At 47.1% G+C, this 72,089-nt stretch overlaps 1 long non-coding RNA gene across 2 annotated transcripts; it reads right to left on the reverse strand.

The window, feature by feature from the left end:
• Window positions 1-2,437: 2,437 nt before the first annotated feature.
• Window positions 2,438-51,217, reverse strand: LOC135187527 (uncharacterized). Of its 2 annotated transcripts, XR_010307360.1 has the most exons (4): window positions 51,130-51,217; window positions 7,413-7,554; window positions 3,057-3,181; window positions 2,438-2,908 (listed from the first exon to the last, which is right to left on the reverse strand). It is a non-coding gene; the product is annotated as an uncharacterized LOC135187527 (long non-coding RNA). The 2 variants fall into 2 exon arrangements; XR_010307359.1 differs by lacking the exon at window positions 7,413-7,554.
• Between the last annotated feature and the right edge of the window lie 20,872 nt (window positions 51,218-72,089).

Consider the following 72,089-nt stretch of genomic DNA (forward strand, 5'->3'; position numbering starts at 1 on the left):
CCACCTGGATGTGTTCCTGTGTGCTCTGCTCTGGCAGGGGGGTTGCAGTGGCTGAGCTTTGGAGGTCCCTTCCACCCTCTGACATTGTGATTGCATGCTTACTGTACAGCTCTCTACAGCTATCTCACAGGAGGCTGGAGCAAGGTGGATATTGGTCCCTTCCACACAGTGTGAAGTGCTAGGATGAATCAATGGCCTGAAACTGTGCTAGGAGAGATTTAAGTTGGCTGCTAGGAACTATTTACGGCAAGAGAGGTCAGGCTGCCCAGGGAGGTGGTGGAGTCACCATCCCTGGAGGTGTTCAAGCAATCTGGGGACATGGCACATTGGGACATGGTTAAAGGGCCATGGTGTTGTTAGGATGATGGCTGGACTGGATGATATCAGAGGGCTTTTCCAAGCAAACCACTGCTATGATTCCACATGGTCAATGGCTCTGAAGTCTGTTATAAACATTTGTTAGGTGAGACTCATCCTTTTGCCCCTGAAAATGTGTTTCAGAGCAGGAAAGCAACCTAGCAGCAACCAGGCCAGGAAGTCTGTCTTCTTTTCTAACACATCCCCACACTTCTGGTCCTCCAAATAATGAAGTGAGTGCACAACTCCTAATAATTCTTCAGCTGAGAAGGGTCTGTTGAAGGCATTGTTAGGCAAAGAAGAATGAGTGACAATATTTATGTGAGACTCTTCTCAAGGCTTAAAAAGAGTAGAAGAGAAGCACCAAAACGTTGCTTTACTGGGGGTGGAAGAGGCAGCCTTAACATCATCACTGCCTTCATTAACATCACTTTGGTGCCTCATCTGTCACAGGATGCAGTCCCAGGTCCTACCACCTTTCAGATCAAAGTATGGCTTATGGCACCTGTCAGAAATTGTCATACACATGGAGCAGAAGCTGGCTTAAAAACTGAGAGCAAGACTATCACTAAGGACATGTTACTACTGTTTTCAGCCCAGGAAGCCAGGTCATTCTGAGTTCCCATAAATAGAAAGCAGCAAGCCAGTAAAACAAGACTCAGATTCTTGTTGCACAATTTTTCTCCTCTGGTTCTTGATTTCATGTCCATGTAACCAAAACACTGACCTAGAAGCTCAGATTTCCTTCCTGTTTCTTGCCTTCAAGCTGGTCACTTCGCTATCTGCAAACCCTGATACAGTTCTCAAACAGAGTGCTGAATGAATCAGCAGTTCAAGTATGAGCTCACCCCATCCCAACACCACCAAAGGTTACATCAACAGAGTGATGGCTTTTTAGCATGATTTCCTAAGAAAACGAGGCCTATGTAAACACATCAGCTACCAGCCTGCCTGTGACCCTGCTTTCCCTCTCCACCAAGAGGTTCTGAGCCAGTTTTCAACCAAAAGGCAGAGCTCAATGCCATAAAGAGGGTTTGGAAGGGGTAACAGAGAGATACCTAAACAGAGTGCCCCTGCTGTGAGCATCACACCCAAATCTGGGGTGCTAAGATTCATAAACCTCATCTGTAATTGGGGCAGAGAAACTCATAAGTTTGACCTTATCCTGAGAAGCACCAAAAGCACTGGGCCAGTTGTTCAGTGTCATGGTGGAGCCCTGGCAATGATGAGAGGCCACAAAGGTTAAATACTTCAGTCTCAGGACTAAAACCTGTGCTGATTTCCTTTGCTTTCTCAAGGAACAAATAAGAGTCACATCCAAGCCTTCAGCTCTGGAGAGTTTCATGTAGCCAGACACCTCAGCCTCCTCCAACTCCACAGTGTCTTGCACCAGAGCAGTTGCCACTAGTAAGACACCAACTGTCAAGAGCACGACGTGATGTGTTCGTGCAGACATCCCCAAGTACCCACATGAAGATTCTTAGGCAGGTTTGAGTTCCTGGACAAAACCCAAGGCAAACAGCCAGCTGTATGGCTACAAACAAATCCTACAGAACCACAGCAAGTCAGGGGCTGGAAGGGACCTCCAAAGCTCAGCCAGTCCAACTCCCCTGCCAGAGCAACATCACCTACAGCAGATCACACAGAAACACATCCAGGCAGGTCTTGAATATCTCTGGAGAGGGAGACTCCACAGGCCCCCTGGGCAGCCTGTTGCAGGTTTCTGTCACCTTCACAGGGAAAAAAAAAATCTTCCTTGTATTTAAAGGAAACTTCCTATGCCTCAGCTTCCACCCAGAGAGCACTCAGGAGAGCTGGCTCTGCCCTGACAAGGGCCACAAAACCTTTTTCTCCTTCAGCTCTGGACCACACAGGAGTCCCTCAGCATCTTTTCTAGTCGATCTGATCTCTCACCCTCCCCTGCAATCACACCCAGCTCACTGACAGCAGCAGAGCCCAGCTTGGCTGCTTCCCAGTGTGACAAAAGCACTGCTTTTTGACTTCTCCCTGCAGAGTGGCAGCATATCATATTATTAACTGCCTATGGCAAGCCCTTGCTGCATATTAATAAGCCAGCCAATGAACAAGATGTACTTTATTATTCAGATTACAGCTTGTTGTGCTGGCTGAGGTGACAGACAAGGACTGGGAGAGGAAAAAAAACACCACCCCCCCACCACAGAACCCAAGCTAAAAGATATGTGAAGTGTACATATGCTCCAAGTTGCTGCAAAACGTGTGAGAGTCAGGGAGATATTTTTAGGCTCCCCTAAATCGACAGGTGCCTACATTATGCTCCAAGTCTTTAATCCATAAAACTGGCTTCACAGGCAGTGCTGCAAGAAGAATGAATGCACCTTCCAGTCACAAAGGTGCATTCAACAGGCAGGGAGTGGTCAGGCTCACTTAAAGCAGCGTACAAGTGCTCTTTTAACGGCCACAGAGTAGAAGAGGCAGTTGTTCTGATTGGTTTATTATTGGTTTGGGTGAGCTTTCACTTCAAGCTGTAACTGGTAGGTTTTTTTTTTTCCTTCCCCTTTGGAATGCTGCCCTGCAACCAACAGATTTCAGCAGCAAACAGTTTATTGTGAACTGAGCAGAATCTTAGCAGCTAATGAATCAAGCAGGGGTTAGAGAAAGACACTGCCAGTGGCATCCCTCACCACTATGTCTGGTTTGGACTGTAAAAACAAACTCACCAGCTGTACAGAAAGGAGTTTTCCTCCAGTCTCCAAACAGAGCAGATGATTTCAACACAAATGCTGTTCAGGCCTCTGTCTGAAGAGCAGAATTCCATTGCTGGTCAGCTCTCTTCACTACTGACCTGTTAACAGAAAGTATTTGAAAGATTTGACTTCTCAAAAGTGACTGCTACTTACAGATAGAGCTGCTGGAGTGTGCTCAGAGAAGGACAACAACCCTGGCAAGGGGCCTGAAGAAGAGTTCTGATGAGGAGCAGCTGAGAGAGTTGTTTGCTCTGGAGGAAAGGAGGCTGAGGGGAGAACTCATTGCTCTCTACAACTCCCTCAGGGGAGGTTGGAGCCAGGTGGGAGTTGGTCTCTTCTCCCCAGTATCAGCTGATAGCAAATGGCCTGAAATTGTGCCAGAGCTTGGACATGAGAAACAATTTCTTTGCTGCAAGAGTGGTCAGGCATTGGCACAGGCTGCCCAGGGAGGTGGTTGAGTCACAATGCCTGCAGGTGTGCAAGAAACCTGTGGCCACAGCACTTGGGGACATGGTTTCATTGCCATGCTGGTATTGGGTTGATGGTTGGGCTGGATGATCTTGGAAGTCTTCTCCAATCAAAACAATTTCAAGACCTTGAAGATGGAGTCAATCATTCTCCATCTCTACCACGTCTGATGCAAATCCATATCCCTCAGCACCACATCTAGCACTGAAACAGCTTGGCCAGAAAAATTCAGCCCAGACACCAACCACTAGATAAGCTTCTCCTCCACCTGCTTCTCTAGGAAGTTTCTCTTCACTGTTATTGACTGTTACTAATTTCTCCATGTCTGTGCCACACCAATGTCACTGGTCAATCACAAACTCTGTCATTAACACTCCAGATGTGTCTCCTGTCTGACCTTATTATCCCTGAACTAGGACAGTAGGATTCAGCAATAGATGAATAAATAAATAGAATTATACTTTGAAGTTACTCAGGCAAATGCATTAATCCTTTCTGCCCTTTTAGGAGCTGGTAGCTTATGTTCCCTCTGCAATAAATATTAATTGTGCAATTGCAAGCCATGGAAAGAAAATGTTACTTTGGTTTTAGTAAGATAAAGGAGTTACCATAAAAGCAAATCATGAAGACAGATAAGTTCCTTCTCCCACAGACGCAGAATGAAAGCAATGCATCCTGCACCAGACTCCTCAGAGCACTAAAAAGGGCAAAGTAAGTAGAGAAGGGGGGGGAAAAAAGCCAACACACAGAGGCAAGCAGCTCACAAATCTAGGCTGATGCCCATCCCTGTGATCTGCTCTGCTGAGCACACACCAGTAGTGCTGGGGCCAGCTCTGGAGCGTTCAGCACAGCACAGGCAGGGACCTGTTGGAGCAGGGCCAGAGGAGGCCACAGCAATGCTTGCAGGGCCGGAAGGCCAGGCTGAGTTGGGCTTGTTCAGCCTGGGGAAGAGAAGGCTCCAGGAAAACCTCCTGGTGGCTTTACAGTGCTTGAAGAGACTGATCAGAGAGCTGGGGGCAGACTTCTGAGCAGGTCCTGTTAGGACAAGGAGGAATGGTTTGAACTGAAAGAGAGAGATCTGGACTAGAAGAGCAGGAAGAAATGCTTGACACTGAGAATGAAGAGACATTGGCCCAGGTTGCCTGGAAGGGTGGTTCAAGGCCCATTCCTGGAACCAGTGCAGGTCAGGTTGTTGAGGGCTCTGAGCAACCTGCCCTTATAGAAGATGTCCCTATTGACTTGGAGAGATTTAGGCTACGTGGCCCTTAAAAGTCCCCTCCAAGACAAACCGTTCTGAGATTCTGTGAGGAGATCTCTGGGGCAGCAACAGAAGTTCCAGGCACAGCAGAACCTGCAGGTGAGAATCAGAGTACAGATGCCATGTCCAGCACAAAGAAAGTGCTTTTCTTCACACTTGAAAGGACAACAAATGAGGCATCTCTGAAATCCAAGTACTGAGACACAAGACTGCCTTGTTAAAAGCTAGAAGCAGCACTCAATCTGGTGTCAGAGGTCAGCCTGAGGAGGAGGTATTCACTGCAGACAGTGGTGATGTCAGCTCCAAACATGAGATGGAAAGGATCCAGCAGAGTCGTTAGCTCTGCAACCATGCAGGAACAAATATTTAACTCCAGAATCATCAAGGAGATCAACTTGGAGCTGGGAAAGGATCTCTGTAGAGAAGCAAAGCAGGAATTATGGAAGAAATGCAGGTCAGCCTGCAAGGAAAAGGTCCTGTTCTGCTTGTTCCTCCAGCTGTTCCACCCAGACCAAAGCACTTCCATCAGGCAGGCATCTGGGCTTTGCATCAGATTTACCAGCACCAAAAGCTTTCACACTGCCTTCACGTGATGCCTGGGATGCCTTGCAAAGGGACAACTCCTGCCTGATGGAGCAAAACACAGCTTCAACAGGATTGCTGTTCCCTGGGAGGAAAACGTTACCCTGTCCTGGACCTGCCGTGTCTGACACCTGCCTTGCACCACTGTGAGGCTGAAAGAGCTGGTTTTAATACAGCCACTCATCTCCACTCTCTGTTCTTGGACCTTCTTATGCCCCCAGAAGCAAGGTTTAAAAGGCCTCCTGTGAGCAGATGACAGCTGATACAGAAGTTCCTAAACCCACAGCTTCAGCTCCTTCAAACAATCAGTACCTGAGCCTCATTTCCGTCAGGGGCTGGCAGGGACCCCCAGAGCTCAGCCAGTCCTACAACATCAGGGGCTGGCAGGGACCCCCAGAGCTCAGCCAGTCCCACAACATCAGGGGCTGGCGGGACCCCCAGAGCTCAGCCAGTCCCACAACATCAGGGGCTGGCAGGGACCCTCAAAGCTCAGCCAGTCCAGCCTCCCTAGCAGAGCAGGATCACCTCTAACAGATCACACAGGAACACATCCAGGTGGGCTTTGAATATCTCTCGAGAAGGAGACTCCACAACCCCTCTGGGCAGCTTCTTTCAGTGCTCTGTCACCTTCACAGAGAAAAAATTCTTCCTCAGGTTCACACAGAACCTCCTATGGCCCGACTTCACCCACTGTCCCTTGCCCTGTCATTGGGCATCACCCAGCAGAGCCTGGCTCCAGCCTCCTGCCACTCACTCCTCACATATTTATGAACACGAATGAGGTCACCCCTTAGTCATCTCCTCTCTCAGCTCCCTCCGTCCCTTGGTGTTGTTTCAGATACCTGGGTACCTATTAAATCTTTCTCCCTTTCCTGCAGTCTAAAGCAGCAGCAAAAGCAATTCCAGGCTCTGCCCACATGCAGGTTTTGGCATTTGAAAGCTATGTGGGCATGTCTGGCCCAAGACGCAGAGCAAGAACTATCACAGGTGGCTCAAAAAGAAGAGGCTGATAAAAAACCAGCATAATACCAAGGATGGAGAGAAAGGAGAAGCTGAAGAGCTGGAAAACAGACCAGGAAGGAGCTACGCTGCTGTGGGAAGCTTCAATACACACTTGGGGAAGGGCACAACTGCTGCAGCCAGAAAACCTGGAAATCACAACATGCCATCGAGCTCTCTGGCTCTGCCTGCAGATGCTCTCCTCTGGAATCTGCTGCCATGTACTTCCTCTTCCCTCTTCTTCACTCAGCACGTTTGTGTTTCTTCTCCTGCCAATTGCTTTCATGTTTGTTTTTTGTTTCTGAAGTGGCTTACTTCTTGATGCCTGTGGAGCCACAAGACTTATGGTATCCCAGATGCTACTGCCAGATAACTCCCCAGTTTCCAATAGCATTCCCCATGCTGGGTTCCACTCCCAAATGCATTCTGCAAATGCCTGCATCAGATGTGGTCCATCCAGACATGTGCAAGCACATGGGTGCCTCTGCACATACATTTGGGTGCATAAACCATAGATAAAGAGCTGGAGCCACGTCCTATTTACAGGAGGGAAGGGCAAAGCAAATACCTAAGGAGACATAAGGAAATCCTCTGTTTTAAGAGAGACAAAGCAGCATTCTTCCTTGTCCCTCAGAAGTAGATCAGGCTGGGTGCTAACACAAGCTTTCTGTGTTAAGTAACAACATCTATATTTTTAGATGACTAGCCTTCAATAGGTCCTTATCTCCCAGGAGAAAAAAAACCTTTTCAGGGACCTAAAAAAGCATATTCATGCAGGACTGGCCCCAGATTCACTCAAGAGCAAAACACCAACCTCAAATCTGAGGAGATAAAGAGGACCTGATAACAAGTTCTATAATGCTGAAGAAAAAACTGAATATAAAAACTCATGCCTTAGCAATCTGAAGTGAAAGTGTTGCCCTTCTGCAGGGCTGAAAGCTTCACACTGTGCTGAGAATAAACTTGCAGACAGCAATGACAGCTGTGGGAATGATGCCACAGATTAAAACGTTGAAACTTACCTCACAGATGACAACAGGAGTAGTCACCCAACAGAGCATCACCCAGCTCAGGTACAGGGCAGCTGAGACCAGGAGCAACACCCTGGGGAAGGCTGCCACTTGCCAAGAAAAATAAGGCCAGGAGTAGTTTTTAAACATAAGCCTAAGGGGGGGGGGGGGGGGGGGGGGGGGGGGGGGAGGGGAAGGAATGTTTGAAAATATACATCAAACCCAGGAAATTATTCAATCCTACACCAAGCTAACTCATGCACTCCATAAAGCAGACAGATCTTGCCACAGCACAACCAAAAGAAATGGAAAGATTCAAGAAGAGGATGGTCAGGACAGACCTCATTGCTGTCTACAGCTACCTGAAGGGAGGCTGTAGCCAGCTGGGGTTGGGCTCTTCTGCCAAGCAAGCAGCAACAGAAGAAGGGGACACAGCCTCAAGTTGTGGCAGGGGAGGTCTAGGCTGGATGTTAGGAGGAAGTTGTTGGCAGAGAAAGTGATTGGCATTGGAATGGGCTGCCCAGGGAGGTGGTGGAGTCACCGTCCCTGGAGATGTTGAAGCCAAGCCTGGCTGAGGCACCTAGTGCCATGCTCTGGTTGACTGGATAGGGCTGGGGAATAGGTTGGACTGGAAGAGCTTGGTTGATTCTATGTTCTATCAAACTGGTCTGCACAAGTGATGAAAATCATGCAGCAGCAGGGAAATCAATCTATGTTGGGCATCCTCTGCTCCCATCAACAACAAAAAGGCAAATATCTACACTGAGTCATGTCTAACAGCACTAAAAAGTGTTCTTCATTAACTCACTTGAAGTCATGGGAAAGGCACTTAATTATGACAGCCACCAGGACGCCTCCTTACCATCAAATCTGGAAGTTGAAAGGGTTTGATGCAATTAGAGACAGACAAAGGGAAGAAGTCAGAGTTTTGAGTTCCTGGTTTGTGCATTGCTACTTGTACCTATGTATCAGCAGTCTGAGTTAGGCACAAATACCACGAGACCATCAGAAAGCAGCTGCATTAGGTGGTTAGCTGTTCAAATCTGGGGTTGCAGAATCACCAGGAAGAGCATGGCAAGGCAAAGACACAACCATTACAGGAGCAGCAGGCACCTTGGCTGTAACATGAAGCTTTCAGCAGCCATTTTCACTATTAAGCTTCCTGCAGCCATTAAGCCAAAGGCAGCATCAGGTTAAAGGATTGGAGGAAAGGGATCCGAGAATCACAGCAACAGCCACGTTGGAAAAGACCCTCAGGATCACCCAAGTCCAACCCACCAATGTACTCTACAGGATTCACCTTTAACTGTTAACAAGAGCTTGAGGAAGGAAGATTGAGAGTGGAAATGAGGAAGAAATTGCTTCCAGTGAGATGGGGAGACACTGGCACAGGTTGCCCAGTGAGGCTGGGGAAGCACCCTCCCTGGAGATGTTCAGGGCCAGGTTGGATGAGGTCTTGAGCAACCTAGGCTAGTGGAAAGTGTCCCTGCCCCTGGCAGGGAGATTGCAACTGGATGATCTTTAAGGTCCTTTCCAACCCAAAACATTTTTGACTCTCTATGACCTGGCAATGCCATCACTACTCCCCAAGCTCTATGACCCCACCTGAAGGACTGCTGCAGGGCCCCACTTTTCCCCCATGCAAAGCCACTTATGGACACAAGATGCTGCCTTAACCCAGGCTGTATTTTCTCCCACTCTGCCTGCATTACCTTAGCAATTCCTGCAGCCTGGGATGGAACCAGCATCAGCAGCCTTTCTGGACCAAAAGGCTGCTCCAGAGGCTGATTTCCAAAGCGAGGGCAAACATCCCCATCTCTGCAGAGCACCACAAAGTGTGTGTTTGACAGGGCTGGGTGCATATGTTTACTCTCTGCTGGAAAAGCTGCCGTGAGGTAAGCTTCTCTGGCACTTTCCCTTCCTGTGCCTCCCCTTAATTCCGGGCAGGAGAATGGTGGGTGAAGGAATGGCTGGAATGTGTTTGTTGTAGCACAGTTAGCTGCTCTGCAATCACTTGCTGCTTCCTGTCAGACTGCAGGGAAGGGGAATAAAACAAAACAGCCAAACAAGCTTTTAATATCCCCTGCTCACAATGGACCTAATGCTCCAGTTTCTTGGGATAAAAAGAAAGTTTTATTAATGGAAATTATGCAGATTCAGATATTCTTAATTCCCTTTTTCCCCCCTCCATTCATTTGCTCCTTTTTCTACCAGGACTCGAGCCTGTAGGTCTCCTTGTCTTATCCATTATCTATACTGATATACATACTTTGCAGAACAAAGGCATGGAAATGGTGGATCCAGTTCCTCAATCCAGGCACCTCATCCTGTCACAGCCACATGAACAAGCACTGGAGCCAGCAGAACAAGATTCACAAGGAATAACCTCGGGATCAGGGAGTTTCCCAGCTGTCACAGAGCCAATGGAGTAACTCTGTAGAGTTTTTTAGCCCTGGTAACAAGGGCTGAAGAGCCAAATGCTCAGAAGATACTTCAGCTGCAAAAATAAACCCTCATGGCCAACAGAGCTCCGGCTATCATGAGATCCAAACACCTATTTGCCTCTTCAGCCTTCACTGAAGGGGTTACAATGAGAACAAATCCAGCTTGGGATCATAGAATCAAGCAGACTGGAAGAGACCTCCAAGTTCAGCCAGTCCAACCTAACACACAGCCCTAGACAATGGCACTAAGTGCCCCATCTAGGTTTGGCTTCAACATCTCCAGGGATGGTGACTCCACCACCTTCCTGGGCAGCCCATTCCAATGCCAATCACTCTCTCTGCCAACAACTTCCTCCTAACATCCAGCCTAGACCTCCCCTGCCCCAACTTGAGACTCTGTCCCCTTGTTCTATTGCTGCTTGCCTGGCAGAAGAGCCCAACCCCACCTGGCTACAGCCTCCCTTCAGGTAGTTGTAGACAGCAATGAGGTAATAGAATAAACCAGGCTGGCAGATACTTCTAAGACCATCCAGTCCAATCTATCACCCAGCACTATCCAATCCCCTGAGCCTCCTCTTTTCCAGGCTAAGCAACCCCATCCTTTAGGTACCATCCAAATCCTCATGGGGAAAAAATAGGTTTTAATTTGAGATGGTTGTTCCTCAATAGTGAGGAAAGTACATTTAATACAACAATCAAAATGGAACCACCTCACCTGCTACAACTCCACTGTCTCAAGGGGGCCTGCTAAAAAGCTAGGGAGGGACTTTTTAGGCCATCAGGTAGTGACAGGACCAGGGGGAATGGAGCTATGCTGGGGAGATTCAGGCTGGCTATGAGAAGGAAGTTCTTCACCATGACAGTGGTGAGACATGGACACAGGTTGCCCAGGGAAGTTGTGGATGACAGAATCACAGAATGTGATCTTTGATCACAACTTAGATCACATTCTGTGATCCTGTCATCCACAACCTCCCTGGAGATGTTCAAGGCCAGGCTGGATGGGGCTCTACACAGCCTGATCCAGTATGAGATATCCCTGCCCATGGCAGGGGGGTTGGAGCTAGATGATTCCTGTGGTCCCTTCCAATTCTGTGTTTCTAATTACCAGAGGAGTTTCCATAGCAGTAGCAACTAAACCTTTCCATCTAGAGTAAGATCAGAGCAGCTGCCTTCAGATGTTCAGCTCTCAAAACCTAGTTTCTTATTGCAGTTGCTCCACATTCAGCCTTTTCATCTGCTGGATAACATCTGAAAGCTTTTCCTGGTTTGCAAGACTCCAGGAAGCATTTTTAGACATATTCCTTAAATGGCATTTTCCAGAGGTTAGTGCCTTTGAATATCTAAAGGCAACTGCAGCTGTATCTACCTAAAAAAAGCAAACCAGCTCCATTTATGTTGCATTCACCATGCTAGAACCAAAAGCATCTATGGATTCCAAATTATTGAAGTAGGGGAGCTATTTTTGCACCCACTAGAATTGTGAGGAAAATAACCACCCAAAAAACCAAATAAAATAGTAACATATTTCATAACAGGCAGCACACAGCTTTGAAACCCTCCCCCCCCCCATATCCTGCTTTGGTTTTTTTGTATCTGAGTTTTTCAAAGCATCAAGAGATGAATCCAGAGGTTTTCACTCTGGTTTGCTTATACTATAAATTAGAAGTCACCAGGCTTGGTAAGTGATGCTCTCAAATACTCATCTGCCAGACTGCTCTTTGCTGGTGTGTACTCAAAAGGGAACAGAGCTCAAGTTCAGCACAGGGCTCTGCTCCTCATGGAAACTTCTCCTTGGGGTCTTTTCAACAGATCACAAGGGAAAAAGAGGTAGATATAAAATGGTTTAAGTTGGAAGGGACCTCAAATGTCATCCAGATCCAACCCCACCACCACAGGCAGGGACACATCCCACTAGAATAGGCTGCTCAATGCCTGTTAGCCCTCATCCTGTCACTGAGTGCCACTGAAAAGCCTAGTCCCATCCTCCTGCAACCCACCCTCTAAGTGCAGATCAACATTGATAAGATCCCACTCAGGCTGCTCTTTTCCCGTCTGGAAACCTCAGTTCTCTCCCTGGCACAGGTTGCCCAAGGAGGTTGTGGATGCTCCCTCCCTGGAGATGTTCAATGCCAAGGTTCAAGAGGCCACGAGTGACCTGTTCTAGTGGGAGATGTCCCTGCCTATGGTGGAGGTTTGGAACTGGATGATCCTTGAGATCTCTTCCCATCTAAACCATTCTATGATTCTCAGCCTTCCCTCCTAAGAGATGTTCCAGTTCCTTCACCATCTTTATAGCCATTTGCTGTACCCTCTCCATCAAGTCCCTGTCCTTCCTGGATCAGGAAGCCCAGGACTGGACACAGTATTCCAGACATAGCCTCACCAGGGTCAAGTAGAGGGTGTGGAGAACATCCTTCAGCCTACTGGCCACACAATTTTTGATGCCACCAAGGATGTTGTTGGCTTTCTGGGCCACAAAAGCACACTGCTGGCTCGTGGTCATCCTGTTGCCCATCATGACTCTCGGGTTCTTTTTCCCAGTGAGTTTAACACAACTAAACTGTGTCCAGCACTCCCACACTGCCATCCCTGTTTTACCTGTGCTCCCTGTGCAGCTCTATGCCATTACTCCAAGCCAAGACCTTTTCTGCTGTTTAGAGCCCTAAAATACTTGCAAGGAGGAGGCAAAGCCACACAAATCTGTAAGAGAGACAAATCAGCCCCAGAGAAGTGTTAAATAACAGCACTTTGAAGCTGCAACAGCAAAACAAGACACTTTCACAAGTACATTTCTGAAAGCAATACTAGAGTGTGAGTTAAACAAAGATGTTGGCACCAAAGGGACCCCAAAATGATGCAAAAGGAGTGCTTGTAAAGGCTAATGTATGGAGTGCACTCTGTAGTAGGTTTGGGGTCATGCAGAAGTTCAGGCTCTGTGCAGTCTCTAAGTTAATAAACAGCAGAACTCGTGTTGGTAGTGGAGTACCAGAGCCAAATGTTTAACCAAAGGCATGCCCTGAACTTCCACTGACTCCAGAGCCTTCCACATGGCATCAGGCCTGGAACAGCTGGCATGAAGCAGTTATGATGAAACTGGAGCTGGAGAGGGACTTCTCCTGAAGACATGTGGTGACAGGACAAGGGGTAATGGCTTCAGACTGGTAGAAGATGGATTTAGGTAAGACATCAGGAAGAAATTCTTCCTCAGAAGCGTGGTGAGGCACTGGAATGGGCTGTCCAGAGAAACTGTGGGGGTTACAAGCCTAGCAGTATCCAAAACTGGGTTGAAAGGGGCCTTGAGAAATCTTATCTAGTCAAAGGTGTCCTTGCCCATGGCAGGGGGACTGAAATTGGATATCTTTAGAGGCCCTTCCCACCCAAACCATGCTATGATCATCACAGCAACCACAGTAACACTGCACCTGTATGATTTCAGACTCTTGTCTGAAAGAAAACAGCTGAGTTTTAAACATTTGTTTGGCAGCATAAATCAGCTTTTCCCAGTGAAACCTCTCCTAATGGCTCATCTTGCATCTCTGAAAGCTTCTCAAAGCACACTTAGTGGCTCCCTCTACAAAACACAACTCCCCTTTTCCTGCCAAGGTTTTCCACCTTCCTACCTTATCTCAGAGGCACATAACATCATGCAGCATGAAGCTAAGCACCACACACTGCTGGTCCTGACACCAGACTTGTATTTGCAGCGTTGCTAAGCAGAGCACACCATATTTATTTGCAGAAGACTTCTCAATAGCAGCCAGGTTCACACTGCCAGGAAGAGTGTTCCATAGAATGACAGAATCATAGAAGCAACCAGATTGGAAGAGACCTCCAAGCTCAGCCAGTCCAACCTAGCACCCAGCCCTGGCCAATCCACCAGACCATGGCACTAAGTGCCCCAGCCAGGCTTTGCTTCAACCCCTCAAGGAACAGCAACTCCACCACCTCCCTGGGCAGCCCATTCCAATGGCAAATCTCTCCGTAAAGAAGTTCACTTTAGCTCTTGGGATGTACAAGTGCCACAGGTGACCAGCTAGCTTTGAGGCAACACCATTCAACACTCCAGCCATGGTAACTGAGCCTTCTCCCCTGCCACACAAGCAGCATCTCAGCAACCAGCAACTGGCTGTGTTCTCTCTGGATAATTGACTTCTGGAGTTAAAAAGCATAGGAGGCAGCCACTTGTGCAAGTGCTGGAGGGCAACAAAAGCACACCAAGTATTAAAGATGTGACAAGAGCAACAATAGACTTTTATAGCTCCCCCATACAGGTAAGATTAGAATAAATTACATGAACAAAAGGAAGAGGTTTTAGTGAAGTGGAATGGATGTGGTGTGGAGCAGCCCTGCAAGGCAAGGGTTTGCAGGAGAGGACATGTGGGATAGTAGAAGTAATATTTCCTGCTCCTCTCACAACATGCTTAAAAGCCTGGAATTGGCAGCAGGTCTTGACTGTAAGACCTTCAGTGAGAAAATTATTTTCATGTAGGTTAACACAGATGATGTTATGGAGATAACAAGGGAAAGAGACATTCAGCACTTTGTCTCCATATCTCCAATTTAAGGGTAGCTGAGACCTTCCCCCCCCCAAAAAAAAAACAAGAAGGACTTGAAGGTTAGTGATGGATATTGTCCCCTGACATGGTTTTTCCAATATCAAAGGATGGTGGAGAATGAATTAAAAGGGGATTAAATTGCAGACAGTATGTGAGCCACTAACAGCACAGGAAAAATGCACAGCACAGGCTAGGGAAGGATTCCTTGAAATGTCCTAACAAAAAATTTCCTGTAGCATCAATTGGGTCCTAAGAGACCTTCAGGATCATGATGTCAAAGCATCCTACAACTCTACCAAGTACACTAAGCCATGGTGCTCAGCACCACACCTCTGATTGTTTTAAACACTTCTAGGGGTAATAACTCAATCACCTACCTGGGGAGCCTGTTCCAGTCTTTGACAACCCTTTCAGTGAAGAAGCTTCTTCTCATCATAAAATCAGTCAGGGTTGGAAGGGACCACAAGCATCAGCTAGTTACAATCCCCCTGGCATAAACAGGGACACCTCACATTGGATCAGGCTGTCCACAGCCTCATCCAGCCTGGCCTTAAACACTTCCAGGGATGAGGCTTCCACAACCTCCCTGGGAAACCTCTTCCAGGCTCTTACCACTCACATGCTGAAGAACTTCTTCCCAACATCCAGTCTGAATCTACCTCTTTCTAGCTTGGTTCCATTCCCCCCACTCCTATCACTCCCTAACAGCCTAAAGAGTCCCTCCCCAGCTTTCTTGTAGCTCCCTTAAGATACTGAAAGGCCACAATAAGGTCACCTGGGAGCCTTCTCCTCTCCAGACTGAACAGCCCCAACTCCCTCAGGCTCTCCTCATAGCAGAGCAGCTCCAGTCCTCTGCTCATCCTCATGGCCTTTCTCTGGACACTTTCAGTGTCCAACCTAAACCTCCCCTGGTGCAGCTGGAGGGGATTTCCTCTCATCCTATCACTTGTTTCTAGGAAGAAAAGACCAATCCAATTTGGCTCAAATCTCATTTCAAGTTGTTGTAGTACACCAAAAGATCTCCCTCAGCCCCTCCTGTTCTCCAGACCCTTCCTTCCATGATATTTCAGTAATGTGGTTCCATGAAAGCCTTGGGAGAAATTCTTTGTAGCCTGGCATTAATGCAGGAAAACACTGAGGAGTTTTTTCAATTAATCTATAGTTTCTTATATTAAATACGATCAGTATCTACTTCCCTTCACTCAAACATCTCTGTTCTAACAACAAGAAAAATACCATGTCAAATGATAACAAGGATATCATAGAATCAAGCAGGTTGGAAGAGACCTCCAAGCTCACCCAGACCAATCTAGTACCCAGCCCTAGCCAATCAACCAGGCCATGGCACTAAGTGCCCCATCCAGTCTTCCCTTGAACACCTTCAGGGACAGCAACTCCACCACCTCCCTGGGCAGCACATTGACAAGTACTTCCCTTATGTTCCCTTGGAACCTCATCTGCTCCAGCTTGCACCCATTGCCACTTACCCTGTCATTGGCCATCCCAGAGCAGAGCCTGGCTCCACCTCTCCTGACACTGCCCTGCACATCTTTATCAACATGAATGAGGTCACAGCCCTCAGGCTCCTGTGCTCCCAGCTGAAGAGCCCCAGCTCCCTCAGTCTGTCTTCAGCAGGAAGATGTTCCACTCCTTCCAAAGTTTGTGGACTCCCTCAGTCCAACTCCCACTGCCAGAGCAGGATCACCTGGAGCAGATCACATAGGAACACATCCAAATGGGTGTTGAACATGAAGGAGGCTCCACAATGTCTCTGGACAGCCTGCTCCAGGGCTACAGCATCCTCACAGTGACAAGTATTTCCCTTATGTTCCCTTGGAACCTCATCAGCTCCAGCTTGCACCCATTGCCACTTGTCCTGTCATGGGCTACCCTGGAGCAGAGCCTGGCTCCATCCCTCCTGACGCTGCCCTGCACATCTTTATCAACATGAATAAGGTCACAGCCCTCAGGCTCCTCTTGTCCAAGCTGAAGAGCTCCAGCTCCCTCTGAGCTCTCCCTCATCTGCATGCTCAACACTTGCAAAAACAAAACAAGAAGGTTTAGGTGTTGAGGAGAAGTTCCTGGGAAAAGATTAAAGCATCAGGATTTTAAACGGGTGTTATGGATGGTTAACCAAAAAACTTCAAGGCTCTTTAAGCCTCCAGCAAAAAACAATACAGTGAGAAAAGGCACCTGAATATTCACAGCTCTGCTCTGATGAGGGTAAGGTTTTCAGCAGGTTTGTGACAGTTTTGGTCTCCCAACCCACTAATGTAGATCCTGCAGGTGGACTAATTTTCCTTGCCATGGGATGTGGCTCTGATGAGAGGTTGTAGAACACATTCCTGTTATACAACACTGAGGGCATCTGAGGGTTCCACTGACCACTCATTAGCTAGTAAGTGAAGAGCAAGTTCCCCAATTGCAGGCTTATTCTGAGCTGAGAAAGAGGGTACAGGACAGGCCCATGCTCCTGGTAGATGTTCCTGCAAGCAGGGATGGAAATGAAGGAAAGAAGCAATAGGAGAACAAGCCATCTACAGCCTGCCTAACATTCCTAATACCTTGTGTTCAAAAGCAGAGACAGCTTTAAACTGCTCTATCAACTGATCCACAATACTCCTGCTACTACCTTCTTCGGAGGCTGTCCTTATGGTGGCAGTTCCTGCTCCACCTACTCTAGAGGCAACCTCACTGCTTCTGCAAAACTCCAGGGGAGAAACAGAACACACATACCCGAGAACATTGTCCTGTCCTTCATGGCATTAAAATAGAGGAGAGTACAACTACACAGGAGCTCTTGGCAGCTCCTCATAGGACCCACTCTCCATGCTAGCGCCACAGGACAATCCAAGCCACAACCTTTAGAAGTTCTCCAGTCCAAGACGCCTGCAGTCAGCAGGGACACCCCCAACTACATCAGGTTAAAGTCACATCAATCCTGACTTCAAATGTCAGCAGGGATGAGGCTTCCACTATCTCCCTCCACAACACATTCAAGTGAACAGAACAAGGGGAAAGTGCAGTGTAGCAGACCACCCTGTGGGTCAGGCTGAGCTGCTGCTGGCCTGGGTTTGTCCAGGGAAGGGCAACAAAGCTGGGGAGGGACCTGGAGCACAGCCCTGTGAGGAGAGGCTGAGGGAGCTGGGGGGGTGCAGCCTGCAGAAGAGGAGGCTCAGGGCAGAGCTCATTGCTGTCTACAACCACCTGAAGGGAGGCTGTAGCCAGGTGGGGTTGGGCTCTTCTGCCAGGCAAGCAGCAAGAGAAGAAGAGGACACAGTCTCAAGTTGTGCCAGGGGAGGTCTAGGCTGGATGTTAGGAGAAAGTTGTTGGCAGAGAGAGTGATTGGCATTGGAATGGGCTGTCCAGGGAGGTGGTGGAGTCACCATCCCTGGAGGTGTTGAAGCAAAGCCTGGCTGAGGCACTTAGTGCCATGGTCTGGTTGATTGGCTAGGGCTGGGTGCTACGTTGGACTGGCTGAGCTTGGAGGTCTCTTACAACCTGATTGATTTTATGATTCCATCAAGTGTTCTACCACCCTCATAGCAAATAACTTCTTCCTAATATCCCATCTGAATCTACCCTCTCGGGTTTAAAGCCACTGGCTGCTGTTTCAGTGACACAGGCTTCTGTAAATAGCCCCTTAGTCAACTTTTTTGTAGGTCCCCTTCAGAAGATCTCCAATTCACCCTTCACCTCCAGGCAAGGCCAGCTAAGAGCTCACACCAACTTACTCAAGGTTTTAACAACCTTCAAAGCACTCACTGCACACTTCTGGGCAACTCAAGTCCCCAGCTTGACTACCTACTAAGAAAAGATGATTTTAGCTATCTGTTACACCATCACCTGGCTTTGGCCTGGCTTCTGTAAACAAACAGAAGCAGCAACTCATGTGCTGTGAAGTGAGTGAATAGGCAGACCCTGACTGCACGGATGAGCACCACCCACGGATGTACACTGCACGCAGAGCTTGCTGTGGAGAGAAGATGCACTCACCAACCTCCACAACAACAGCCTAGAGAGCAGCTAGGAATGCTTCCATTTTTGTAACGTGTTTGGGTTTGTGCTTTCTGTAATTCAGGAGGTGGTAGAACCAAAACAAGCATCAGGGGAAGCCCATGAAGCCGCAATGGGACTAAACTTTGCCTACAACACGATGCAGACTTCCTACATTTGCATTGTTCCACAGCCTGCCCAGGTTCCTGCACACATCTCCTGTCATCCACAGCCCCAGACTTGCTACTGTGTGCCTTACTGCTCTCAAACCCAACTGACAAGCATTCTCTTGTCCAGTCTGTACAAAACCCAGCTGGCCACAAACACCTTCTAATTGAATTATAGCATTACAGAATCACTCAGGGTTGGAAGGGACCACAAGGATCACCTAGTTCCAACCCCCTTGCCATGGACAGCCTAGATCAGGGACCTTAGATCAGTCTGGCCACAGCCTCGTCCTGGCCTTAAACACCTCAAGGGATGGGGGCTCAACCACCTCCCTGGGCAACCCATTCCAGGATCTCACCACTCTCATGGTAAAGAACTTCCTTCTCATGTCCAGCCTGAACCCATCTCCAACTTCGCTCCATTCCCCCCACTCCTGTCACTCCCTGAGTCCATGATGGTAAGTCCATGTACAAATACATACACTAATGTTTTCTACCAAGATAGCAACCCTGGAATCTTCTGTGAAAAGCAAGACACAAATGCCTGCATTTGACTCTTAAAGAATATATTAATGATGTTTATAAGCGACCAACATCTGTAAGCCAGATAAATACACAGCAACTTGCAACTTCAACTCCTATCCCAAACAGGTAGCAGCTTTTGCACCCTGCAGCTGATGAGCTCTTATTCACAGCTAAGTGCACATGTAAGCAGTTACTCAAAGGTTCAGCTCTGTGTGTGATTCTCTTCACACCATCCTTTAGGACAGCTCAGATGCTTCATGTACCTTGCATACACTCCCTCAAACCTCAGATGAAAACACAGGGTAAACAAAATAGTCTCTCATACAGTTTTTAGAGCAAGTCTCCTACTCTGTTGAATACATCAGTTGATCAACACAAAAGAAATTGGTTTATAATTATTTTGCTGCATTTGTATTGAGTAAACAAGGAGAGAAAGAAGCAAAGCAAGTATTTAGTGGGACTGTTACTGACCATGCTGTACATGGTGAGCATGTGCCTCTCACAGCACCCTTACGCCAACCTGGCACGAAAGCACCCAAGGATATTTTCTTCCATCAATCCAATTAGTATTAATTGGAACTGCAGCCACATTTAGAAGGAGAAACACAGACTAAGACATGACTTATCATAGCAGGATTACTCACCTAGCCTAGCTATCAAAACATAAGGCTGATGACAAATACAAGCCACCCTGTTCCATGCTGAGACCATTGCTTAGGCAAAGCCACTGCAGAACCTCCTGTCCACCCAACAGCACCTTGACAAGAGCCACTAGAAGCTGCTCTTGCCCTTGAAATCAAAACCTTTTATCAATCAGGGTTTTTTTATTATTTCTCTCATCAGCACATGCTGCTGGGAGAGTTATCTGGGGGAAAATCCAGCCACATGCACACACTGAAATACACCTGCTTGCCAGAGAGAGATATATTTAACGCTTCCAAGTGAACGATACAGCAATGCCTGAGAATCTCTTCATGTGTTTCATATCCTGCTTGCTAATAAATCTCTTACTCAGACTTCATTCATAAAAAAGCAGAAGGGGAAAGAAAAATTAATCTGCTTTGTTTGAGGAAATGTAAAGAAAGGAATGTAGCAATGGCTCCCTGTCAGCTCAAGGAGGATATATTCCAGTCTTGGATGGAAAATACACTGACATAGCTTGAAACTGCTTTGTCAGTCTCTGCTGTGGAATAACACTCACTTGTTATTTAATTAAGCTGATAGGTATTAGAGAGCTATTCATATAGCAAGCAAATATTGGACCTAGCTACTAGAACATTGCCTGCTTCTAATCACTTGCACAACACAGAACCTACCCCTATCCTACAAGCATGGGCTGAGAGAGCTGGAGTTGCTCACCAGGGGAAGAGAAAGCTCCAGGGAGATCTAACAGCAGCCTTCCAGTACCCTAAGAGGGTCTACAAGAAAAATGGAGAGAGATAGTTTACAAAGGCCTGGAGCAGTGGTTTCAGATTAGAGTAGATTTACATTGGATGTAAGGAAAAAGTTCTGCACCATGAGAGTAGTGGAATACTGGAACAGGGTACCCAGGGACATGATTGGGGATATTCAAGGTGAGGCTCAAAAGAGCTTGGGAGAACCTGATCTGGTTGAGGATGCCCCTACTCACTGCAGGAGAGTTTGGATTAGAAAACCCTTAGAGGCCCTTTCCAACCCAAACCATCCTAAGGCCTCATATAGTTGAACAATAAAACCATTCTATGGCTTCATTTAGTTAAACAATAAAACCACATCATCAACCCATGCTGGTATTTCTTCTTATAACTGAAGTTCAGAAACCAGCCCTCAGCCCCCAAGCCACATTAAAATGGAAAGGAAGGTCACAGCTGAGAGTGGATCACATCAGTCAATAGAGGTTAGCTTACAGTGTTGCATGCACAGGGGTCACAATGAACTAAGGCCATGATGGCATCACTGAAAATTAACCCTGAAATGTCTTCACCTTCCCTGTGTGCATGTACTTGTGTGTGTGCTGGGGACTGGGGCACCTCTGTGACTAGGAAAGGCTGAGAGCTCTGGAGCTGCTGAGCCTGAAAAAGGATCTTCTCAAAGCTGATTGATAGTTGAAGGGTCAGAGGCAAGAGGATGAGGCCAGACTCTTGTCAACAGTGCCCAGCAGAAAGACAAAGGATAAGGGGCACAAACTAGAACCCAGGAGGTTCCATTGGATCAAGAGGAGAAAATTCTTTGGTGTGAGGGTGCTGGACCCCTGGGGCAGGCTTCCCAGAGAGGTTGGGGAGTCTCCTTCTCTGGAATCTTTCAAGGCCTGAGCTCTGGCAGGGGTTGGACTCCATGTCTTTGGGTCCCTTTCAACCCTGTGATCCTGTGAAGATGTAGAGCACATATCAAACCCACAGTAGACTTTATAACATAGTTCAGTTACAAATTCTTGATGTTTTATAGCAGAAATGGTGACAGACTCCAAAACTTAACAACATTAGTGAGTGCCCTTGTAATAAAGTGGCATTTCAGATGGCTTATTTCCACTGGATGATGATTTTTGCAAAGGTCACTTTTGACTGGAGTCCTTTATTAGTAAACATCCTTAGAGAGTATTATCTTGACCAAGAAGAGATAATTTTCTTACCTAACTTGCAAATTATTGCCGGTATGAAATCTTCTCATGTGTCATTATTGACAGGGGCCCTCTCCAAGGCAAAAGGAGAAGGAATGCCTTGACTCTGAAGTTGAATTCCCTGCTGACAGAGCACTAGGGCTATGACACAGCAGAGAGGGAAACACTCTTGGCTCTCTCCCAAGCTTCTTTTCTCTTTGATTATAACCCCATGGGGTGCTTAGGAAGCTTAAACACTACACACGATTTTAAAGCAGAAGGGAGTGCAAGAGGTTCAAGAGCAAAAAACAATTAGCTTTGCAGCAATCCAAATCCAGACTTCAAATCAAACCTAGCTCTGGCTAGTCCAAGTAAATCTAGGATAGGCTTTAGGCTAGACCTAAGGTAAGAATTAGATGTAGCAAAACTGCTGTCACACTCTTAGTTATTATTAGCTTAAATAAAGAATAAGCAGAATGTGGTAAATGCAGAAGCTTTCCCCGGTGAGAACCTCATCCAAAGCCTAAGAAATTCATGGAATAGTTTGGGTTGGAAGAGATCTCATTTAGTTCCAACCCACTTGCCAGGGACAGGGCATCTCCTACTAGCCAGGCTGCTCCCCATCCAACCTGGAATTCTTACTACAGATTGCAGCATTTGTTAATATAGAGCATGATAGGGAAGTTAGTTTCAATCAGAAAAACAAGCCCCAGTGCTGCTGACAACCCAACTCCATTAACATTCTCACTTGGAACATTCAGCAAGGTCTTAAAACTACACACAGGCATTGAGACTCCAAATTCCATCTCCTAGGAGGGTTTCAATACTCAGATGTTGTCCCCTATCACCACACTTACACTTCTTTTGTGGTTCAGCTATTTTAGGAAGGGATGAACACCACAGTTTTGCAGTCCTCAGCTGCCTCACCATCTAAAGGAGAGAAGCATCAAGGATGGGCTGCTCGTGCTGAGCAGGGAGACTCCTGGGCGTCCCCTTCAAAGGAGTCTGCAGAACAAACCCAACAAACTAACCACTAGCTCACCCACAAAATCTAACTAAAACTATCTCACAAACTGCTCCCTTCTTGCAAGTGTTCAAGGTTAGGTTAGCTGAGGCCTTGAGCAACCTGTTCTAGTGGGAGGTGTCCCTGCCTATGGCAAGAGGCTGGGAGTGGATGAGCTTTGAGGTCCCTTCCAACCTAAACCATTCCATGACATTCTAGTTGGACTCTTGGGTTTCTTCTTGTAAGGAATTTCATTCTTAACAGCAATTCAGTCAAAACTTAGCACTGGCAAAGTACTGCTGCTGAACTACAAAACATTTCATCTTTTGGTAACCAATAGTGGACAGTATTTTAAACTCTCATCTTCTCCCCATGGAAGATGGCCTGAGATACACCTGTAGTCAGCTCAGGTGAGATGCCCTGGTTGACTGCAGACTGCTCACAGCCTACAGCCCATGGGTTTGTCCCAGCAAAGCATCTTTCCCACTGGGCACTGGAGACTGTCCAATCAGCTGCAATGGGGAAAACACACAAGTGTTTCTTCTTACCACCTCCTGCATGTGCCACTACAACAACACATGCTCCAAGGTGGCAGAACTACATGAAATGAAGGATTCACAAATGCAAATCCAGAGTATCTACAAAGCAAGCGTGAAAAACACATCCTGGTCATGTAAGTGGAACTCAAAATCACTGCATGCAGTGGAGTACTATGATTTGCCATCATAAATTCCCTGAATCTAAGACCTTATGTCTGTCCTTAACTGCCTCAGGGAGCTGCTTGAGAGAGTCCAGCACAGAGCCACAAAAATTAAGGAAGCTGAACATGTTCCTTATGAGGAGAGCCTGAGGGAGCTGGGGCCTGGAGAGGAGGAGACTAAGGGGTGACCTTATTAATGGTTTAAAACAAAGGTTGAGTGCCAAGACAACGGAGCCAGGCTCTGCTGGATGATGTTCAGTGACAGCACAAGGGGCAATAGTGGAAGCTGAGGCATGGAAGGTTCCATATGAATCTAAGGAAGATTTTTGTTCCCTGTGAGGGTGACAGAGCACTGGAAGAGGCTGCCCAGGGAGGTTGTGAAGTCTCCCTCTGGAGATATTCAAAACCTATCTGGATGTGTGCCTGTGCGAACTGCCCTAGGTGATCCTGCTCTGGCAGGGGGGCTGGAAGAGATGATCTTTGGAAACCCCTTCCATCCCCTGACATCCAGTGATTCTATGATTTTAGAATTGTCTCTGGCACAGGAGTGTGACAGAGGATCATTTTTGTTTGTTCAGTTCTTTTTGTGCTTGGAAGATTCTTCTGAGCCACACTCTGCTGTGTGAAACATAGGGTTTCTGTAAGGCTCTTACAAGCCTTTCATGCCTTAAAAGAAAGAAGAACTCACAAGTCTCCAAGCTGGAGGTGATGAGGTTATCTGTTCTGATTAATGAAGGAATCCATGGAAGCTTTCTGCCTCCTACACTAGTCAATCCTGGTGGTTCTGCAGATGTTACACAGTGCACACCTGCTTCTGCTCTCCAAGAGCAGCAGTTAGATTGCTCTATGCTCCGTTTTACCTCCTGCAAGCATCATTGCTTGGGGCTGATCCACTTCCTTTGCAAAACTAAGCTGCTTCTTTTTTTCCACATGCCTCAGGGGAATTCCACTGACCATATCAAAGCTGCTTCATGAACAGTAAAGGGCTCCACATCCTCATTACTCTCTCCTCTCCTGTTTGCTTTTGACCACAGAGAGATTAAAGCTCTTGGCTCTAGAAGCTTAGCTAAGGACTAATGGTTCTTGATAGGACCAAGAACAGCCCCAGATAGCTCCAAGAAAGACCTGAGTGATAAAAGACTTCAGAGATAATGAAGAAAATCAGCATCTCAAGAGCTGACATTCGAAGTATTAAGCCATCACTGACGGTCTGGGAATCTCATGGAAACATTTCTCTGCTAGGGCTGTAAAATACTTGAACCGTGGTACTGCTTTCGTTGGAAAAGACCTTTCAGATTGACTCCAGCCATAGACTGCCTTAGGTCGAAAGAGACCTCAGAGATCAACTACTCCAACCCACTCTCTAGGTCTGCCACGGCTGGCGCTAAACGATGCCCCTCAGCACCACATGTCTGCCTCTTTGACACACCTCCAGGGACGCAGATACAACCACCTCCCTCAGCAGCCTGTTCCAATCTTTCAGAACCCTTTCAAGTGAAGAAGGTTCTTCCCATGTCCAATTTAGGCCTCCCCTAGTACAGCTTGAGGCCATTTCCTCTTGTCCTATCACTTGTTAATAGGGAGATAAGCCCAACCCCCCACCTAGCTCCAACCTCTGTCAGTGAGTTGAAGAGAGCCACAAGGTCTTCCCTTCACCTCCTTCACTCCAGGCTGAACGACCCCAGTTGCCTCAACCACTGAAGAGCTGCTATCACTGCAACAGGAGACTCTGCTACCTTATCCTTACCTCATGCCCTCTGTTAGCAGGAGGTTCATGAGCTCCTACATCCCATTGATCTGATGTTTCATTAAGCACCCACATTAGTTTGCCACTTGCTATATTTCATCAGCAGATTTCCAAACACAAATAATTAACAGCACTTCCAGAACTCAGGTGCTTTGTTCCATATGGAAAAAGCCCAGAAAATGTTACCCCTCACTATCTGTTGGAAGGTTCTCTTTTGCAGCTAGATTCCATCTGTATTAGGCTCTCTTTCCTCTTCATTTCCTTTAATTAATAGCCATTTGTCTGCAGTGGCTGAGTGACTTCACTTTGTTTCTTGCTTTTAATTTGCACAATTTCCTGCTTTTTTTATATTATCCTCTCAATGTGATTAGTTAGCACAGAATATCTGCTGGAAACTCCTTTCCAGGGATGCTTGCTTCCAGGAAGCCTGTTCCTGTCACATAGCTGCTCTGACTTCTGTAGAGTTAGCTACTTCTTCACAAGACATGAGAGTGAAAAGAGGTTCATCTTGGAGACGTGGTACTTCAGCACATGGTTTAATGATCCTGGTGGTGCTGGGTTAGTGATTAGACCTGAAGATCTTATAGGCCTTCTCCAACAATCCTCCTTCCTTTCCACTCACTACCCTTTCCCCACCCCTAGATAATATTCTAAACTCAAATATCATCCTAACAGAGTGCTGAAATCACAAGTACCTCATAACTTACATCACACAGAATCACACAATCAGTCAGGGTTGGAAGGGACCACAAGGGTCAGCCATGAGCAGGGACACCTTACACTAGATCAGGCTGTCTTGAGCCTCATCCAGGCTGGCCTTAAACACTTCCAGGGATGAAGCTTTCACTACTTCCTCCCAGGGCAACCCCTTCCAGGCTCTTACCACTCACATGCTGAAGAGCTTCTTGCTAACATCCAGTCTCCATCTACCCATTTCCAGCTTTGTTCCACTTCCCCCACTCCTATCACTACCTGACAGCCTAAAAAATCCCTCCCTAGCTTTCTTGTATCCCCCTTAAGATACTGGAAGGCCACAAGAAAGTCTCCTCAGAGACTTCTCCAAACTGAACAGCCCCAACTCCCTCAGGCTCCCCTCACAGCAGAGCAGCTCCATCCCTCTGAGCATTCTCACCCTTCTCTGGACACCTTCCAGCACATCCATAGCCCTCTTGTAACAGTGGCTCCAGAAGTGGACACAGTACTCCAGGTGATGTCTCACCAGTGCAGAGTAGAGGGGGAGGATCACTTCCCTAGCTCTGCTGCCCACAGTTCTCTTGCTGCAGCCCAGGCTCTGGTTGCTCTCTGGGCTGCCAGAGCACACTGACAGCTCATACTGAGCTTCTCATTCATCAGCATCCCCAAGTCTCTCTCCTCAGGGCTGCTCTCCAACCAGTCACTGCTCAGCCTACATTGGTGCTTGGGATTGCCTCGACCCAGCTGCAGAACCTTGGTCTTGTTGAACTTCATGAGGTTGTTTTGGGCACACCTCTCCAGCCTGTCAAGGTCCCTTTGGATGGCATCCCTCTGCCCTAGGGTGGAAGGAATCTCCAAAGGTCATCCAGCTCAACTTCCTCTATAATCAGCAGGGACATGCTCAACTAGATCAGGTTGCCTAGAGCCTCACCTTTATTATCTCCAGGGATGGGCCCCAATCAGCTCCCTGAGCAACCTATTCCAGTCTCACCTTGCTAGAAGAAATTGCTTCCATTAAACAGCAATGAAATTAAAAACACAAAGCCTGATTCAGATGGAAACTTTTTCTGCCCTGGTGACACAGGCCAAGTTCTGCTTAAGTAGGTGCAACCTGAAGATATCACTTAAAACTGTGTACATCCACATGGTGAACAACCCAGCAGCTCACCAAGACAAGCCTGCCAGCCCTTCAGCCCCTGCCACTCTGCTATGTGGATGCTTTTAGCTGACAGCTCAGCCCAAAGGGGGAGATGAACAGCTCAAAAGTCCTTTAGGAAATAACTTGCCCCTCGTGTGCTAATTACTGGCTTAGGAACCAGAGCTCTCAACTGACTTCATAATTCCAGTTAGGACAAAGTCAGACAAGTTCACTCACACCATCCCCAGGATTGAAGCCACTAATGACTGCCTGAGAGGGCAGGCAGCTGATACCAGGCTCTCATGGATGTCAGATAAGACACCCAGCATTGCCCCGAGACCATCAAGAGACTGGAGACATCCCACAGTGACGTGGCAGGCTTCCCTCACACACAGTAACCCAACTGCAGTGTCAAGGCCTGGCTGATGGGGCAAGCTGTTGAAAGCATAGTCAGAGAATACATGGGAGCCTGGAGAGAGACTTAGAGAAGCACAGTGCTTTGTATGGACACCACCAGAATCATCTGGATCTTTCATGATGGAGTCACAAGCACACACATACTATTTCTACCCTCAAAGAGAGGAAATGGCCCCCAGTGGCACCAGGAGAGGCTTAGCCTGCTATCAGGGACAAATCACAGAATCCTAGAATGCCAGGAAGGGACTTCAAAAGATCATCTGGTCCATCTCCCCTGCCAGAGAAAGATCACCACAACGTCTTTCCTGCAAAGGTAGCCAGGCACTGGGGCAGGCAACAGAAGATTGAGAGGGGATTTCACAAATGCTTATAAATATCTGAGGGCTGGGGGTCAGGAGGTGGGGACAGGCTCTGGGCACTGCTCCCTGGGATAGGACAAGGAGCAATGGATGGAAGCTGCAGCACAGGAGGTTCCAGCTCAACACAAGGGGAAACTTCTTTCCTGTAAGGGTCCCAGAGCACTGGCACAGGCTGCCCAGAGAGGTTGCAGAGTCTCCTTCTCTGGAGCCTCTCCAGGCCTGTCTGGCTGTGTTCCTGTGTGACCTGTGCTAGATGGTATGGTCCTGCTCTGGCAGGAGAGTTGGATGCAATCTTTGTGTCCCTTCCAACCCCTAACATCTGTGATGCTGTAGTGGAATCACCATCCATGGAGGCATCCAAAAACCACGTAGGCTTGGTGCAGGATACAGTGCAGTGGGCATGGTGGTGCTGTGCTGACAGCTGACTTGATGGTCTTGGGGATCTCTTCCAACCTTAGTGATGCCATGCCAAGACAAAGTGCTCCTCAGAGGGACACACTCCAGCACTTCCCAGCCCACGAGTAACCAATCTGGACTCTTCCATGCCAAAACAACCTCATTTCAGCTCTGCCAATCCCCTCTCCATGCCACTCTCATCATCTCCACCCCCAGAGAGCCCAGGATGCATTATTATCAGCAGCACATCTTGGATTTCCTCCTCCCCAAGAACAACTGCAGATAATCAATGGCATTGAATAATCCCTACCACTCACCCTGAATGAAATTCAGCTCTTCCATTACAAGTGCACATCCTTGTGAATGTTTCCGGATCGCTAATGCAAGGCAGCTTTTAATAAATCGACTCTCAATAGCTGTGAATGCTAATAAAAAATCATCAATTCAGCACTTAACACTTCCAGCACATGGCATATTTTTAGCCTATTACTGATAGCCATGTTACAAAAACAGTAGTCTGTTATGTTTGATGCTTTTCTTGTGAAACTCAGCTGCCAGCGCCAGAAACCAGCAAATGGTTTTGGCATTTTGCTCTTAAATATCTCAGGCTGAAATAACAACACAGAGTCTCAGATAACTCTGCCTCCACTGTTGTCTGGGTGGCAGCAAAAAAGAAGGTGGCTTTTGAGTAATTCAGACTGCTGTTCAGCAGTGAGAGGGCTTTGACCTAGATCATCTTTGGAGGTCCCTTCCCATCCAGCCTGTTCTGTGATTATTGGATATCCCCTCTGTGTCAGAAGATATTCTACTGACACCATTTACCTTTAACTTCAGCTAGAAATGTTGTTTTATCACATCACACCCTATTCTTGCTCTCTCATTTCCTCCCCAGTTTTCATAGAGTCGAGCAGGTTGGATGAGCCCTCCAGGAGCATCCACTCCAACCTAGCACCCAGCCCTGGACAATCAACCAGACCATGGCACTAAGTGCCCCAGCCAGGCTTTGCTTCAACATCTCCAGGGATGGTGACTCCACCACCTCCCTGGGCAGCCCATTCCAATGCCAATCACTCTCTCTGACAACAACTTCCTAACAACATCCAGCCTAGACCTCCCCCACCACAGCTTGAGACTGTATCCCCTCATGTTGCTGGCTGCCTGGCAGAAGAGACCAACCCCACCTGGCTACAGCCTCCCTTCAGGCAGTTGTAGCCAGCAATGAGGTCTGCCCTGAGCCTCCTCTTCTGCAGGCTGCACACCCCCAGCTCCCTCAGCCTCTCCTCACAGGGCTGTGCTCCAGGCCCCTTACCAACTTCATTGCCCTTCTCTGGACATGTTCCACTATTCCAACATCTCTAGCACTTACTACAGAATCACAGAATTATTTACCTTGAAAACAACCTTAAAGATCATCTAATGCCAACCCCTTTGCCACAGGCACGAAAACCTCCCACCAGACTAGCTTGCTCAGAGCTCTGTCAACTTGGCCTTCAACACCTGCAGGGAGGGGACATCCACAACCTCCTAGGAATAGAACCATAACATATTAGGGGTTGGAAAGGATCTCTAGAAATCAAGCTCAAGCCTTCTCCAAAGCAGGGTATCCTGTTCCAGTCTCACCACCTCACTGTAACGACTTCCTTCCTAACCTCCACTCTAAATGTGCCCTCTTCCAGCTCCAAGCCATTGCCCCTTGTCCTGTCACTACGATGCCTCATAGAAAGCTTCTCCCCAGCTCTCTTGCATATCTTGAGAAAGAATTCAAACTGACATGACAACGCCACAAAAGACCAAAAATCTGACTGCTTTCAGGAGCTATTTTAAACCTCTTTTTCCACATATAAACAACCACACAGAATCCCACAGAATGTCAGGGGATGGAAAGGACTTCACAAGGTCATCCAGTCCAACCCCCCTGCCAGAGCCGTAGCACCTAAAGCAGATCAGACAGTAGCACATCCAGCTGGGTCTTGAATACTTGCAGAGAGGGAGACTCCCCAAACGCCCTCAGCAGCCTGTTCCAGGGTTCTGTCACTCTCACAGGGATAAAATTTCTCCTCACATTGAAATGAAACTTCCTAAGCCTCAGCTTCCACCCAGTGCCCCTTGTGCTGTCACTGGGCATCACCCAGCAGAGCCTGGCTGCAGCCTCCTGCCACTCACCCTGCACATCTTTATAACCATTGCTGAGATCACCTCTCAGTGCAGCACAGCCCCAGCTCCTCACTCTCTCCTCATAGGAAGGATATTCCATTCTTAATCATCTTTGAGGCTCTGTGCTGGACTCTCTCAAGCAGTTCTATGTCCCTCTTGAACTAGGGGGCCCAGAATTGGACACAGTACTCCAGATGCGGCATTACCAGGGCAGAGTAGAGGGGCAGGAGAACTAATCTCAACCTACTAATCATATCCCTTCTGATACACCCCAGAACGGCATTGGCCCTCCAGGCCACCAGAGCACATCGCTCACTCACGGTCAACCTCCCATTAGCTGGGACCCTTCCCTGCCATCCAACAGCTCACTCCCCAACCTATATGTATATGTCATTTTAATTAGGAGAGCTTAATATTCAGGCAAGCTACTTGCCTTGCACAAGGAAATTACTACTGCAGCAACCATTTTTAGACTCTGCAAGCCCCAGATGCATCCTAACATCTCCAACCTAACCATCAGCTTAATTAGAAGCATGTGACTTGTTGCACTAACATCAGCAAGTTCTGAACAGTCCAGAGTTGGAGTCACAGCACTGAACTCTCCAGTCAAGACAAAGAATCAGTCAGGATTGCAAGAGTCCACAAGGATCATCTAGTTCCAACCCTTCAGCCATGGGCAGGGACACCTGACACCAGATCAGGCTGTCTAGAGCCTCATCCAGCCTGGCCTTAAAAACCTCCAGGGATGAGGCTTCCATCACCTGCCTGGGCAACCCCTTCCAGGCTCACATCACCGACACAGTGAAGAACAATGAAGGCTGTTGAAGTTGCATGTAAGGATTTAAAACCTATGCTGCAGTACCAGCAGAGCCTAGAATCAATTCACATTGATTTTTAAATGCCTTTATGCCTACTTATATATTAATGGTCTGACCAGCTCCATGCACACAGGTCCTGCTGATCCACAGGGCACACCTAGGCTGCAAAAAGACCATGGGAAAAAAAAACACACTCTGGGAAGAAAACTTCCTTCAGCAGCAGCAAATGTTATGGTCACAACTACAACTGATGAAGTCCAGTTGTCTTGGAAGAGGTTAAGAAAGGCAACCCCCAAGGCTGGTTTTGGTTTGAGATTTCTCAGAAGAGAAAAGCAAACCAATCCCATTAGGTGTGAACTGAAAGGAAGCTTCAAGGTGTTAATCTTTGTCACCACTTCATCGTGTTCAATCTACATAATGAGCCCGAATGCCAGCTGAAGAGGTAGCCTAAGGAGCAAGAGTATTACAGCAACTGAATTACTGAGATGCACATCTGACTCCTGAAGAACCCTTAGGATGTCAGTGGTATCAGGACCTACCCCCAAGTGCTGTGAGGGACAGAACCACCTCAGCTGTGCCTTGTAGCTGAGGAACACATGGGCTTTGTGGCACTCTGACAACTCACCATCCTCTACCTGCTTCTGATAGCTAATGAGCAGAGATACAGCCCCATGTACATCTACAGCTACTTGAAAGGACACTGTGGAGAGGCTGCTGCTGGGCTCTCCTCGCAGGTAACTGGAGACAGAGCAAGGGGGAATGGCCTCAGGCTAAGTCTGGGGAGGTTTAGATTGGGCATTAGGAAAAAGGTTTCCAGGAATAGAGTGGTCAGGGACTGGAATGAGCTGCCCAGGGAGATGGTGCAGTCACCCACCCTGCAGGTGTTTAAGGGTTGCTTGGATCTGGCGCTTAGGGCTATGGTTTGAGGTGAATCTTGTAGAGTAGGGTTCTAGGTTGGGCTTGGTGATCCTGAGGGGCTTTGCCAACCTGCATGTTGCTGTGACTGTGATCTTCAGCTGAGTAAATACCACTGAATTACAGAGTGATAGGAGCTGGAAGCAATCTCTGGAGACTGAGTCCCAACTCCCTGCCAAGGCAGGTTTGCCCAGATCAAGCTGCACAGGAAGGTACCCAGGTGGGTTTTGAATCACAAAATGTCAGGGGCTGCTTCTGTCATTCTGTGATCAGGATCAAGGCCAAAATGCAAAGACTCTTTGGAGAATGAAGTGAGATGAGTTATTACAAGAGTATAGTCATCATCTCTGATGTGTTTGCATTGATTCCTCTGAGTGGACAGCTGAAGGGAATTAATACTCAAATTTTAACCACTAATGAACAAAACTGCATGGAAGGGAAATAAATTCAGATAACCTCAAAAGAAGGAGAGACCTCTCCTTTTTGATCATAACTTTGTTACTGGATGTGCTGAAGCAATGCCTGAAATAACTCTTGAGAGCACCAGAAGGCCCCTGGATTCTGAGCACTGAAAACCCTTCCAAATGACACACAGAGAACTGCATTCCCACTCTCTCTGCCTTGTGGCGTCAGGAGTCTGACTCACAGCCTTTAAGTGCAATAAGGTCAACGTTCCAGCTCACAAGGAAGTGTAGCTGCTAGCCCAGACATTTTCATGTTTCTATTAAATTGCCATTTTATTAACCTTAGCTGAAATGTATAGTGATAGCAGCAGAGCAATTAAAGTCTCCTGCTTCCATCATTCCTAGGCAAAACATAAATAGTAATTGAAAGGGGGGGAAAGATAATGATGCTTTGGGTTGTTTTCTAAGCATTGAAGTGAAGGAACAAGCAAGCTGAGCTCATCATGGTGCTTGAGACAACAACAAACTGGTGTGAAGATCTCCCAGGCACAAGCCCAAGGGTATAAACACAAGAATAGGCACCAGAAAAGCATCTCATGGATTAAACAGCATCAACACGTCCACCTGAGAAGCACAGAATGAAGCAGGTTGGAAGGAATCTCTAGAGGTCACCTGAGCCAACTCCCCTGCACTAAGCAGGGACATGCCTAATGAGAGTGGGTCACTCAGAGCTGCATCAAGCCTGACCTGAAGTGCCTCGAGGGATGAGGCTTTCAACACCTCCAGGGGCAACCTCTTCCAGTGGTTTGCCACCCTCATAGTAAGGAACTTGTTCCAGGAGAATGGAGCCAGGCTCTGTTCAGTGATATCCAACAACAGGACAAGGGGCAATAGTGGAAGCTGAGGCTTAGGAAGTTGCATTTAAACATGAGGAGGACTATTAGGGTGTTGGGGGGCGGGGGGGGAATGAAGCAATGCTAGAAATGGATGGATTCAGACTGGATGATAGGAAGAAATTCTTCAGCATGAGGGTGGTGAGAGACAGGTTGGCCAGGGAGGAAGCCTCATCCCTGGAGGTCTCTGAGGTCCCTTCCATCCCTGACAATTCTATGACACTGACATTCCCAAGTACACCAAAACTCCTTTTGCCTTAGGAATGCAGTAATTCCCCACTGGCTCTGCAGCTTGGTATTTGCCACGTCTTAGCTGGAGCAAATGTCACATCAGGAAAGAGCACCACAAATCATATCATTTATTTTTATTACCCTGGGCTGCTCTCCGTGGGCATAATAAACTCCTGTGGCCCACAAGCACAAAGCAAATGTTCATTACACCATGATCAAATCATGGAGTGATGGACATTTTCTATGCATTGAAGCTTCTGTGAGAGTCTCACTGGCCTACAGCTGATCTAATCTTCCCTCCCTGCTGACTCGGGCAAAGATGGGCTGCTCTACAGCAGGGTCATTTGCACAAGCCTGTTATTGATCAGCAGAAATGATCTGTGCAGTTTATCTCCGCTGATTTGATTTCTACTGCTCCCTATCCTCGCATAATGAGGACCTCCAGGCTAATTCTGGTAGATTTTTATCCACTGAAGTCATCACCATGTCCTAATTCCAACTACTTTCTGTGCTGGTTGGAGTTTTAAAGGCACAGCCCAGCTCGGAGGTGCTCTGCCCCACAACCGCTCCCCGCAGAACGCCTGAGTCAGGCAGATGGCCCTGCTCCCATCTCTCCTTCTGCAGGAGCACAAAGCTGTCAGAGCACTTCCCTCTTGCTTAACCCCCTTCTACCGGCGCTGAAGGAGTGAAGAAACAGGAGAATGTTTGCTACAGACCATTTACATGGCCTTGGGCTGACTGCAGTCTGAGTCTCAGGCCACAACATACTACTAGAGGAGCACTAAGAAGGATTTCAGCTAAGGATGAAGAGAAATATTCCATATTAAAAATGTGATGTATTTCTTCTCCTTTTCATCTTTTTCCTATGGACCTATCACCTTTTGCAGTTGCCAGTTCAGGTGACAAAGAATTTGGACCTGAAAACTGTTTCTCCAAAGGTAGCAAGGATTATAGACAACCTATGCTATGGTTGCACTTTGGCCATGCAACTGAGCCCAGAGAATGGAAAAAACTGCTTCTGAGCCTTGTCTTTTTAGGAGGAGCTATGTGAAGCAAAGAAGAGGTCAGATGGAAGGAAGAACAAGTATTTGTTATGGAAAATATTCTACCTATACATTTAGAGAGCTGCAGAATTGCTCCTGCTGGAGAAGACCTCTATGAGCAAGTCCAACCATTATCTAACTTTACTAGTTTGGTGTTAAACCATACCCCTCTGCACCACATCTCTGCCTCTCAAACACCTCCAGACATTGTTCCAGGCTTGGAGAAACCTTTCAGTGAAGAAATTTCTTCTGATACCCAACCTAAACCTCTCTTGCTGCTACATGAGGCAATTCCCTTCCATCCTATCACTTGCAACTAGAGAGACAAGACCAAGCCCCACCTGGCTCCTTTCAGGGAGCTGTACAGAGTGAGGTGGCCTCCCCTCACCTTCCTTTTCCCAGTTCCCTCAGCTGCTCCTCACCAGCCCTGTTGCCCAGGTCCTTCACCAGCTTTGTTGCTCTTCCTTTTCCCAATTCCCTCAGCTGCTCCTCACCAGCCCTGTTGCCCAGATCCTTCACCAGCTTTGTTGCTCTTCCTTTTCCCAGTTCCCTCAGCTGCTCCTCACCAGCCCTGTTGCCCAGGTCCTTCACCAGCTTTGTCACCCTCCTCTGGACCTGCTCCAGCAGCTTTGTCTCTCTCAGAGCAAGGGCTCCAGAACACTGACCCAGTTCAAACTGTACTTCCCCAGTCCTGCTTGTCACTCTTGCACATCAGCCCTTTTAAGTAGAACTAGCAGTGTAACATCTGGAATTATTTATGCACAATAATTGTTGCTGTTGCTGCTTGAAGAACCTCTCTGTCCTTCCAGGAAACAGTACACACATGCAGAGAAACAAAAGTCACTGGGACCCTTCACTGCTGATTTTCCAGTCCCAGAGGTAGTCTGGATGCCTGTTTCACCCCATTCCTTTGCCAATGGGCAATATCCCCATTTTCTGTAAGCTGTCCAGTAATTGCAGTGCAGTTTCATAACTCATTTCCCAACTGAAAGAGGCACTGCAAGGAAAACTTGGGTTTACTTGGAATTATCACATAAACAAGGATTAAAAAAAAAATAATCAAAGAGCATATATTTTGGAGAGGCTACTTCCAAGAGAGCTGATAGGCTTTGGGCCCTCTTCCAGCTCTGAAAGGTACTATAGGGATCATTTGAATGCATATGCTTGATGGCTGAATATTCCAAGAGTTAAAAGGACAGGCTCACACAATGTCAGGGGTTGGAAGAGACCCAAGGAGATCAAGTCCAACCACTCTGCCAGAGCAGGACCATACAGTCCTCAGGTCACATAGGAACACATCCAGACAGGCCTTGAAAGGCTTCAGAGAAAGAGACTCCACAGCCTCTCTAGGAAGCCTGTGCCAGTGCTCTGGGACCCTTACAGCCAAGAAGTTCCCCCTTGTGTTGAGGTGGAACCTCCTGTACTGCAACTTCCATCCATTGCTTCTTGCCATATCACAGAGAGCAAGTGAGCAGAGCCTGTCCCCCCACCTTCCCAAATCCAAGCCCTCAGATATTTATCAACATTGATTAAATCCCCTCTGTCTTCTCTTCTCCAGACCAAACAGCCCCAGGTCCCTCAGCCTCTCCCCATTGGTCAGTACTCCAGTCCCCTCATCCTCATAGCCCTTTGCTGGACCCTCTCCAGTAGATCCCCATCCCTCTTCAACTGGTTATGTATAAATGATGTCCCTCTGAGAAGAAAGCTTGGCTAGAGCCATGTGTTTTATGAAAGAAGGCTCTAATCCACCCTGCCTCTCCAAGCCACCTCTGTAATCAAGGATGTAGCTCCAAGGAGTTTCCTAAGTCTCCATTAAGAAAGCCTCTGCCGAAACACTGCGAACACTTTGTGGCATTTAGGCTTCAGCACTCCACCACTACCACCTCCTGCCTCTCCATTCAACAGCCCATCAAGCTTCCACAGAGGTATGGTAAAGATTCAAGGACCACCCAAATATCCAACTGAAATACAGAACTTTCTAATGACAAAGCAAGCTGAGAGGGACAGTTTCTAACCCACCTAAGTGCAAGCTACTTCTCCCTCACACATGCTGGCTTGAACAGTGATTTTAAAATAAGCCATGGAGCATCTAAAATCATTGAGAGAAGAGTTTTTAAGGACGGTGGGGAGAAAGTATTTCAAATGTAACAGGAAACAGAGTCTCTGGGCTCCACAATCAACAGCCACCATCACTCATGACAAAAAAACATTCCTGAGCTTCAGAGAGATGCAGTGAAGTCAGAACCAGTAAGAGGAATTGTAGCTCCCCTGCTAAGAGGAATTGCAGATCCCCTCCTTTCCTGGCATGGACTGACACTTGTGACAACAAACCAACACAGCCTGAGCCTCAGCAAAGCCTTCACTTTGCAACAGATGCCCCATGGCTAACACAGAGAGCAAGGCAGGGAAGTGAAGCACCCAGAACGTGCAAAGCCAAAACGTGTGTGGACACTGCAGCTCCTTTTGCTGCCTCAGGCCTTGTTGGCACAGGCATGCTCCTGGATCCTTGAAGCTTCTGCTCCAGATGATGTCAGGCCAACACCAGAACCCTGGCTTCAGGAGGCAGTAATAAATAAAACCCTACACCTGCTGTATACCTGAACCAGAAGTGCAGATGAAAAACCCCCACTGCCTCTCTGTGAATTTAACAAGTGAATCAGAAACAGTCAGACTCAGCACTCCAATTTCCTCATTTCCTATAATTAACTGAGCTTTCAACACCCCTTCTAATTTACTGATGATTATCTTTACTCACCAATCTATATTGGAACATAACTGACATTCTTTGCTACCCACTGGTTCAGATGTGCTCATCTTTCTGCCTCTACAGATAAGAAGGGGCTGTTCTCTGGTGGCTTGAGTTTCATCCCTTTCACCCCCTGCAGATGGCCACACATTCCATACCTAACTAGGAACCTCTCAAAACCATCCCAAGATGCCTTCTTCTGAGTTTTGCCTACTCTACTCAGCTACTTGCTCATTTTGATCCAAATCCCACTTCATGTTGCAAAAGGGTGTCTGGTTTACAGGCTCACAGGATCTCAGGGGTTAGAGGGGTCCCAAAGAGATCGAGTCCAACCACACTGCCACAGCAGGAGCACACAACCTAGCTCACATCACACAGGAACACAGCCAGAGAGGCTTGAAAGGCTCCAGAGAAGGAGACTCCACAACCTCTCTGGGCAGCCTGTGCCAGTGCTCTGGGACCCTTGCAGTAAAGAAGTTCCCACTTGTGTTGAGGTGGAACCTCCTGTGCTGCAGCTTCCATCCATTGCTCCTTGTTTATGGCCCTGCTTGCTCCTCTCTGCTGCACACCACATGGAGGATATATTACAAGCTGTGATACAGCAACATCTATGTCTGCTCAGCAAATATCAGCAGCAGGAATTGCCCAGGTCATTTTTCACACCTCTTGACCACAATAGCTCTAAGGAATATAAAGGAGGAGTAGCAATGTAAAGAATTCCTATAACAACTAGAAAACCAAGTGTTTATTGGAATTATTCAGAGGTTTTGCCTCAACCAACAGATGTTACCTGCTTTCAGATAACAGAGTCTTCTTTAGCAGAGCATTTAAGTAACAGCAGAGTGAGAGAGCTTGTCTCTAACCTCCTCAAGTCAGTATTTCTGCAGACAGGAGCCAACATGCACATATGAGCTCTTGGAGTTGTTTTTAATCTAACAGTCTAATCAATTGCAAACCAAGAAAATCTCGTCTCACAAGTTTCTCTTCCCAGCCCACTCCAAAGCTGATCATTCCCACCTCTGCTTCTCAAGCTTCCCTTGGCTATTTTTGCACTGATAATCTTTTGGGGTGGCTTAGAATCACAGAATCATCCAGGTTGGAAGAGACCTCCAAGATCATCCAGTCCAACCTAGCACCCAGCCACATCCAATCAACCAGACCATGGCACTAAGTGCCGCATCCAGGCTTTTCCTGAACACCTCCAAGGATGACAACTCCATCACCTCCCTGGGCAGCCCATTCCAATGGCTTACAAGATTTGTTCCCTCAGCAGAGCAACAGAAATCACCCAGGAACTTTGGAGAACATCCAGAGCCTCCTCAATACAGAAGATCTTCACCTGGAGCAAATTCTGCTTTAATAGGAAATCCCTGAGAATCAATAAGCAGATCATGTCTTAAGTTTCTGGCATCATCTCCCAAGCAACCATACTCCACTTGAAAAATGAAAGCTGACTATCTGATCCCACCTGGCAATCCATGGAGAACAAACATCTGACACCTGTGACTGGTACCTGATCTCTACTGTACACATCCACAGAACAAGAACCATCTGGACCTCTGCAGCCTGCTCCTCCCCGTGCTGCTCCTCTCACCCAGGAAATCTCTACCTGCAGACAGGACCTCAGCTCTATCTCCAACCCCATCTAGCATCTGAATCAGATCACTGACTTAGTTCTCACCTAATTTAACCCAGTCTCTTCTGGAGTTCATTAGTGGTATTTTAACACACATTAACATGCTTTGGAAGTACAGGCAATCAGGGTAGGTGGGTCTGTGAACTCCTCCTCTTCCCTTTCCACAGTGTTTGATCTGCCCCATGCAGAAATTGGTCCCCACTTGGTATATTAATGACTCTTAGATCTGTTTATTTCATCCCTTCCTCATCTCAGAACTCAGGCCAGCCTCTCTCCTGAACCTCCTGGTTTGTGGCTAGGAATCCAGCTTCTGCTGCTTTACTCAAGTGATTTACATTCACCACTGTTAGGCCCTCTCCAGCCTTCACCACCACAGACAGTACAGAATCACAGAATCAAGCAGGTGGGAAAAGATCTCCAAGCTCACCCAGTCCAACCTATCAGCCAAGCCCTATCCAACCAACTAGACCATGGCACTAAGTGCCTCATCCAGGCTTTGCTTGAACACCTCCAGGGACAGCGACTCAACCAGCTGCCTGGGCAGCAGCTTTCAAGGAAGCAGTCACTAACATCCATCTTTTTTCTCAAGCAGTATCTGAGTATTTCTGAACACAACCTCAGCACTGCAGCCTCACAGTTGCCATTACCTGAGGCTTTGCTCACCAACTGTCCTCACACCATTCTTGATCATGTCCTATCCACAGTTTCTCTTAAGTGGCTTTTACTCTCTCCAAATCTACTCTCTTGCTCACCATTTGCAGGCTGATTCCAGGTCACAACAGGCTCAGAGACAGAATTCCTCTGCCTTTCACATGATTCAGACATGATAGGACTGGGGAGAATGGATCCAAGCTAGATGAGGGGAGATTTAGATTAGACATCAGCAAAAAGTCACTCAGCATGAGGATGTTGAGATCCTAGAACAGGTTTCCCAGGGAGAAGGTGTAAGTCTCATGCCTGGAAATCTGTAAGGTCAGGCTGGATGTAGCTCTGAGCAACCTCTTGTAGTGTGAAGCTGTCCCTGGCCATGGCATGGAGGTTGGAACTGGCCGATCCCTTTGAGCCCTGACAATCCTGTGTGCCTGTGTATTTTACACCTCCTCTCTTGCTCCTCCCCAGGAGTAGAACTTTCCTGTGAAAAAGCAAGAAGTTACCCAGTCTGCCTCTTGGAAATCCCAGTTCAAGGCTCTCCTTCCCACATCACCTCTACAAGAAATGGTGTTTTGCTTCAACTGCTGCCTGCCAGACAGATCCATTTCATCACAGTTCCCAGGGACTTCTGTTTTACTCACTCCTTACTTAAACGGTCTCTTAAAACTCAATTGGTCTATCTAGGGGACACTTCCAACCCAAAACTTGAACAAAATGTTGCAGAGCAAGCCATGTTCTTCCCTCCCTAGGCACAACAGCCACATCAACACCACTGAACAATAACCAGTGTATGCTTAGAGGGGAGTTTCAACCAGTTTTCAAGTAGAAATACAAGCAATAGCAAAGCCAAAAATGGTTTAGGTTGGAAGAGACCTTAAATATCTTCTACTTCCAACCTCTTGCCATAGGCAAGGATATCTTCCATTAGACCAGCGTGCTCCAAGCCCCATCCTGCTTGGCCTTGAACGCTCCCAGAGATGGAATATCCACAGATAGAAACAGTAACAGAATGTCAAGGCCTGGAAGGGACCAGACAGCACAGCCTCCCTGCCACAGCAGGATCACCTACAGCAGATCACACAGGACCACATCCAGGTGGGTTTTGAATATCTGCAGAGAGGGAGAGTCCACAAACCCCCTGGGCAGCCTGTGCCAGGGTTCTGTCACCCTCACAGGGAAAAAAAAAAATTCCTCCTCATGTTGACATGGAACCTCCTATGCCTTAACCTCCACCCATTGTCCCTTGCCCTGTCACCGGGCATCACCCAGCAGAGTCTGGCTCCAGCCTCCTGCCACTCACCCCTTACAGGTTTATAAACATAAATGAGGTCACCCTTTTGTTATCTCCTCTCCAAGCTAAGAAGTTGAATGATTCATTTCACTACAAGGCACAGATAAACAGCACAGCCACCTAGTGTGACAGAGAGCTTAACTTAGGGTTCCTGATAGGCATCTGCTTGTATTGCTCCTGCTCTTCACAGCCCCCCAGCATAGTGGGGGTTGGAAGGAAGCTCAGCTAGCCCAACTCCTCTGCTGAAGCAGGGTCACCCACAGCAGCTTGCCCAGTATAATCATGTTCAGGTGGGACTGAAATCTCTCCAGAGATAACAACCTCTCTGGGCAGCCTGCTTCAGGGCTCCAGCACCCTCACAACCAACAAGTTTTCCTTACATGTAAGTAAAACCTCTTAGGTTCTAGTTTGTGCCCACTGCCCCTTCTCCTGTCACTAGGCAACAGTGACAGGTGTCTGGCCCCATCCTCTTGCCCCCTACCCTTTAATTATTGAGGTCTGCTCTCAAGCTGTTCCTCTCCCACCCCAGGGTTCTCAGCCTCTCCTCCTCACAAGGGTGCTCCAGGCCCCTCAGCATTTTTGCAGCCTCCACTGGACACTCTCCAGCAATTCCCTGCCTCTCCTGAACTGGGAAGCCTAGAGCTGAACCCAGTACTCCAGCTGTGGCCTCATTAGAGCAGTGATTTATTAATAGATCCATTAGTAGGACAGCTGCAGCATCTCCTTTTAGACACCTAGGAGTCTAAAACAGGAGCTGCTTGGATCCTACCTCTCCAGTAAGCTGTAGAGAGCCTGGCTGCTCACTCAGGTACATAAGAGTCAGACAGCTGAAGAGATGGTGTGAAACCCAATCTTGCCTTGTCCCAGTGAGCAAACACAGAGCTAAATAATGGCAACCAGAAGCACACTCAAGTGAGACATTTAACTCCTCCTCTGTGACAACCTCTTCAGATTAGTAGAGGGGTGACATTTCCCACCTCCAATTCAGTGCTGCAGGGCTTTTTTTCCCCTGTTTTAGGTAATTAGCAATACTGGTCCCTGTGATGTCTGTAAACTCCAGTAACAACTCCCAAACAATGCCTCTCAATTTATGACTAAAGGAAATTCTTGGCACCCAGAGCACACTGCTGTATTTACTGATTTTACAGTGTAAACACATATGTTGCAAGCCAGATGGACCTTTCCCCCCCAGCTTTCAGCAATGGGTGTCTCATCAGGGAAGGGATTAAGAAGATCCTAGAATCTTTAAACAAGGTTTCACAGCCCCTGCCATGGACAGCCAAGTACAAAGGACAGGATTAGGAGGCACAAAGGGGTGTGCCTTCCAGGAGCAGGCAGGCCACATTAACCAGATAATTCAGCAGTGTTTTAATTATATTACAGAAAAGGGGGCTAACAACAGATTTTACTATCAACTGCAGCCAGGTGGCTTTGCAAGACAAAAATGTTGGCTTTCTTAGTCCGTGGAATGCAGCTCCTGCAGGATCCATAATCCCAACAACAGCAGTGGCTGTGATTCCAAACAGATTAGCTCTGCTCTCAAGCTACTTTTGCCAAACAGCAAGTTACTTTTTGATGCATCCTCTATGAAAAATAATCTGGGGTGCACCCAGCCTGAACCACAGGCATGAGGGTAAAACAAAGTTCACACCAAGGCACTCAGATTTGCCAGAGCATAGAACTTCTTCATCTTGGTTTAATCAAAGGTCTGTTACAGTATTGGTAGAAGGAAAGTCCATGTCCTAACTGTCAGTTTCCTTTGTTAACTGAAACAAACTCAGATGATGCAGGGTGGAATCACTCAGCAAAGAGCCAGATGCACCCACACAACCCTCTGTGTACTGCAGCTTCAGTGGAGGACACCAATTTAGTCACATCTACCTCTGCCCTTTCTGTTGTTCTTCACAGCATCGTCATGAGGTTTCCTTGCAGAGACTGGCAGGAGCCACCACAGTTCATATTGCCTCTGTGTTTAAGTGAAGGAAGATCCAACAGACCTTCCCATGGCTGCTGTGGAGCTAGCAGGAGCAGCATCAGGATGTCAGCTGTCTTATCAGCGCCTTGTGAGAATCCTACATGGTGGTTTTACTCAGGGGTTTTGGGTTATTTTGAGAAAGGTGGTTGGGGTTTTTTTTGGCTCCTAGCAGACTAGTTTCACAAGCCAAGCTTCAAAATTAGGGTATCATAGAATCAAGCAGGCTGGTAGACACCTCCAAGATCATCCAGTCCAACCTAGCACCCAGCCCTAGCCAATCAACCAGACCATGGCACTATGTGCCCCAGCCAGGCTTGGCTTCAACACCTCCAGGGACAGCAACTCCACCACCTCCCTGGGCAGCCCATCCCAATGCCAATCACTCTCTCTGCCAACAACTTCCTCCTAGCATCCAGCCTAGACCTTCCCTAGCACAACTTGAGACTCTGTCCCCTTGTTCTGTTGCTGCTTGCCTGGCAGAAGAGACCAACCCCACCTGGCTACAGGCTCCCTTCAGGTAGTGGTAGAGAGCAGTGAGGTCACTCCTGACCCCTCTCTTTTTATTCAGAGGTGCAATTTACATCTTCCTCAACCACAGCAACATGCAGGTTGGCAAAGCCCCTCAGGATCACCAAGTCCAACCCAGAACCCTGCTCTGCAAGATTCACCTTAAAACATAGCCCTAAGCACCACATCCAAACCACTCTTAAGCACAGCCAGGGCAGGTGACTCCACCTCCCTGGGCAGCTCATTCCCACGCCTGAAGCAAAACAACCCCACACAACAGCAAAGTCACTTTGTGCCATGGGTGGAAAGATGACAGGCATCAGACTTCTGTCTCATATTTCAGAAGTTCATTCATTTTCAAGAGTAAGGGAAGGTGGCAAGAATGGATGTGTGAAGAGTTTTGAGACAGAAGGGAACAAGGAGGAAGAGATGAGCATGAAGGGCCATAGAAGAAGCTCTCTTTGCAACTAGGTAAAACTGACAGGAGTAAGCAATTAGCTATTTCCTGCAGGAAGACAAGCTGCTCTCTTCCATTCCAGTTGTGTGTGCAGATGAAAGCTTGGAACAAGAGGCTGTACAAACAATTCCTTACAACTTTCTCTCATGCATTTACTGCCTCCGTCCTATGACCTTGCCCATGCAGACATGCACAACCATCAGGCCAACTACACTGAGATGATCTTGCACCTTCAAACTCATTTTGAAATGCTCCTTGGAAAGGTTGCTCAGCTAACAGCATGAGACAGCTTCTTCCTCCCCATGCACATCTTCTCTCCCTCTCTAATTTGTCCTGTCAGTCTGATTTCCCATGTTAATTCTTTTCAAGTTGCAACCACCCTTGCCAAGCAAAGTCTTGGTGGAATCAAATCTCATTGTTCAGCACAGTAACATGCAAAACAGCAAACATTTTGTCCTGGGCAGGTGATAAGAACTGACTGGAGTTCTCATATGTTATGGATGAGCACCCACACTAATGCTACTTAAAAGATTTAACGTCTGATATTCTCCTAAGGAGATTAAGGGGACAAAGAATGGAAAACAAGGGATGTTTACAATTACTGGCACCTGAAGAGCAGTGATGTCACATGGAAAAACAACAATAAACTTTCCATCACAGATGAATTTCCTGAACAGTTTAAATGTAGTCACCTCTGATCTGCATCCTTGGACCTACAGCTGTAGCTTAGACCTACCCTACTGTTGCAACAGAGAAATTAGTGCAGCCATCAGCAGTTTTAAGGTGAGCACATTCCAGTTGTGGTGAGAATCTACATACAACAGCAACTGAAAGAATCAAACCACCAGCAGAGATGTTTTCAGTGCAAGCTGGGCAGAGGTTTTACCACTCCAAAAGGGCACAGCTCTGAAGTGGTGTCTTCACTGCCATTGGATTGAACTTTCCACCTGGACAACGCCTGTCAGGTTAGAGTTGTTCAACTACATGTTGTTATCATTTCCAGATAGTTGGGACACTGAGGAACAAAAGCAGGGACAATGCTGAAGGTGTTCAAGAAGAGCCTGGATGAGGCACTTAGTACCATGGTCTGGTTGATTGGACAGGGCTGGCTGCTAGGTTGGACTGGATGAGCTGGGAGGTCTCCTCTAACCTGGGTGGCTCTATGATCTCTTCAGTGGGAAGAGTGGTTTTATTAAAAACAGTATTGAAATTCCATCTTACTTCAGGAACGTAGGATTCAATTTAGTTTAGGAAGGACACTGAGATGCTTGAGCATGTCCAGAGAAGGGCGACAAGGCTGGTGAGAGGCCTTGAGCACAGCCCTACGAGGAGAGGCTGAGGGAGCTGGGATTGGTTAGCCTGGAGAAGAGGAGACTCAGGGCAGACCTTATTGCTGTCTACAGCTACCTGAGGGGTGGTTGTGGCCAGGAGGAGGTTGCTCTCTTCTCTCAGGTGGCCAGCACCAGAACGAGAGGACACAGCCTCAGGCTACGCCAGGGGAGATTTAGGCTGGAGGTGAGGAGAAAGTTCTTCCCTGAGAGAGTCATTGGGCACTGGAATGGGCTGCCCGGGGAGGTGGTGGAGTCGCCGTCCCTGGGGCAGTTCAAGGCAGGGTTGGACGTGGCACTTGGTGCCATGGTCTGGCCTTGAGCTCTGTGATAAAGGGTTGGACTTGATGATCTGTGAGGTCTCTTCCAACCTTGATGATACTGTGAAATGGCCTCAAGTGGTGCCAGGGAAGCTTTAGGTTGTAAATGAGAAAAATCATCTGTTGACTGAAAAGGTTCTCCAACACTGGAGCAGGCTGCCCAGGGACATGGTTGAATCCCCATCCCTGGAGGTGTTTGAAAGAGGCAGAGATGTAACTTTGAAGGATATGGTTTAGCACCAGACTTGGTAGAGTTAAAGGATGGTTTGGTGTCTCCAACCAAAACAATTAAATGATTTTAAGTCCTCATTTTTACCACTTAAACATCTTAGAACTTTTCCCTTCCTGAATCTCATGGTTTGGGGGGCTTTTTTGGTTGGGTTTTCATTTTGCTTTCTCCATCATGCTGCAGAGCCTGTTAACTCTTCTTGACCTGCTGCTATTTTAGACTCTGATCCAAATACCTTTGAAATATAAAATCATCCTCTTTGTCTCAGTGCTCAGTAATGTCATTTTACATTCATGATCATCTACAACCTCCTGTCCTCATTTTAGCCACTTTGCCAATTCATGGTGTCTGCATCTCTTCCTTCTTCCATCCTCCCTTCATTCTGTTGAGTTGTTTCCAAATCCAGATTCCTCTAAGGGATGAAACCACGAACTCCCTGACAGGGAAAGGGATAATGAGGTTCAGCAGTTGTTTGTCTGAACAACTGTTACCAACCTCAGCTGACAAGTTGGACTAAATTGTTTCACTTTCTTTCACTCAGTTGGGTTCTGCCAAGATGTGTCCCAGATCTACTTACTGCAAGTTACAGACCCACCAACTCCCTGAGAGCAGGGAAATAGGCTCTTAGTCTGTGAACTCCACACACACTTGCTTTTCTATTTCAAAAGCTGAAGATACATTAACACACTCACTCGACCTTGCAGCTCCAAGTCACTCCCAGGTGAGCACCCCAGCTCTGAGATCCAACACTACCAATGCCTTCTTGCACCCCATGCTTTGGGATCACAGCATACACAGCTCTGCACCAAGAATTTCTCTTTGAGCTCATTTGAGTCCCTAAGGAGGGATGAACATTCCACAGAACCACTGAATTGTTAAAGTTAGAAAACACCCTCAAGACAATCAAGTCCAACCATTAACCCAGCACCGAACCATATCCCTCTGCAACACATCTACACAGCTTTTAAATCCTCCAGGGATTTGGAGACCCCACCACTGCCCTGGGCAGCCTGTGCCAGTGCTTGACAGCACTTTCAGGAAAGAAACTGTTCTGAAACCTTCCCCTGGTGCAACTTAAGGCCATTTCCTCTCATCCTACCAGTTGTTACTTGTGCTAAGAGAGAGACTGATATCCAGCCTGGCTCCAACCTCCTTCCAGGGAGCTGTAGAGAGCAGGAAGGTCTCTCCCAAGCCTCCTTTTATCCAGGCTACACATCTTCAGCTCATAAACATATCCCTTCTTCATCATACCACTTCACAGGTGAGTGCTGTTAGGCTTTCACAGAAGAGAAAACCTCAGGTGACTACTTCCACTGTTCTAAAAAGCAGAACTTCAGTCTTCAGGTATGAGCCTGCCAATGAGCCCAAGTGAATGGAGTCTCAGACAGCACTCCAGGCTCCAGGGGAGAGTTTTCTCTATCTCTAGCTATCTGTAAGCCTCTCGGGTGACACCTGGCAACACCTAACGTCAAGGTACTGTCAGCACTGGAAGCCAAAGTAGCCAAGCGGAACACAAATGACCTTCCCAATGCCATACACTAATTCTTCAGGCTACACTTGGTAGTAGGTGCTTAAACCAATGCTCTGAACCTCCCAGATATTTTAGACAGCTGTAACAGTTCAGCAGAGTTTTGTTTCTGTTCTGGCCACTGAAAGATCAGACCTCACACCACCGAGTTGAAAGAAACCAAGCAACCAATCCCTTATTTATTTCCGGCGCCTTGATCCATGCAGTTCTTACTCCTGAAAACCTCTTATCAGCTTCTAGAAGGTAAAATACTATGATAAGATATGCAGAGCTCATTAAGCTCATTTTTATCTCATGCTATCTATGTTTTTAAAAGAGAAGGCGGGGGAGAAAACACACACACACTGCAGGCAAGGAATCTCCCTCCCTTTGCTGCAGATTTTCAGCTGGGGAGTTTTGAGGTCATATTTGGAGGCTTCTCCAGAGTTGTTTGCAGAGCAAACACCAGAGTTACACTCTTCAGAGATCTGTTAGGCTGCCAAACTCAAATTTACTTTTGAACCCTGTCTTTTAATCAAAATATTGAACTAATGATAGAGTGTTTGGCAAGCATGACAAACAAAAAGCAAGCAGGCAAGCAAACGAGCCCTTCCCCAAAGGGACAAACTAGGATCTCATCTCCTGAAAACACCAAACTTGCTTCCTACAGCACTTTTCAGACTGCTTCCAAAAGAAAAAGAGAGTTGGGAGAGGGGCACTCTCAGCTTTTTAACACACATCTGAGCTGCTGTGTTTAAATATCTGCTTCACTGATTATATGGAAATGAAACAGCTCCAACCTTCGAATGAGTCACCCAAAGCTTTTACCCCTCGGTTATGTGTCATACTGCTGATACATGTCACCATTTCCTCACAGCAGGAAACAAACCTTCTGGCAAAAGGCACCAAAAAGGTCTCAACTGCAAGTGGGAAAAGGGCTAGCAGGGCTGGAAAGTGATCATTCTTCCATCACATTAACGTTTTGGGTGGAAGGGTTCCTTATAAATCCTCTAGGTCAACCCCTCTGCAGTCAGCAGGGACATCTGTGACTACAGGAGGTTGCTCAGAGCCACAAATGACCTGACCTGGAGTGCTTCCAGGGATGGCCATGGAATCACAGAATGCTTTAGGCTGGAAGGGACCTCAAAGATCATCTAGTTCCTAGCCTTTCTGTTAATGGCAAGGCTGAAATTGTGCATCTCCCTCCTCTTTGGGCAACCTCAGCTAGGCTCTCACCACCCTCACTGGAAAACATTTCTTCCTGTTCTCTATTCCCCATCTTCTAGCTTAAACCATCACTCCTTATCCTTCCACAGCAGGTCCTGCCCAAAAGTCTGTCCCCAGCTTTCTGATCAGTCCCTTCGAGCACTGCAAGGCCACCAGAAGGTCTCTCTGGAGTCCTTTCCTCCCCAGGCTGAAGAAGCTCAATTCTCTCAGCCTGGCCTCCCAGCAGAGCCCTCTGCAGCCCTGCCAGCACTGCTGTGGCCTCCTCTGGCCCTGCTCCAACAGGTGCTGAGCACTTCAGAGCTGGCCCCAGTATTGCAGGTGGAGTCACAGCAGAGGGGCAAAATCTCCTCCCTGCCTCTGTGGATCAGCCCAAGACACATCTGGGATTGAGCTGGCATCACAGCAGTGCCTGTTCATGTCCAGCACCACGGCCTGCCCTGGAGCTCTGCTCTCAGTAACATCACTCCCAGTCTGTACTGATACCAGAAGTTGCCCTGACCCAGATGAGGCTGACTCTCAGGAGGTTCACACAGTTCCAGTTCTCAAGCTTGCCCAGGTCCCTCCAGATGACATCCCATCCCTCTGGCCTGTCAGCCACTCATCTTGGTTTCCAGCTCCAGCTAAGGGAAGCTGAAAAGTCCCAAGAGCTGCTGTTTGAAACTCCCAACTACATTCTGCCACTTACCCTCCCTGCTCCCCCACATCCAGACCATTCAGGACCCTTTGCTGTGTTCATGTTTGCTTTCCATGATTGTTATAATGAGCAACCTACATAAATAAAACATTTCCAGTGTCTCCTTTTGCTCTGTGGGGACAAGCCAACCTCATAAATTATCATCCATGACAGAAGAGAATCATCATTTTAGAAGACATACAAGTACTCCAGCATCAGATCCTTTTTTCTTCCCTATCATAGCCTAATTTTTGTATTCCATTTCAATATTTACTACAATGAAATTGTGCTGTAAAATGTTCATATGACAAAAATCACTGGTCTCACTCTCCTTTGTGTGCTTTTTGTCACCAACTAGACACATCCTGCCTCTTCTTTCACACAGCCATTTCAAGCAGTGCCATTATTCTCCAGTCATAGCCCATAACTTCATTAGAGTTGTCAGCCTGCTCCATTTACCTCTAGGATTTTCTTTCACTTCAGTGGCACAGAGACACATGGAGGGGTGAAGATGCAACACAGGCTTGGTTTTCACCTTGTGTTTTATACTCTGGAGGTTTCATTCAAGGTTACATGCTGAACTGAAATCATAGAATCAACCAGGCTGGAAGAGACCTTCAAGATCATCCAATCCAACCTAGCACCCAGCCCTGGCCAATCAACCAGACCATGGCACTAAGTGCCTCATCCAGGCTTTGCTTCAACACTTGCAGGGACAGTGGCTTCCTCACCTCCCTGGGCAGCCCATTCCAATGCCAATCACTCTCTCTGACAACAACTCCCTCCTAGCATCCAGCCTACACCTTCCCCATCACGACTTGACTGTGTCCCCTTCTTCTGTTGTGGGTTGTCTGGGAGAAGAGACCAACCCCACCTGGCTACAACCTCCCTTCTCTGAGTGCACAGATACTCCTAGGATGGCCCTTTGAGATCAGCTACTCCAATCTCCCTGACATGGGCAGGGACACCTCTCAACTAACCTCCCCAAGGCCTCATCCAGCCTGACCTGTGAATATCCCCAGGGAGGATGCAAAATGTTCCTAATGGTTTGTAAAGTACTTAGAAATGAGCAAATAATTACTTCAGATTAGGAGTTGTCATTTCTGTCCCAGGTGCTTGAAAAGACATTGTGGTTGGCTGTATCTTGTTCTAAACACACTCTTTTGGAGTGAAGAATTTTTCTCCACCAGGAAACTCCAAAAATCCCCCAACCACCACAAGAAAAACCCTGAAGATAACCGAACAAAACCACACCAAAAAAAAACCAAAAAAAAACCCCACAAACAAAAAAAATCCACAACAAACCAGAAGCAGAACTACCTTGAAATTTCAGTCCTGTGGTTATCCAGTGCTACAGCCAACACAGACAGACATATGGGGCCACATAGAATCACTGAGGTTGGAAAAGACCTCTAAAATCAAGTCCAACTTCCTGCCCAACACATCCATGACCACTAGAGCACATCCCATAGTGCTAAATACACTCATGTCTTGACCACCTCCAGGGATGGTGACTCCATCACCTCCCCAAGGCAGCCTGCTCCAATCCCTAGCCACTCTTTCACTACAGAAATTCATCCTAACATCCCATCTAAACTTCCCCTGGCATAGCTTGGGGTCATCCTCTCTTTTCCTTTCATTAGTTACTAGGGAGAAGAGACCAAGACTGGCCTCACTACAACCTCCTTTCAGATAGCTTTCATTGCAGGTGGGATAAAAGATTGTCTTTGATCACTACAAACAAGGCCAGCAGCCAAAAACTGAGGCAAGGAGCATTTACATACAGCAATAGGCAAAGTGTACAAGTTTAACATTGCTGCTCAGGGGAACAGAAACGGGACCTATGATAAGACAGTGGTGAACATTATACTGAATTTCCACTGCCAGCCACCTATTGGACTTGGCTAACCTACCTAGCACAGACCTGAGTTCCCACTCCAATTTTGATAGAATTAAAGAGGACAAAAACACATCTGAAAGCAAAAACTAACTGTCTGTGGTTTACCTTGTCCAGGGGGCTAAAGCACAGCAGCTGGTCCATCACCCAATGATCCCTCAGCCACAGAGAAGGATGTGAGGGAATAGGAGAGGACACCTGTAGGAGGAAAAAAAACAAAATAAACAGATTTAATGAAACAACAAAAGTGCTCTGAAAGCAAAAATAATATTTAATCATACTACATCCAGCCCCAAAGTTCACTAAACAGGAAAACAAAGCTGGGGAAACAGGAAAAAGAGAGGCAGGATCAGAAAAAAGCCTAAGCAAGAGGCTCCACAAAGTAACTCCTCTCTTCTCAAACCACTCCTTTTGTACTAAGAGTGATGTTGTCTGTGTGGGATGCACCTGTAGCCAATTCAGATCAGCTGTCCTGGTTGACTCCAAATTGCTAATGACCTGCAGCTGGTGTCTGGCCTGTGGTTGTGACCCAGCAAACCCAAGACAGGCACTAAAGATGTGCAATAGCTACAGGTGCTGTTATCCCAGCTGCACTCTACTTGAGTTTAACAACTGCAAAGCCAGTTTCAGCAGTACACACCTTGTGTGCTGTGTCCAGTTCTGGGCCTCTCAAGTTAAGAAAGATATTGAGGTGCTTGAACATGTCCAGAGAAGGGTACTGAGGCTTGAGAGGGGCCTGGAGCACAGTCCTGTGAGGAGAGGCTGAGGGAGCTGGAGATGTGCAGCCTGCAGAAGAGGAGGCTCAGGGGAGACCTCATTGTTCTCTACAGCTACCTGAAAGAAGGCTGTACCCAGTCAGGGGTTGGTTTGATGGCAGGAGCATCAGCTCTGCTTTGGTCTTTCCATTAGAGGTTAGAGGCAATGGTTTGAAAATGGAGCAGGGTAGATTTAGGTTGGGCATTACAAGGAAGTCCTTGACAATGAGAGGTGCAAAACACTGGAATAGGTGGAAGCCCCAACCCTGGGGACATTCAAGGTCAAATGTGATGAGGCCCTGAGCAACCTGATCTAGTTGATGTCCTTGCTCACAACAGAGGTGTTGGACAAGATGGCCTTTGATGGTCCCTTCCTGCCTGATGCATTCTGTGGTTCTGTGAAGTTCAAAACACAAAATAACCTGTCCAGCACATCTCAGGCTCAGGTGCACAAACCCTATGAGCAGAGGCTGAGAGCTGGGGGTGTGCAGCCTGCAGAAGAGGAGGCTCAGGGCAGAGCTCATTGCTGTCTGCAACTACTTGAAGGGAGGTTGTAGCCAGGTGGGGTTGGGCTCTTCTGCCAGGCAATCAGCAACAGAAGAAGGGGACACAGCCTCAAGCTGCACCAGGGCAGATTCAGGCTGGATGTTAGGAAGAAGTTCTTCAGAGCAAGAGTGATTGGCATTGGAATGGGCTGCCTGGGGAGGTGGTGGAGTCAGCATTCCTGGAGGTGTTCATGAGGAGGCTGCATGAGGCACTTAGTGACATGGTTAGGTTAATTAGAAGGTGTTAGGTGATAGGGTGGACTCGATGACCTCAAAGGTCTTTTCCAACCTGGTTAATTCTGTGATTCTGACTTGCTGATATCTTTAGGAATGGGCAACAAACAGAAATAACTTCTAAATGAAGTTGTGTGTACATTTCTGCAGCCATCTGCTATATATAAAGAGCTGGATGTTAAAAGTGCTTTCCCAGAGCAATCTCATCTGTCTTGTTGTCTGTGGAGTTAAAGAGTTTGATGACTAAAACCAAAAGCTATAAATAAAGATTTTTTTGTATAGGTTTTAAATTTATACTCTGGAGCCTTTCCTATAACACAGCTTTTCTGTATTCTGCAGCTCCCCACATTTTGCTTTCACATTCCACATGGATTCTTGCTGCTCCTACAGCTTTTCTATAATCAAGAGGCTTTTGGTCTGAATCCCTTTCAGACAAAAATGAGAAGACAGCTCTCTGCAGACATTCCTCATGAACCCCTCCCCTCTCTAAGATGTTGAGGATACTCATAGAGCATGGAGATGTTCTTCCTTGTCCTCACATGTGGACTCCAGACTGGAGGCCACCCCTGTGAACAGCTGCTGAGCATACCCCAAGACTGGTGGTCTGCACCACATCACCGTTCTGTTTAGATGCTCCTGCAGCTGCTGGGTGCTTAGAGCCAGGAGGGAACACTGATTGAATGCATTGTGTTGAGTTCTGGGTTCCCCAGTTCCACAGAGACAGGAAACTACTGGGAAGAGTCCAGCAGAGGCCATGAAGATGGTGAAGGGACTGCAACATCTCTGTGAGGAGGAAAAGCTGAGAGCCCTGAGGCTGTTGAGCCTGGAGAAAAGCAGTTTGAGAGGAGATCTAATCAGTGGTCAGCAAGAGCTAAAGGGTTCAGGGCAAGAAAATGGGGCCAGGCTCTTGTCAGTGGTGACCAGTGACAGGACATGGGCAAATGAGCACAAGATAGAACCCAGGAGGTTCCATCTGAAAATAAAGCAAAATTCCTTTGGCTTGGGTGCCCTGGAGCCCTGGAGCAGGCTGCCCAGAGAGGTTGTGGAGTCTCCTTTTCTGGAGAGACTCCAAACCCACCTGGACATTGTGATCCTGGGAAACCTGGTGTGGGTGTCCCTGCTTCAGATAATTTGCAGAGGTCCTTTCCAGTCCCCACCATGATTTTTCTGGTTCAGTAAAGTTTCAGATGCTGAGAGGTGAGCACCATCTCTCCTCATTACCAGGACAAACTCTGTAAGCAAGAGCTTGCCCCAGCAAGTCTCCCCACAAGATACAAAGATCTGGATCCTTTGCCATAAACAAGTCCATATTGATTCCAACTAACTGATAACCTGGTCCTCAGCACTGGGAATTTCAGTAAACAGCCTGAGTAAAAATGAAAGCAGTTACCTGGAAAACAAGTTTCTTTTCAAAAGCAGAAGCCTATTTCCATCCAAAATACCTTACTGTGCTCTGTGACAGAGTCTGTCTCTGTAAGGAGGCTACAAGGAAGATGGCTTTGGTGCTCCTGGAGCACTGGTTGTGTAAAATGATGTCAGCATCACCAGTGCTGAGTTCTATGTACTCAGCACTGCTCGGGCCACACCCTGAGTGCTGTGTCCAGTTCTGGGCTCCTCCATTCAAGAGAGATGTTGAGATACTGGAACATGTCCAGAGAAGGGCAACAAAGCTGGTGAGGGGCCTGGAGCAGAGCCCTGTGAGGAGAGGCTGAGGGAGCTGGGAGTGTGCAGCTTGCAGAAGAGGAGGCTCAGGGCAGACCTCATTGCTGGCTACAACTCCCTGAAGGGAGGCTGTAGCCAGGTGGGGTTGTTCTCTTCTGCCAGGCAAGCAGCAACAGAAGAGAGGGACACAGTCTCAAGTTGTGCCAGGGGAGGTCTAGTCTGGATGTTAGGAGGAAGTTGTTGTCAGAGAGAGTGATTGGCATTGGAATGGGCTGCCCAGGGAGGTGGTGGAGTCGCCGTCCCTGGAGGTGTTGAAGCCAAGCCTGGCTGGGGCACTTAGTGCCATGGTCTGGTTGGTTGGTCAGGGCTGGGTGCTAGATTGGACTGGATGTTCTTGGAGGTCTCTTCCAACCTGGTCAGTTCTATGATTCTATGATTCAATGGTTCTATGATTCAAGTCTTTTACTCATTAATAATTAAAAATAAATAGATCTTTTAAAGTTCCATATTGTAGCTATGTTCTGCAAGCAGCAAAATGCAGCAGATACTGACACCCTCCTACAGCAGCAGGAAGGTCTCCTTGCCCCATCCCTGTTGAGCAAGGCCTGTCCAAGACACAGCAAAGGAAAAGCAACAGCTGAACATTCTGCATAGCTGCTCTAAGAGACAACTGCAAGAGAGAACTGTTCAATGCTGAAGTTTAAGCTTCCTAAAAAGTTCAGATCTAACAGAGAGGTAAAAAAAGAAATCATCTATAAGCCACCTGACTACAAATCAGTATCTGATGCTTTGAAAACTTTTCCATGGATTACAGCTTTAAATGAAATCCTTCTTCTAGCAGTGACACTCTGCTAGGGAAATGCTCTGCATTCTGTTCTGCCCAAGTGGGAGTGCACAGAAAATGTAGTTTGAAACAGTTTCCTAGGAAAAAAAAAAAAGTGATTAACTAATACCTTAATTTGGGCCACCTGGTCAGTAAAGTATTCAACATTTGGACTCCACCATCTTAGAAGTCTTTTCCAGCCTAAATGATTCCATGACTATTTGAATCTGGATCTGATTTTAATATGATCTCACATCCTGCATCAATACAATACTCAGAAGAGATCACTGAAGATCTTATTCATTAGAAAACACATTTGCCTTTCCAACTGCAAGCCAAATCTCAAGCAGCTCCAGGAGGAGTTTCTGAAACAGGCTTTAAAGGTAGACGTCAAAATCTTTGCTTTTTCATCAGTGAATGTTTGTATTTGGAAGGACAATCTGCTCTCAAAGAGTGGAAAACTCAGCAGTGATCTGGGTTTAGCCATAAAAAGGAAATTTCCAACATGCTGATGAGATACAAGCCAGCAACATTTCCTGCAAGCAGCTTTAAATGGCTGCAGTTCGTTTCTGGTTTGCTCTTTATTACACTTGCACACACTGCGTGTGCCCATTTGATGGGTTGTGATCAATGTATTGGTTGAATTCAAGCCCATCAGAAGACCCCTGCAGCAAAATCCTTCATATGTTCAGCTCTGCTTGCTCAATAAACCATTTCTAGCAAAAAGTGATGATTCTGCTCGGGCTCTGAGCAAACCCTGAGTTTGTTGCTTCCAAACTACACTGTGATTACTCATCTGTGAGTATAGATATGTTGAGATTAAAGCCACACGAATGTCCTGAGACCCACTCGGATATTTTTAACTCCAGCCACAAAATGAACATAGTTTTAGGGCATGATTCTCATGAATGGGAGATATAGTGAACTCTAAAATGTCAGTGAGAGCCTGTGCTGGGTTTGATGTGGGCTCTGCAGGGAATCCACCAGGCTGAAAGAAGAATAACAAACAAAAATAATATACATTCAACCCCACTCAGCTGCATTCATCCCCAACCAACTGTCCCTGGAAGCAAGAAAAGAGACAAATATCCAATGAGATGCACAGGTTGGTTACTCTGTTTGGCTCATCCAAAGAGAAAAGAGCTGTTTGTGAAATCAGAATCAATGAGTTTAGCAACTAAATGCCATTTTAGCCCTCTCCATCATTTTGCTCCTCATATATAGTGACAGATGTTGCATCTAGTCTATCTCACAAGAGACTGAGTCAATAAATGACACTGTCACAGGACTCAACCTCCAGATCAAGATCACAAAGGCTGAAGATCTCAAATCACAAAGGGCCTTTGTCTGTCAGGGTGTGTATGTGGGGTACATGTGAGCTGTGTCATGTATTTGTTCCACTGACACCATAAGAAGTCATGTAAACCTCAAGCAGATTTTTGAAGAGGTAAGAGGAGTTGGTCAAGTCCAAAAATGAGACCTAAAATTAATATAGAAGACCAACAGAGATTTTTCACACAGAGACCTCACGGCATGCAAGTCAACTTACAGACCTGACACTGCTGCAGTGCCAAAATCTGATCATGTTGGTAGCCAACACAACTGAAACACCTCTGGAATCCAGAATAAACCTGATGTTTAGTGAACACCATTCAGCCACCCAGATCTAATCCTCAGAAAGCAAATAAACACTAGAATTGGCTAATAATAATGAGTAGAAATAATCACTTAGCCTGAACCAGCAAAAAAATCAATAAGGATTTTCCTGTCCTTTATTAGCTCATTAGCTTGAAGAGTTTAGGTTTAGCTCTGGACTTCCAGGTACAACGTACCAGGTGAAGCAAGAATGTACACAGCTGCCATAAAGGATGGGAAAGGGCCTCAAATTGATGAGCACAAAAATGCTAAGACAGAGAGAAAGAACTTGGCCATGTTGCCCAAAGTGAGAGGTGCACAGATAGTTATAAGAGGGGAAAGAGATAGAAAGCAAACTTCATCTACCCTCCAGTTCAGGGCTGGGTTGTGTGAGGCCTTGAGCAGCCAAGTCTAGTTGAGAAGCATCCCTGCCCGTGGTGGGGAGGTTGGAGTAGATGAGCTCTAAGGTTCTCTCTAACCTAAGTTGCTCTAGGACTCTGGTTTATGATAACTTGCTTTTGAAACACAGCCTGAGAGCATAGAAAACACCTCTCATTTTGAATCCCAACTCAGTAACAGTTAACTCAGTTTTGCTAGTTTAGATTGTACCACCAAAGTTTGGGTTGGACTCAAGGATCTCTTTGAGTTCCTTCCAACCCCTGACATCCTGTGATCCTGCCAAAGCTGGTAAATAACACTCTAATTTTGTAAGGGAATCAGAGAATGGTTCCAGTTGGGAGAGACCTTGAAGATCATCTGGTTCTAGCCCCACTACCAAGGGCAGGGTCACCTTCCACTAGCCCAGGTTACTCAATACCCAGTCCAACTTGGCCTTGAACAGCTCCAGGGAGGGTGCATCCCCAGCCTCCCTGAGCAACCTGTTCCAGTGTCTCACCACCCTTATTCTTAGGAATATCTTCCTAATTTCCAGTCTCAGTCTTCCTTCTTCCATCTTAAAGCCATTCTCCCTCCTTCTATCTCTGCAAGCCCTTGTAAGAAGTCTCTCCCCAGATTATTCAAAGTGAAATTTCAAGCAGTTTTGATTAGACAAATCCTTGCTTTTAGAAAACGAGTTTATAGGAGTGTACAGCCACTGAGCCTGCTTCTACCTAGGTCAGTGTCAGAACATTTGGCTGAGTTCAGAGAAACCAAATCATTCCACTGGCAAGAAGGAACAAAATGCTGTTTCTTCTAAGGATCTGCTTTTTTCCTCTGATTGTTAGAAGACAACTTAAAAAGAAGACTAAAAATCACTCCCCTCCACTGTCACTGAGGACAACTATTCACAAATCCTTTCCTAGTTATCATTTTTAGTTCTGTTTTGGACACCTCTCATCCCGTTTCAGTGGCTGGCCCAGTTAAGACCACAGCCCTACCAGTGGAGAACTGTGTTTGCTGTTTAATCACAGTTACACCTGCATTAGGCTAAAACCCCTTGTAAAACTGCTCTGTCCCATTTACAGTCCAGACAAACTGTTTGAATGGGACCTAAGAGGATTCTGCTTTAATACTCAGAAGGAATCAGGCTCTTTAATGCAGAAAAAGCCTCCTAATGGAGTCTGCATTTGAGTCTTCACTGCTACACCAGCATGTGAGAAGTAGAACCACAGAATCACAGAAAGGTTTGGATTGGAAGGAACCTCCAAAGGTCATCTAGTCCAACCCTCGATGCAGTCAGCAGGGGCATCCTCAACTAGGTTCCAAGCAAGCTTTGTGAGCAGCACTCCCAACTTGCAGATGCTAATGGCTTAGAGCTGTAGAAGGTTAATCACAGAATGGCAGGGGCTGGAAGAGACCTCTAAAGCTCATCCAGTCCAACCCCCTGCAGAGCAGGATCACCTACAGCAAATCACACAGCAACATATCTAGGCAGGTCTTGAATATCTGCAGAGAGGGAGACTGCACAACTCTCTGGGCAGCTTGTTCCAGTGCTCTGTTACCCTCACAAGGTAAAAATTCCTCATCATGTTTCCACAGAACTTCCTATGCCTCAGTTTCTACCCATTGCCCCTTGTGCTGTCATCAGGCATCACCCAGCAGAGCCTGGCTCCATGACCTTGCCACTTGCCTTTTACATCTTTATCGACATGAATAAGGTCACCTCTCAGTCTCCTCCTCTCCAAGCAGCAGAGCCCCAGCTCCCTCAGAAGGAAGATGTTTCACTCCATCATTTTTGTGGCTCTAAGGCTTCCAAAAATGCTGAAGTCAAACAACTCCCTGTGCATTTTTATTTCCTAATGCCTTCTCGCCATCCAAAGTGCCACAAGGCAACCTTAAAATTGGAACTGCTCCTTCCAAACTTCCCAGCTTCCACAATGAGTGTCACCTCCAAGGTGGCGTTTCGTGGCAGAAGCTCAAAGACCCCACTGTTTGATCACACAAAGAAAAACCTCTGCACTGCCAGTTCACAAAATCCTCCCTTTGATTGAATGCTTCACTATTTGGTAATTGCTCACATTCAGTCTCACACCGGCTTGAATGATTCGAGCTTTTAATGTGCCTCATCTCATTCTGAGGCACATCAATCCACGGGCAGATAGCTGCACCTTGAAATACTAATGCTTGTCACATACGTTAATCTCCTCTAAAAGGTCTTGTTCCTTGTGTGCTTAAATCTCTTAATAGCTTTTTCTTCTCCTTAGGTTTTTACTTCTGTGGCAACCGGTTCCAGTTAGGATGGAGTTTGTTTAATTTTCATTTCAGTGAAGTGCAGGAGCAATAATCTAAAAGTCTGAATTATGACTGTGTTAATAGAAAGGGAAAATTGCTTTGTCTACCCAAAAAATTACTTTTCCCCCTCCCCCAAGAATGCAACTCTCCCCTAAATGTAACCTACAGCAACAAACCAAGCTTCTCAGAACGTAAGGAAGCACAAAATGTAACCTACTAGCAATAAAACAAACTTCTCAGCATATAAGGAAGCACAAAATGTAACCTACAGCAATAAAACAAACTTCTCAGAACATAAGGAACCATGCAAGAACTTAGACTTTAGCAACAGGTTCTTTACCATGAGGGTGGTGGAAACAGGTTTCTCAGGGAGGTAGTTGAGGCTCCATCCCTGGAGATATTCTAGGTGAGGCTCAACAAGGCTCTGGGCAACCTCACTGAGCTGAGGATGCCCTTGCTTACTGCAGAGGGGGTTGGACTGGATGAGCTTTGGAGGTCCCTTCCAACCCAAACCATTCTATGGTTCTATGACATTGTGGTTCTTTGACACTGTGAAATCTGTGATTCTGTGACTGAGTTCTGTGATTCTGTAAATGTGTGAATCTGTGACTGTGATTCTGTGATTCTGATTCTGTGGATTCTGAGATTCTGTGGCTTCTGTGACTCCATGATTCTGTGGATTCTGTGATTCTGTGAATCTGTGACCGTGATTCTGTGACTATTATTCAGTGGATTCTGAGATTCTGTGAATCTGACTCTGTGACTGTGATTCTGTGACTATGATTCTGTGGATTCTAAGATTCTGTGGCTTCTGTGACTCTATGATTCTGTGATTCTGTGAATCTGTGACTGTGATTCTGTGACTATGATTCAGTGGATTCTGAGATTCTGTGGATTTTGTGACTCTGATTCTGTGAATCTGTGACTGTGATTCAGTGGATTCTGAGATTCTGTGGATTTTGTGACTGTGATTCTGTGGATTCTGTGATTCTGTGAATCTGTGACTGTGATTCTGTGACTATGATTCAGTGGATTCTGTGACTCTATGATTCTGTGGATTCTGTGATTCTGTGGATTCTGTGATTCTGTGACTCTGTGACTGTGATTCTGTGACTATGATTCAGTGGATTCTGTGACTCTATGATTCTGTGGATTCTGTCATTCTGTGGATTCTGTCATTCTGTGACTCTGTGACTGTGATTCTGTGAGTATGATTTTGTGAAATTGTTATTCTATGATTTTGTGATTCTGTGACTGTGATTCTGTGACTCTGATTTTGTGAATTTGTTATTCTGTGATTTTGTGATTCTATGATTCTGTGATTCTGTGAATTCTGTGGATCTGTGATTCTGTGACTCTATGATCCTGTGATTCTCTGACTCTATGATTCTGTTAAATTGTTACTCTGTGATGCTGTGAACTCTGCGATTCTATGATTCTATGTATGAGCATCACTCAGATAAGCACCACTGGATACCACAGCTAAAATTCCAACATTATTGTGCAGCACAAAGTCTGGGAATGACTGACATCTTGCTGCTAAACACCTCTTACAGTAATGAGATGATTCTTTTATTCCAGACTCATTTTTATTCCATTGTCTATGTAACCAGCAAGGTGTACTTCTATTGTTTTAGCTCCTAGCAGGCATTCCAGCTCTGGATACCCTGCTGCTTTCCCTCCCACGCTGGGTTCAGAGCTGTGAGGAGGTCGGATGCTAGCTGCAGGTGGGTGCTGCAGAAACTCCAAGCTCTCCTTTGTGGTTGGGGTGCTGAGCAGGGCAGAGCAGAGCTCACCCCGCTCCCGGCATGCAGCCGTTGGTTGCCGCGTTGCGCGGCTCTGCGCTCAGGATGCTGCAGGAGTGAGTCACAGCCTCACATCACACCAGCCATTTTGGACAACCTTCCCTTAAAAACCCAACCCCAGCACTCACTGATTGCTGTCATTTTCCTCCCAATACTCAAACAAATATGATGGAAAAGAACTGCTCGACTCAGCAAGCGTGTAGGACCAAGGCTGGAAGGGATAGTGAAGGGACGTTGTGGAGAGGCTGCTGCTGGGCTCTCCTCGCAGGTAACTGGAGACAGAACAAGGGGGAATGGCCTCAAGCTGAGACTGGGAAGGTTTAGATTGGGCATTAGGAAAAAGTTTTTCATGGAAAGAGTGGTCAGGCAATGGAATGAGCAGCCCAGGGAGATAGGTGGTAGAGTCACTGACCCTGGATGTGTTTAAGAGTCCTTTGGATGTGGTGCTTAGGGATATAGTTTGAAGTGAATCTTACAGAGTAGGGTTATAGATTGGATTGGAACACAAACCCTACGAGGAGAGGCTGAGGGAGCTGGGGGTGTGCAGCCTGCAGAAGAGGAGGCTCAGGGCAGACCTCATTGCTGTCTGCAGCTACCTGAAGGGAGGCTGCAGCCAGGTGGGGTTGGGCTCTTCTCCCAGACAGCCAGCAACATAAGGGGACAGAGTCTCAAGTTGTGCCAGGGGAGGTCTAGGCTGGATGTTGCTAGGAAGCTGTTGGCAGAGAGAGTGATTGGCATTGGAATGGGCTGCCCAGGGAGGTGGTGGAGTCACCATCCCTGGAGGTGTTGAAGCAAAGCCTGGATGAGGCACTTAGTGCCATGGTCTGGTTGACTGGACAGGGCTGGGTGCTAGGTTGGACTGGATGAGCTTGGAGGCCTCTTCCAACCTGTTTGATTCTGTGATTCTATGATTTGATGATCCTGAGGGGCTTTGCCAACCCGGAAATTTCTGGGATTCTGTGAAAGGAAGTGATTGTTCCCCTGTACTCAACACTGATGAGACCACACATCAAACAGTGGGTTCAGTTTTGGGCCCTTTGCTCCAAGAAGGACATCGAGGTGCTGCAGCACGTCAAGAGAAGGGTAAAAAAGTGAAGGGTCTGGTGAACAGGGCCAGTGAGGAGCAGCTGGGGGAACTGGGGTTGTTTCCATCAATCCACACTTAGCCTGGAGGATGTCAAGCTCCACAACACAGGCACCATCAAAACCAAGAAAAATGCTACATTTGCCACAGTTTTGGAAGCAAACACTGACAAACTATGTAATGCTTAGATGCAAATTGAGAGCATGTCTGCTGAGAGGCAGCTGACAGAACCAGAGTTGCTCAGCCTCAAGAAAAGCAGGCTAAGTGGAGCCCTCCTGGCTCTTGACAGTTCCCTCCTTTTGGAGGTTGCAATGAGATGGGGGCTGGGATCTGCCCTCTAGTAACAATCGACAGACCAGATGCCCCAGGGAAGGTTTAGGTTGGACATTAGGAACAATTTCTTCACTGAAAGGGTTGTCAAAGCCTCAAAGCCTGGAACAAGCCCTCTAAGGAGGTGGTTGAATCCAAATCTCTGGAAGGGTTTGAAAGGCACAGAGATGTGGTGCTGAGGAACACAGTTTAACATCAGACTTAGCAGAGTTAGGGAATGGTTGCTCTTGATGATTTGAAAGGTCTTTTCCAACCAAATCAGTAAGATGATTCCATGGTTTAGCCTCAAACCTGGTAGAGCTAGAGAATTGTTGGACTTGGTGATCTGAAATATCCTTTCCAATGCAAACAGTTCTATGATTCTATTACTTTGCCCAAATCTTTGAGAGCATCCTCAGTTTTGGGACAGCATTTTAAGGCTAAATACTTGGACCAGGGGATTCAGTCCAGCATCACTAAGTTTGCAGATGACACCAAGCTAGGAGCAGGTGTGGAGCTGTTGGAGGGGAGGAGAGCCCTGCAGAGACCTAGACAGGCTGGGTGGGTGGGCAGAAGCCAGTGGGATGAGACTGAACAAGGCTCAGTGCAGGGTTCTACACTTTGGCCACAACAACCCCAAGCAGCACTACAGGCTGGGGACAGAGTGGCTGAGAGCAGCCAGGCAGAGAGGGACCTGGGGGTGCTGGGAGAGAGGAGCTGAAGATGAGGCAGCAGTGTGCCCAGGTGGGCAGCAGAGCCAATGGCATCCTGGGCTGGCTCAGGAGCAGTGTGGGCAGCAGGACAAGGGAGGTTCTTCTGCCCCTGTGCTCAGCACTGCTCAGGCCACACCTTGAGTGCTGTGTCCAGTTCTGGGCTCCTCCATTCAAGAGAGATGTTGAGGTGCTGGAAGGTGTCCAGAGAAGGTCGACAAAGCTGGTGAGGGGCCTGGAGCACAGCCCTGTGAGGAGAGACTGAGGGAGCTGGGGGTGTGCAGCCTGCAGAAGAGGAGGCTCAGGGCAGAGCTCATTGCTGTCTACAACTACCTGCAGGGAGGCTGTAGCCAAGTGGGGTTGGGCTCTTCTGCCAGCAACAGAACAAGGGGACAGAGTCTCAAGTTGTGCCAGGGGAGGTCTAGGCTGGATGTTAGGAGGAAGTTGTTGTCAGAGAGAGTGATTGGCATTGGAATGGGCTGCCCAGGGAGGTGGTGGAGTCTCTGTGGCTGGAGGTGTTGAAGCCAAGCCTGGCTGGGGCACTTAGTGCCACGGTCTGGTTGATTGTCTAGGGCTGGGTGCTAGGTTGGACTGGCTGAGCTTGGAGGCCTCTTCCAACCTGCTTGATTCTATAAGTCTATGATTCTATGAAATGTTCTTACATTGCAGCTCCTGCTTAAACAGTATTCGAGCAGTGACAGTACCAGAAACAGGGCAGGGTTAAAATATTTTCTTGTTTGAGCCTGTCAAAATACAGGTGGAAACTAACATAGCTGATACATTAAAATATTTATGTGCAATCTGTCTGTTCAGCACTCAAGCACAGAGCTGATAAGTATAGTCACAATCTTCCTGGGTGTCAATCAGCTTAGGAATGAATGGAACCATTCAATTAAAGAGCAAAGACAGAAGCAGACACACATTTACACCTTGCTACCCAGGAAATACTGCCCAGTTTTACTCCAGCACCTAGGACAATCCTGTCCTTACACTTCTCCACAGTTCTTCCTATTTGCTTCCAAAACTAGGAGGGCAAAGGAGATGAAAATCACTACATGAGCTGCTAATGAAATGTGGCTTGGGCAGTCTGGGAATCTGACTCTATTAATCAAAGCTGAGCTTTCATTTCTCTGTCAAAACTAGTTCTGTGTTAGCACAGCTCAGATTTACTCCCATTTTGTTGCAGTTTCCAACCAGTTTTACAACAGGCAGAGTGATCTCGTTTGACCTCTATAATTTAGGAAGAGAGCACCAAGCAATCAAGTGTAACTCAACAGCCATTTTCATGATTAGACAGAGTTCAGGTAGCACCAGAACTTCCACATTCTTCATTTGGACTTCTGGAGAAAACACTCTGCTCTCAACATGCAAAGAATGGCTTGAGAGCAGCCTTCAGGAGAAGGACTTGGAGGTGTCAGCTGATGACAAACTCCCTATGAGGCAGCACTGGTCGCTGGCAGCCCAGCAGGCAGCTGTGTGCTGAGCTGCACACAAAGCAGGGAGAGCAGCAGCACAGGGAAGGGATTCTGCCCTTCTGCTATGCTGTGCTGAGACCATACCTGGAGTACTGAGTCCAGTCCTGGGGTCTCCAGTACAAGAAAGACCTGGTTCCAAAGGAAGGCCATGAAAATGACCAGAGGGCTGGAGCACCTCCTTTGTGGGAACTGCCTCTGAGGGTTATGGCTGGTCAGCCTGAACATGAGAAGGCTTCAGAGAAACCTTAGAGCAGCCTTCCAGTACCTGAAGTGGGCTACCAGAAAGCTGAAGAGGGACTTTTTACAAGGGCTTGTAGTGATAGGACTAGGAACAATGAATTTGAGCTGGAAGAGGGCAGATTTAGACAGGAGATTAGGAAGAAATTCTTTAGAGTGAGGGTGGGGAGACACTGGAACAGGTTGCCCAAGGAGGTTGGGGATGTCTCCTCTCTGGAGTTATTCAGGGCCAGGCTGGACGAGGCCTTGAGTGACCTGGTCTAGTGGAATGTGTCCCTACCCACGGCAGGGGTTTAGAACTAGATGATCTTTCAGGTCCCTTCCAACCCATTCTATGGTTCTGTGATTTCATGGAAGCACTCCCTGAACATACACTCCTCACACCTCAGTGTGCTCACTGCATCTCGTCTCCCTCTCAGCATTCAAAGAGCACAGGGAGCAGAGGCAATAGCAGGGCCCTCTGCAGTGATGTCAGTGCCTGCTCCACTGGCAGGGGATGAACCACACTGCTTATTCCCCACTGTACGTGCAAGACTTCAGCAGAGCTGCCATGGAGCAAGACACCGGGGACCAAATCAGCGGCAAGTGTGACACTTGGCAGGGCTGTCTGCCAGCACCTGAACCTGCGGTTCCAGAGAGTCTAGATGTTAGTCTAGGAAATCCAACCTGCTGCTTAGAGGATGAAGGCATCCCCAATTTAAACCTTGCAGCCTTATTCCTCTGGAATGTCCCTTCAGCTGAGTGGAGTGGCCAACCATGCTGGATAAGCACATTAACTGGATGCTTTTACTAAAAGGATCAGAAGTAAAATAACTCTGTTGACATTTAAATGGCCATAATCTGTCTGCAAAGCTAACACCACGTTGAGATGAGCAGGAATATTTATTACTCCAGTTTTTGGCTGCACTGTATCCATTCCTATTCAAGAGGGGTTACCTTTGTGGTCAGAGGGCAGGTGAAGAGTTGAAGGAGACGTCTGTGTCTGTGGCTATGCTTCCAGATAGACAGGGATGGTTTCACAAGGAGCAATCCATCCACAACAAGCACACCTGCAGCAAGCAGATCAGAAAATGAACAATCTCTTAACACTTTTAAATAGATATTGATTAGTATATTTTTTTTTAAGGGCAGGGAAGTTTGCAGTAATGAATTATCAACAAAAATATTTCCCTCCTCTCCCCCCTCCAAAATACTGAATGCTTCTCTTTAAATTAATGGTGCTTAACAGCTGCAATGACTATAATTGGGTCACCACAGCTTTAATCCCCACTTTCACACTTGCATCTTGAATCTAAAAGGCTGAAAATAAAACCAGAAACAAAGCAGCAAACCACACCTTAAATCTCTGAAGCAGTAGCACTGTTCTAGCACTCCAGAGGTAATTATTATCCTTAATAACACCAGATATGATTGAGGTTTTTAACAAAAGGAATGCTGCTTTGGAACCATCTGCTGCTGCTGCTGCTGCTGCTCAGAATCTTGACTGCTATGAAAAATTGTCAAGTGAGGAATAAATGTGGATTATTAATGATAGGTACGTGATGGGATGTGCAAACTCTCTGCCCAGAAAGGGTTGGGAAAGGTTAAATTCCTTTACTGTTAGTAGGAGAAAGTTGCACAACATGCCTTAGCCAAGGCTAACAGGGGAAAAAAACCTATTTGTGATACCAAAAAAAAGCCCAACAGGTTTGAAGGGGAAGAGTTTAAGCCAGGATGCATTTATGGGTAGGAATGGATTGGCTAAACACTGAGCACCGCTGCTTCTAGTCACTTATTGTTATGCTTGTTGGACGCTGCAATTAGTGATCAAAGTGTTCCCTACCATGAGGGTTTTGCTATTGAAATTGCCCAGATCATCACAATTTGTCAGGTGAGATAATCCCATTTTTCATGCGTTATCAGGATGCTGTTTAACAACTCGTGGAGCTAGGGACATGTTTAATTCAGCACTGTGATGAGAAGTGCTAGTATCTGAAGAAAGCAGGGAGGCTAACACCTGTTCAGAATAACACAGCAAAGTTCATCAATCTTTCCCCAAAGGAATTCTGCCTAACTCAGAAGCAGACTGGTCCTGTCTTCAAGGTATCCAAGCCCAAAATGACACATTGCCTCCTGAGCCACCCCCTGCAGCTCAGATTCAAAATAGTCTCCTCAAAATTGCTCCATATTATGTCACCTACAGACAGCAGGTTGATGCAAGCACAGTACATCTCTGTGCTTAACAGAGTGACAGCCCTCACACAGGGAGAAACATTGATGTGTTCAGGTAAGTCTCAAGAACCACAGGATCAACCAGGTTGGAAAAGACCTTTGAGGTCATCGAGTCCAACCCAGCCCTAGCCAATCAAGCAGACCATGGCACTAAGTGCCCCATCCAGGCTTGGCTGGAACACTTCCAGGGATGGCAACCCCATCACCTCCCTGGAAGGACTTCTTCCTAACATCCAGACTAAACCTGCCCTGGTGCAGCTTGAGGCTTGTCCTACTGTTCTGTCACTGGGTACCTGGGAGAATAGACCAACCCCACCTAGCTATGACCTCCCTTCAGGTAGTTGTAGACAGCAATGAGGTCTTCCCTGAGTCTCCTCTTCTGCAGGCTGCACACCCCCAGCTCTCGGCCTCTGCTCGTAGGGTTTGTGCACCTGAGCCTGAGATGTGCTGGGCAGGTTATTTTGTGTTTTGAACTTCACAGAATCACAGAATACATCAGGCAGGAAAGGACCCTCAAAGGCCATCTTGTCCAACACCCCTGCTGTGAGCAGGGACATCAACTAGATCAGGTTGCTCAGAGTCTCATCACATTTGACCTTGAATGTCTCCAGGGTTGGGGCTTCCACCTATTCCAGTGTTTTGCACCTCTCATTGTCAAGGACTTCCTCGTAATGCCCAACCTAAATCTACCCTGCTCCATTTTCAAACCATTGCCTCTAACCTCTAACGGAAAGACCAAAGCAGAGCTGATGCTTCTGCCATTGACTTTACCATGTGTTTATAACCTCTGTTTCAAAACTTTGGGAAGCAGTTGTTTGACTGAGACACCTCCACTCGAGTTTTTAAGGGCACATGTTTTTTTTAGGAGACAGATGTCAGCAAATAACAGACTCTGAAAATTAACCTTGAGGGGAAAAAAACAACCAAAGCTGCTGAAAATGATGCCAATTAAGCCAAGCCTGTGCCAGGACCAACACTGGAGAATGCTCTCAAGGGAGCAGCCAGTTGCAAGGGCTGGAGCTGTACAAGCTGCCCTTTCACTGTGATGGTGTTCAGATGTGCAGAACACAGATGAAAAGTAGAGATGGATTTATGGAGGTTGAAAGAATCTTTACTTGGTGCTATTTATTATGCTATGATGCTTTGCCCTTTCTTGCACTACCCCTGGCCAGGACTGTTCTCTGGAATGAAAGATAAAGCCCTAGCTAACCACTCTCACCTTGTATACACATACACATTCCTCAATATTCCAGTAGCTACTGGGGTAAATATATTTCTCTGATTCACACCAAAACATAAAGAGTCTGGTTTTAAGATATAAAGAAAGCCTCTGACAAACTGGGAAGAGAATGAGCATTTTCTGAGCCTTTCAAACACCAACAGCATCCAGAACTTGTCCCATATTACAGGATCACAGCATTACAGGATGTTAATGGTTGGAAGGAACCCAAAGAGATCATTGAGACCAAACCCCCTGCCACAGCAGGACCACACAGTGTAGCACAGATCACAGAGGAACACATCCAGACAGGCCTTGAAAGGCTCCAGAGAAGGAGACTCCACAACCTCTCTGGGCAGCCTGTGCCAGTGCTCTGGGACCCTTCCAGTCAAGAAGTTCCCCCTTGTGTTGAGCTGGAACCTCCTGTGCTGCAGTTTTCATTTATTGCTCTTTGTCCTATCCCAGGGAGCAGTGAGCAGAGCCTGTCCCCTCCATCCTGACCCCCAGCCCTCAGATATTTATAAGCATTGATTAAATCCCCTCTCACTCTTCTCCAGATTAAGGCAGCCCCAGGTCCCTCAGCCTCTCCTCATCAGGCAGTGCTCCAGTCTCTTAGCCCTCCCTTGGAGTCTCTTGGTAGAGAGGTACTGTACCTCTGAAACTGGGGAGCCCAAATCTGAAGGCAGAACTCAAGCTGAGGTCTCACCAGAGCAGAGTATAGGGGGAGGAGAATCTCTCTTGATCTGCCAAACAGACTCTTCTTAACGCACCCCAGGACCCCACTGGCCCTCTTGGCCACAAGGGCAGGCTGTGGCCTTTTCTATCCCAAAACTCAGTAAGAGGAAAGCTGTGTGACACGTCAGATAACTGGATCAGTATCAGAAAGGGACAAACAGGGACCAGAATGTGAAGAGAGAAGAAAAGTCAAAAACATGGGCTGGAAGATGCAAAACCCAGGCAAAGCTGTGCAAGAAGTGAATGAGAAGGACCAAGAGCCTACATGGAGAGAGGTCATCCTCTAGCAAGCAGAACTCATCACACTGCTAAGGAAAGTCAACACTGACAGAGCTCCACTGTTTGAGCTCACATTCTACCTCTGTCTACCTGGGCAAACAGACAATTTGTACGGCACAGACCCTTGGTGTCTACACCAAGTTGTTCACCGATGGAACAGGGTAACATTCCAGCCAACAACAATTCAGCTGATATTGAAATCAGCAAACTCCTGTAACTGACAGTCAGTGTGAGGATAGGCTGAGGGAGCTGGAGGTGTTCAGTCTGGAGAAGAGAAGACTCCAGGGGCACCTCAGAGCTGCCTTCTGATATCTGACAGGATCCTACAGAAAGGCTGCAGAGGGACTTTTTATAAAGGTGCCTAGAGACAGGACAAGGGGGAATGGTTTTGCAGCTGAGGAAGAGCAGGGGTAGTCTGGATGTTAGGAAGAAGTTCTTCAATATGAGGGTGGTAAGACTCTGGAACATGTTGCCCAGGGAGGTTGTGGATGTCTCCTCCTCTGGGGGTGTTCAAAGCCAGGCTGGAATAGGCCTTGAGCACAGAATCACAGCAACATGCAGGTTGGCAAAGCTCCTCAGGATCACCAAGTCCAACCTAGAACCCTACTCAACAAGATTCACCTTAAACCATATCCCCAGGCACCACATCCAAACAACCCTTAAACACATCCAGGGTGGGTGACTCCACCACCTCCCCGGGCAGCTCATTCCAGTGCCTGGCCTCTCTCTCCATGAAAAACTTTTTCCTAATGTCCAATCTAAGCCTCCTCAGTCTCATCTTCAGGCTATTCCCCCTTGTTCTATCTCCAATGACCTGTGAGAAGAGCCCAGCAGCAGCCTGTCCACAGTATCCCTTCAGGTAGTTGTAGACAGCAATGAGGTCTTCCCTCAGCCTCCTCTGTTTCACACTAACCATCCCCATCTCCCTCAGTCATCTCCCATCAGATTTATTTCCCAGGGCCTTCACCTGCTTTGTTGCCCTCTTCTGCACTGGCTCCAGCACCTCCACATCTCTCTTGTATTGCAGTGCCCAGAACTGAACACAACACTCAAGGTGTGGCCTCACCAGAGGAGAGTCCAAGGGCACAATAACCTGCCTGCTCCTGCTGGACACAGCATTTTTAATCCAAGCCTGGATGCCATTGGCCTTCCTGGCTCCTTGGGCACACTGCTGCCTCATATTGAATTGTCTATTACAAACCCCGGGTCCCTTTCTGCCAGGCAGTTTCCAGCCACACTGCCCCAGGCCTGTAGCATCGCTTGGAGTTGTTGTGACCCAAGGGCAGGACTTTTTGGCCTTGTTGAAACTCATCCCATTAGTGCTGGCCCATGGATCCAGCCTATCCAAGTCCCTCTGCAGAGCCTCTCTACCCCCATTCAAATCAACACTTGGTGTCATCTGCAAACTTACTGCTGACACTCTCTATGCCTGAGACAAGGTTGTCAATAAAGATGTCAAAAAGAAGTGGTCCCAACACAGATCCCTGAGGATCACCACCAGTGAGCAGCTGCCAATTGGATTTAACTCCCCTGACCACCACTCTCTGGGCCCTCCTGTCCAGCCAGTGCTTCATCCAGGAGACAGTGTGCTCAGCCAAGTCAGAAGTAGCCAATTCATCTACAAGAGTTTTGTGGGGAACAGAGCAGCTGAGTCTTGTTGAGAGGTGTCCCTGGCTATGGCCAGAAGGTTGGAGTAGCTGATCTTTAAGGTCCTTTCCAACCTAAGCCACTCTATGATCCTTAGTAGCTGTCCTATTGGGGCTCTTGGGCTCCACTATGAACTGAGTGAAAGTAAGAAATGGGTTCAGAAGTTTCCCGTTGAGGACTTTGTCACACCAGGAGGACACCAGCAACTGTCACACTTCTACACAAAGAACTCAGCACAAGTCAAGAGAGATTTCAACTTTGACACAAAAAGCAGAGGAACAGATTAGCTGGCAGCTTTTTAAGCAGTTGGCAGGGAATGACTATAAATTCACTTCTCTCCCTGGCTCAAAGAGAAATTTGCTGTACTTATTACTGGAAAGAGACCCATACAGGAGATTGTTCCAATCAGGACATTCTCTGTTACAGCAGCATCTGAGCTCAGAGGCTCAGAAATATTTGTGCTGAGATTTTGCAGTGATGTGAACACCACCTTCTTCTCTAAGGCTTCCTTTGATACTTGGGATTGAGTTGTTTCAAGAAGAGATAAACTTAATTCCCTCACTTTTACTCCATCTCCTCAGCAGTCTCACCTTTCTCAACATTTCTTTCACTAAAGATAAAACATTGTCTGGTACACAGACACAGAAGTGTGATTTTCAGTTTCTCACTGCAAGACATGACAGCAAATTGGTTAATTTTAACTTCACAGACTGTAAAGGTGCCTGAACTCAACATCTATAACCCCCAGGAAATAAACACGAGCAGAAAGATGCACCCAGCTGCTAATCTGCCTTACACTGCCAAGGTCACAGAGGGCACACCAGGTCAGTGCACTAAATCCTGGGTGCTAGTAATAGCTGCTCTTCCTCTAAGATGTCACTTTGCATTTGTCTAGAGAAATCAAGAAAGGAGTTAAACACTCTGTAATGTAAATGACAGGCACAGTATGCAGGTTTTAATCAGTAAATTGGTTTACAGAAGCTAACTTTCTGTTAAATTAGCTTTCAACAGTAGAGCAATATTACCAAACACT

The sequence above is a fragment of the Pogoniulus pusillus genome, chromosome 2, assembly GCF_015220805.1.
Source record: "Pogoniulus pusillus isolate bPogPus1 chromosome 2, bPogPus1.pri, whole genome shotgun sequence".
Lineage (NCBI taxonomy): Eukaryota > Metazoa > Chordata > Aves > Piciformes > Lybiidae > Pogoniulus > Pogoniulus pusillus.